The sequence below is a fragment of the Anopheles nili genome, chromosome X, assembly GCF_943737925.1.
Source record: "Anopheles nili chromosome X, idAnoNiliSN_F5_01, whole genome shotgun sequence".
NCBI classification, from domain to species: Eukaryota; Metazoa; Arthropoda; class Insecta; order Diptera; family Culicidae; genus Anopheles; species Anopheles nili.
This window is the reverse complement of record NC_071293.1, coordinates 5,350,828-5,421,137: the sequence shown is the minus strand read 5'-3', so window position 1 is coordinate 5,421,137 and position 70,310 is coordinate 5,350,828. Positions and strand designations below refer to the sequence as shown.

The following is a 70,310-nucleotide window of genomic DNA, read 5'->3' as shown; positions in this document are numbered from 1 at the left end:
TACCGGCATTGGCCGCAAGGTGGCGCTGTAGCCCCGGTAATGTTCGGCAAGGCGAGAATAATTTCAATTTTCTTCTCCCCAAACGGTGAGGGAAGAACGTGGAGAAGCAAAAAAAAAAAATGAAAGGAACGCAAACATCGACGCCGGCTTTTCTGCCGCTCTTTCTCTCTCTCTCTCTCTCTCTTTTCCTCTGCTGCAGTCGACTGCTCCTTGCAAGATGCGATCCTTTGGAAGGAAGGGCCCCCGAGGTACGGCGCCACAATCGTGCATATTTACGTATTTAAATCGCTTAATAAGGATTAAAATATTGCGATAATATAAATCTCCCGGCTGGAATTATTTGATTACTTCGATCGTGTTTTGTGCGTGTGTATATGTGTGTGAGCGTTGGATCGGTTTTTATTCGTTGTGTTTCTTCGGAAGTTTGCCTTTCTTTCCCATTCCCAGGGTGATGTTGGCGCCGGAAAACGAGAATGGCGGACATCGGTGAGGTGCCCGCAGGCAGGATCCGCGCACGCGCCTCCCTTTTCAGCCCCCTCCCCACCCCCCCCCCCCTCGGCCGGTCACCCTGCCCACCTCATCACTTTAAACAAACAGAAATATTTTTCCATTTCATTTTCATCTAAAGCGACTTAAGTACACCGATAACTTATTGCTTTCTTCACCCCCACCCCGGGGCCAGGCCCTTTTTCGACGAGGCTCGCAAGCCCTGGGATTATGCTTTACGGAGCCGCCCTTTTGCATGCCCGGAACCCCTTTTTGGCCCGAACCGAACTCCGTTCCGCACCATTGGGCGCTCGTTCGCTTGGATGCGCCCAGAAAGTCTTGGTCCTTCGAAAGTGAACGGTGGTGGGATTATTACACAGTGAATGGTGAAGAAAGAGTAATTAGAAGGCCTTTTTAAAGAGCACTAGTACTAGTACTGTACTAGAAATATTCGGAAATTATTAAAAGCGTCATTTCTGGTGTCATAAATGTAACAGAAATGTCAATAAGTAAATAGTAATTTAGTGTTTCGTGTAATTTCAGTTCTGGCATCTGTAGCCTTTAATTAATAAATTAATTTTAATAAATTATTCTGCAAACCATCAACTCAACAAACTCTTATTGAAAGACTATTAAGCTATTGATAAGATTTTAACTAACTAATTGTGAAAAATAAAGCTAAAAATAAAATTTTGATTCAATTATCTGTTTTGAATTCTCCTGCATGTTTTTGATTATGTGTTTAAATAATTTTCCAGTACTCGTTATTCATTTTGTATATTTGCGAAAAATATAATTTCCCACAAATCGTACCACTGTGCAGCATTTTGCGACACACACTGTGCGGCCAACGAGAACCGATAAATATTGCTCCATTTGCTCGTCGAAAATTAAAAAAAAAAAGAACAAAAGCAACATAAAATAAGCCGAACAACGAGCCCAACACCAGTCAGTGCAGCACAAGCGCACCGTGGGCCATGTTCTGCAGCATTCGCCGCGAGGAAAGCCATCGCTCTCGCTTTCCTTGCCATTTTCCGCACCAGATCAAAGCGAACGGTGCCGCCAGGCTCCAGACGAGCTCGAGAACCCGCGGCATCCCTGTCCCTAGCTCCACTCGCAGGCCACCCGTGGTTCGGGATACTTAGTCATCGCTGCCGGGTTTTCCGTATTCCAGGCGAGGCTGTCACTGGCGTCGGGTCGTTGCGGGCAAATACCTGTCTCCAGAAAAAGGACTATAGACTCAGTGTTCGGTGGTGGTGAAATTCAAGATTTTATTTGCACAACGGCCAACGATCGGGGCGACTCGTACGGCGCTAGCTTCCGGAGGAAGACGGGTTCCGCCATTTTCCCAAACAATCCCTGACAGAGTGCTCAGTGGAGTTTGCTCACGATCGCTTGCGTCGCGTGAAAAAGGCCGCATGTCTCGCGCTCGATCGGTGTGATCGCTTTGAGCAAAAGACCGCCTCCCATAAATCTCGCTCACCGTTGCAAATAAACGGAATGCTGGCGTTGGTCTGGTGGATTGTTTGGTCCTTCAAGCGGCTTCGATGGGGTGATGCACGCTTGACACATGTTGCTTCGCGCAGGGATAAAGTGTCACCTGAGCCCGGGATGGGTCTCCGAAGGGTTCAAGAGGCTAATGGAAAATTCCTTCCTGTGCTCTGGCCACCTCCTTCGATGGACCAAATTCTGCACGCGTCTGTCATGTGACGTTGTTCGACGCTTCGTTTGTTCGCAGGCAACAGTATAAAACGGTTGGCGAGAGATCGGTTTGTCGTTGTTTTACTCTACACGAGCCTTTACGTCAACCGGATGGTGTGGTGCAAATTTTGAGGCCACCAATCCGCACGAGAACAATGAGCGATAAATAAAGGAGCTCCACTAAATCCTTCCACGGAGCCGCGCGAGGGCCTAAAACAAATAAACTGCCGCAGAACGCAAGGGGGGTTTCGGTTCGATTCGTCCTATTCGCCCACTTGCCCTTCCACTGGAGGAACCCCTGCTGAAATATAACGGTGTGCCGCTGCGTCATGGTTCGTGGTATTTTCGAAAGAATGTTGTCAAAAAATCCCGAGTTCCGTGTAAAACAAAATGCAACCGTCAGTGGGGTTCGGGAAGGGGGTGAGGGAGCGGAGGGGGGGGGGGAGGGAGGGAGGAAAGGTGAAAGGGGATGAAATCTCAGGCAGCAATCGAAAGGGGCAAGGGAAAGAAAACTCGTGAAAACGAAAAAATCCCCACAGGATCTGAGAAGTGGAGAGCGAAAGAAAAAAAGCGCCAGCAAAGAGTAAAACCGAACGATCGAGTACCTTGAATGTGGGGTAAGTTGGTGATGATGGAGAGGGAGCAAGAGAGAAAGAGAGAGAGAGAGAGCGAAAGGAATGCATCACCCCAACCCTAACCCTCCCCCTCTCCCTCCCCCCCGTGCTCCCCAGGGACGGCGACAATCAGGCTCGTCTCAGCGCGGTGGTATCGTATTTCAGGTCCAAATCTCGGATCTCGCTGCGATCGCCTACTCGGGATCACCCCTGCTGTGGCGATGGGTCTTTCGTGGGATGCAGGGAGGGTGAGGAAGGGACGCGAAGGGCCACGAGAGGGCGGCGGCAGGACGCAGGTTTGTTTTCGTTTCGCTTTTGTTTCTGCCATGTGAAGTGACGTGCTTTGTGCGAGCGCCAAGTCCTCGCCCGGAGACCTCCAATGCCCCCATCACAGCACGAAAGGGCGAGAATGAACGGAAAGAGACCACATGAACGAAGGGAGGGAGAAGAAAAAAAAAAGCACAATCTTTAAAACAAAAACCCAAGGGATGCTGCCAAGAGGTGTATGGATTTTAAAGACAGGTTTAACAAGATTCATCCGCCTTAAAAATCAGTTTTAATTTTAATTACAATATAGCATAATAATCACAGGCACACACACACACACGCGCGTTGGAGAATGAGAACGGAAAAGAAGAAGAAAAAGAAGAAGGAGAAGAAGAAAAAATAACACCCGACTCGCCCGAGAAAGCCAAAAACGGAGACAGCAAATAAACACATAGCGCCTTCGTTTTCGTGTGCCCCTTTACAACTTGGGTGATGGGGAGAGGTGGGGCAAGGTGGAAGAGAAAGAGCGGATTAGTGTTGATTGGTAGATGATTGGAAGCTGGCCCACAGTGGGGAACCCATGCGAGGAAAGGGAAGAGCAAAAAAAAAAGGGCCATCTTTATGTTAATTCACCTCACGGCGTCGCGCTTGCGCGCAAAATCTCAGCTGACAGTTGGGTTGTGGAGGGGTTTTGGGGGTAGAGGGGCGGGGGGGGGATGCTGCAAAACCCCTGCAACACAGGCTAGACGCCATGGTGCAGTCCATGGGTGCCCCCGCCCCTCGCCTCCCCTTTACAGCCTTCCTCAACTCACCTTGCATTTCTCGCCGGGGGTTTAACCGTCAACTAAACCAACAGACAACGCTGAGAGATTCTGGATCAAAACGGACTTAAAAGAATTCTCCTCCGCACACACACACGCGCGTCTTCATGTCCACAGGTACGGAGCATCGGGTAGTACATTACAACCCCCAAGACCCCTCGCGACCTGAGGGCTCAGATGCTATCTGATAATGGAGGGCTCAAAACTAACAAAAATATGCCATCCCACCAGGCGTTCATGGGCCAAAGGATCAGAAGGCTGCTCAGAGGATCCCAAGAGATCAGAGGATCATAAGGAGCACAGAGTACGTGCGTGCGGAAACGGTCACTCGCCAATTGCGACGCTCTTCTACAAGACTGCAGCGGTTCATCTCTTCCATTCGAGCTCTTGTTCGAACGGACACGCCAAATTTGAATACACGTCCCGAGGTTCGTGCGGACTTCGTTGGCGCAGCTCAGGAACGGTCGAAGAATTGCTCACGTCCAGACTGCAACCAGCGAAAGAGAGAGACCGTGGAAGCGAGAAGGAGCACGAACGTACGCTCGGGACGGGCGAGTTTCGGCACGCTTGGCCCCGAAGCGACGTCCAGTGCACCTTCGGGAGATAATTTATGGGACGATGAAGAGGAGATGATTGAAAAATTAGGGTGTAATTATACGATCCCCGCGCGCCAACGGAACGCTCGCCTGGAGGACGTCTCAGAGACGCCACTCTCATAGGAGACCCCGACAAGGCGTGAGGTTGGTTCGTTTTTTTTTGGTGGCGCTGCGTGATTTGCAACGGTCAACCGTTGTCACCTAGATTCACCTTCCAGCTGGAGCACGGACCTAGATGAGTTATCGGTGACCTGGGAACTGACTTTGCCCACGTGCCCCACAGCCTTTGGATCTCGAGGCCATCTGCTGCAGAGATAGTTCTTCGAAAAAGGGTCGAAGAACCAAACCCTAATCGGTGCACGGGATGTCTGCTAACTCTCGGCTTCGGGGCGACTCAGGCTGGAACTGGTTTCACACTGAGCAGCGTGAGGCGTTTTATGTGCCTATATATGGCTCATTTTCCATTTTTAACATACCGGCAAAAGGGGCACCCTGTACGAGGGCGCCCATCCGAACGACAGCATCCGTTGGATGGACGGAAACGAATGGGACAAAGGCGCGTTTCTGCGCGAGACGAATGGCGAAGTTTATTGTGAATGAAATAAAACTGGAGCTATAAAATGCCGTTCGGTCAGCAAGAGCCCTCGTCTTGGAAGTGAGAAAACGAAAAGGGAAACGGTAGGCTCTAGCCTGACTGCGAGAGAAGGCTGTTTATTAGTGTAATTCCATGCAAATAATACGTCCCCAAATGAGGGACAAGCGACACGAACGCGATCGTAACGTGAGGATCGTTACCGTGATAAAGATCGAACAGGTTCGAAGGTTCGGAGTTCGATCCCGTGGTCATAAAATCGGTTCACATCGACTCGACCTAGCGTCTGGTGGGGGCTTAGTCATTCGATCACGGAGCGACCTACGTGTGAGCTGTCGGAGAAAATTTACGTTGTCATCCTAACCACCGTGAATGGTGCCCACAACTAGCTGTAGGACACGATGGTGGCGTGGGTTGTTTTTTTTTTACATCTGCTTTAGAAACTGGCACACGTCGCGCTGGCGCCAAGCGTCGAAAAGGAGTGCTCCAAAGTGAGGTTAGGCGCACCTAAATGCTCCACTTGCTTGCGTGGTTAACCTGACGCGTTGTTCAACGCTAATCCGTCCGACGCAACATGCTCGTCAGGTCGACGCCTCCCGCCTGGTTGACGGTCCGGTATCGTTATTTATTAACGCGACCACGCATAGCCCTGCCTAATGATAGCCGACGTTCCAATCTGGCCACTCGAATTAAGCACACCGGTAGCCTGCTGGTAACAGCTTCTCGGTTTGGTATCTTCCTTAGCCCGAAAACCGACAAACCCGGGAAACCCTCTTTTGCCGGCTTCGTTCTGCTGTCTCCACCATCAGTAGATCCTGGGGCCTTCAGGGCCCGTAATATGACGCCTGCGTCAGCTCGATTTGCGTCAAGTTTGCGTCGAGATTGTGTGTCTCGCTCGTCCTTTCGGAGCTAACCGCTCTACTCAGTGACCCCAAAAGGTCCGAGGGCGCACTGCTGCGAATGGCTGGCAATGATTGATGATCGTATCACTTCGAAATCAAGTCAGCCAGACCACATCCTGTCCGGTCGAATGATGCGCTTCCATGAAACATCTATCACGACTACCATGCCGCTGCGGAGGGCTCGACCTGCAAGAAGATGAGAAGAGAACGGAGCAATCAAACGGGCGTCGTTATCAAAGCCGAAGAAGGAATACAAATTAAATACCTCTCGAATAGGGGGGACGCACCGGTTGTGAGCTTGTTAAAAGACATCGGTTTGGAAGCCGTCCCTTCGGGTAGCTCGGTAGCAGGTAGAATAAGAGCAACAAGTTGACAGTTGGTGTGTCTCCAATCTCTCCCACGCTCGTCCCAGTGAGCTCCCTAGACCTCCATGAGATTGGAAGACGCATCCGATACCTCAAAATGGCTCACATTTGCAGATCATCCCGCGAAAGAGGTCTAATAGTGCACGAAAACGAGATGGAAGTGCCGCTGGTGGGAACTCCCGAAGTTAGCGGACGGTGCTCAGGTCTCAGAAAACCGATCGGATCGTGAAATGCGCACGGTATCTTTCGTAGCCACAGTTCCAGTCTCTCGCCACATCTCGGATTCCATTCGGTTACCACCTACTGCTTTCCGTTTTGGGGTTTCGTTGCTTTTTTTCTTTTACCCATTTTATTTTACTAATCATCAATTTGCATGCTGCGCAACGAGGTGGATGTGTGGTGCTGCTCTCTCGAGAAGCCGAACTCAAGGCACACTGGGGTTATAGCTGCCCTGCCGAGGTCCTAAAGTATGCGAGTCAAACGGGGTAACCGGGTAAGGTTAACGGTTAGCTCGACCATCCACGATTGAAGTCGGGAGGTTCTGTTGTTGGCTCGCGCTTAAATGCCCATTTCGACTGATTGCGGTGGCGTTCCGAAGAGCCGTAACACCTTCCCGTACGTTCGTGAGAGACACGAAAGCAAAGCCATCTAAATGAAGACAGCGGGCTGATCGTGGGACGTACTGTTTGTTTTTTGTTTTTTGAAAACCTTTATCGACTCCGGCGCGCTGAGTCAGTCAATCAAACTCCGAGCTAAAGCCGCGCGACTCCGGTCCTTCTGCCTGCCAGGGCGTGACTACCGGTCGTAGGCACTCGAGCGTGAAGGAGTGGAAGCAGTTCGCGTCGTCCTAAAGGTAGGCTCCCAAAATGGCACCGAACAAGGCATCCAGCTGATGAGCGTCTTGGTCACATTCCCCGAATTTCTCGTCGGTGGACTGCTCCAGGAACGCTCCAGGGATTTGATTGATACGGGTTTGCGCCACGGGCGGCACTTTTCGGGTTTTGTTTGTGAGGTTGCAGAAGCTGATTGATGACACCGGACTGCGGTGGGATTTGGTGGTGTCTCGTGGGTTTTGGAGCTGATTGCACGACACTTTCCCGGTGGAGAAAGGCTCCAGATGGACGAGGTGGAGCTGTACCTGAAAGGTATTAGAAGGTATTAGACTTTGTTGAGCTTCCAGCGAGGTTTCCAAGCTGAGTATGGAGTATTTACAGGCAGTTGCTTAGTAACGTCAACTTCATTACACAAAATCGATTGACATGTTTGTAACCTGAAACGTAAATATGTTCAATTTTGCAGGCACGACTCCAAAAGGTACTCGACACCGGTTCCTATTCAGAGATGAACTGACTCAACTGACGTACTACTTCTTGCCCTTTTTCTTCTTCTTCTGCCCCTCAGGCCAGGCAAATCCACGAGACTTCAACACATCCTGGATGTTGTGACAGATGTAGTACGCATTCTCCATCGCCGCCTCGTTGAAGATGTCACCTTGGAACTTGGACGATTTGCCACCCTTTCCCTTACCCTTCTTGCCCTTGCCCTTCTTCGGTTTCGCCTCTCCATCCTCCTCATCGCCCTCTTCCGCCTCCGGCTTATCCTTCGCCGGAGTGCCAGCTCCCCCACCACCGGCACCAGCAGCTCCACCACCCGCACTACCGCCACCGGCCGCGTCCTTCGCTCCCTTCTTCTTCTTGCCCTTTCCACCCATCACCACGGTACGAGGGTGTTGCCGCCTCGACCGTTACCTGCCAACTGCGCGGTAACGTTCACACCAAAAACCAGCGTTCGACATCGACCACATCGATCAAACAGAGGGTTTTGTGGGGCAAACTCGCTGCCAGGATACGCGCGTCTGGTAGCAGCACGCCACCGGCGCCCTCTGGCGGAGGTTCGGCGAAAGCTCGCACTCTGTTGTTCGTTTAGAATGCCGTCTCAGCTTCACCGGGGTTTCGTTGCATAATCACAGCGATGGGAACGCGACCACGTTCACGTGTAAAGGGGAAGACCCATTCATCATGGGTCGTGAATTTTGCTCCAGACTCTGGAAGACACCGAAATTCCCCGCTCTCCCCATGAACAGGGCGCTCTCTTGCCACGCAGAGGCATAAATATTCATGTGCGAAACCAGCGAGCTAGGCGGATCCCGGGGCCGGACCGATCTTATCGCGACCCCTTCAGGCTCCGATGTGGGCAATAAATATCGAAATTAAATTTCGCTCCTCCCGCGGAGCTCACCGGCGATCGTCACGCGCGCCATCCTTTTGCAGGATCCCTTCAGGGGGAGATCCGAAGCAAAAAGAAAAATGTATATGAAAGGATCGAGCAGTGCGAGCTCGTAACTCTTCCCACCGCGTGGCCGGTGGTCCTCGGCGGTTTCCGGGAACTTCGCGGGAAAACCCCCTGGGTTGGAAAATTGCCCACCAAAAAAAAAAAAAGCCCCCCCTCGCACCGAGGATCAAATGCGCTTTTCAGCGCCTCCACTCATTACCGTGGGTCTCAGGAACTGGCGAAGCAATGCGCGATCCTGGGCGCCGATAAATCATGCAAACCGGTGTAACACCGGCCCGTGGAAGGACCCGCGGAAAGGGCCGTGGTTTTTCGCGAGCAATCACGCCATCTGCGCCATCGGGCCGAGCTGCCGTGTTTGAAGATTTATGAGCACATTGCCACCTGAAGTTGGCCACGTCGAACGGAGGGGGGAGCAAAAAAAAAAAAGAAACAAAAAGCCAAGCCCACAAACGTGCAAACTCCTGCCCTGTGGTGTTGATCGGGACCTTCGGTCCCGTGTAAGAGGTCGTATCGTAATTAATCGCTGCCCTTCGTATGTGGCGGATTGACCTGAATCTGCGCACCATACAGGACCTCCGGTAAGTGCGCAATCCTTGCGTCAGCGAGCGTCTGAATCGCTTTCGAGATGTACGGACGCTCTTCTGCTGAGCACTGAGCACTTCCAGGATCCAGGATTGGTGCATCAGGTGGAAGGTGTTGAAAGGTGTACACTGTCTTCTTCACTCGTACTCTCACCCTCTCTCTCTCTCTCTCTCTCTCTCTCTCTCTCTGTTTCCACGGCAATCCCAGGATGACCCCGGGAATGGTCGTGGAAGGCAACTTTGCAAAACCCTCCTCTAACAAGGCTCCGTCACGTCGCCGAGGAACCTGGGGCCAGGCAGGCATCGCCACCTGCCAACGCCTCCCAGGTTTCGCCGGGCCCTCCGGGGTGGAAAAAAGGGGGTTTTTTGCGCGTTTCAACGCGCGTCCAACGTGGGTGCCACATGCTCCGGACGCACACTATAATTAGGGCTTCATTAAAGGGGTGGTCCTATCAATTTTTCCATTTTCGTGCGGACCCCAGACGTGCGGGTCCGGATTCGGACAGGTAGGCCGGACCGGGCCCGTTCGCGCGAGCCCTCAACCTCGTCCGAGGCGGGCTCAGCCGACCTGAGCTGAGGGCCCTCACGGTTTCTGCCCCGCGGATGCGTCTGGCTTTTCTCACTCTCTGTTTGCTCACGCCCGGTGATGGCTGGAATGGGCTTGCCATTAATACTTTATTGTTTCTATTACTGTTACTGTAACTGTGCTATTATTGTTTCCCTTTTCCCTTTTTTTTTGCGCAGCCCCCTTTGCAGCCCGCGCCCTTTGCCTTTGCCTCCGGGCGTCTTGGTTGCGGACGGACCTCTGGCGATGTTTGGTTTTTGGAACGGTTTGTGTACTTAAGGCGGCGATTGGCCTGGCTGGAAGCTCCCGGTAACGGTGATGGAAGTGATGCTGCTGGGTTCGATGGGAACAGAGCGAAATGCACATTTTTGGTCGTAGTGTTTGGTTGTCACGGGAATTGGAAAGCAGTGGCTGGTTTTGGAAGTCCACGGAGTAAGCAAAGCAACAAGAGATCACCTTCCTTTCGCGTCTAAATCTCTTGGTTTGTGGAGATCCTTGAAGGTTTAGCAGAATCTTTGAACGATCTTTGACAATCTCTGGTTCAGATCTTTGTAGAAAATTCATATAAGAAATTGAAAGGATTTGTTGTAGGTTTCTTTGAATCCTCACATGTTTTTTGGGTACACTTCTTTTAGATATAAACTGTGAAACTAAACTACTTTCTGCAAAGAAGATCAAAAAGCTTGTCAAAGCTTACCCAATGTGCTAACGTAATTTAAGCTGTTCATCATCGTTTGTGTTGCTACCATTGTTTAATAAATTTCCTCCCAAAACAGGCCAATATAGCGGGCAGCTCGTACCTGCAAGCTGACGGTGTTGGGCATTAAATATCCGACGTGTCGCAGCCTCAAACCAGCCCGAGCTGGGCTCTACATTATCGCTGCCTTCTTTCCGTCCGTACCGGCTGATTTATCATCAATGAACATTCATCGTCACCGGGCACCGCTCGAGGACCACCGGGGCGTCACATCAGGATGCACGTCAAAAATATGCAAACAACCGAGACGTGTATATGGTCGGTGTAGGAAAGGAAAAAAAAAAGAAAGAAAAGCGAATGCGCGCGACTGCGAATGAATTATTATCGCCCAAAAAAACAAAAAAAAATGGTGAAGCTCGGACGTTGCGAGTGCTCCATTATCCTGGCGCTAGGTGGAAAGGCAAGGGCATTATTTTGGGGACAATGCAGAAAAAAGCTGATTATATTTTAGTTATTATAATGTTTCGCTACACCCCGTTATCTCCAGCCGCGCCATATCCCCAGTCTCCTTTCGTCCACGTGCCTAGATGTGAGCGGGCAGAACCCAGGTAGGCTGCAGGACTCGTGGTTTGGTAATCAATTTTCATGCTAGAAATAAATTGACAATTAACATACTAATTAGGGACAGGCTGCTCGTTCTCATATAAATTTCCTGCTACAACACCACACGGTCCTGCGGATTCTTCGGGGCAGCCCAGCGAGCGGGTTAGGTGTATCGTTAATATTGATTTATGGGCCTGGTCCGCCCTCAGAAAGTCCCACCGTTTGGTTATCTTCGTTTCTGTTTCATTTGGTCGCTTGTGTGGTGCTCTGTTTGTCTTCTTTTTTCTTCCTCTTTTCTGGTTTGTTTTTCAACCCTTTTTCTCGCTTTCTCTGCCTCCCTTCGCTTGCCACTGCGCTCCGGGGCTGTAGGGGAGTGATTTTTATTGTTATTTACCTTTTTCGCGGGGCGCTCGGTGGTAGGGCCGCGAAAATAGCGCCCCCAGGGCGTATACGATTTGCACCACGTTCCGCTGCTTCCGAATCGCTAGCGTTCGAGCCGTTTTGGAGGGAGGACACCGTTTGTTTTGGGGAGTGAAGAAAAAAGAAACAAAAAACCCATGGCATGCTGCCGTTGGGCCAGGACACATTTGCATGTCCTTGCGGGACGATGGCAGCTTGTGAAACACGACATCAAACGACACCATCGAGATGAAAGGTTCCTCCATCGATCCGCGCTGCAACGCGATCAAATGAAGTTTGTAAGTTTATCACCTCCATAACGGGTTCGTACTGGTGGCATAAAAACACCAAACAAACAAGCATTTAAACACTTGCGGAAAAGCACCAGTTTTGGAGTGCATCACGAGGCTGTTTCAGTGCACATTGCACATTTCGTTGCAAAGCGAGCCCGAAAACCTCGCTATCCACGTGAAACCGTGTCACCTGCAGCTGTCAATTGCTAATTTACGATCACCTTTCTCCCGCTGTCACATGGCCAGTTTGATAGCTTATCGCTCGTTTTGACAGTTGCTGCGCATTGCGATCACTTTGCTCACAAACACGCCATTTTGAGTGCGATCATTGCGAAACGGCGCCGTAAATAATTTTTCATTACCGTAAACTTCGCATTCGCCGGTGCAATCAACGTTTTGCTACGGAGCGACGATCAATGCCAATGTAAACAAGCAACATATTCGCATTTAGTTGCCATTTGCGTTGAGACCGGAACCGGTATGCCTTCTAATATGGCCGCCATTGCAAGAGACACGTGCTAGGCGGGGTGCGCATGAAAATGCATGAAAATACGGCGAATATGATGCTAGGAGATGTCTCAGGAGCCACGACCCGCCTTTTGGGGGCATTGAAAACGAACGTTTATTTCAATCGCCAGGTTAAGCAAAAACACTCGACATCCAAACCGAAATGGAACGCTCGCAATGACCACAACCGAAGCAAAGCAATAGGCATTGGAATTGGTGCCATCATCAAGACCTGATTGCAAACTGGTCCGGATCGTGCGGTGAGCTCGGCGAGTTTGGTTAATTAACGCGGACCACAAACTGTGCGTGGATGCATTTTTATTATACCCACCTTCGGCAGTTGCCGTTTGCCTGCCAAAACCATCCTACGCTCGCTCGTCACTTTCTTTTGGGATCACGCTGACGCCGGCAAAACCCCCGGGTGGCATGGTTGCCCTTTCTTTCGGTGGTTGCGGGATCTCTTATCAACCCGCGCCGGATCTCAACAAATCCGGCGGGAATTCCTTCTGGCGCACGCATGCCCGCGCGTCCTGTGACAGCTTGCTACAGGACCTCGCAAGCCAGTGATCTTATCGCCCGAACTCTCTGCCCGGGATCTGCTGGCGTGGTGACCGCACGGGCAGATGTCTGGTAGCCGTTCGGTCGTTCCGTTTTGGTGGGTTTCGCTTTTTTTTTTTTGCTTGTTCCAACCAACATGCCTGGTGTCTTCGTCTCCCGTGTTCTTCACCATGTTCAAATGGTTGTGTATTTTTTTAATGTCCCGGCTCTTGTCGCTTTTATTTGTTTATGGCTTCCTCGCGAGGGTCCTGCGATCGCAACGTGGGTCTCATTCGCGATACGAGCCTATCGAGCGCCGTGTAGCATCGAAACAAATCAATCCCCTGCCTTTCGACTCCACATTCAGCAGCAGTTCACCTTCGTGCTTCTCAAACATCGATGCAAGGTGATGAGGCCGATGTTAATTATTTGCGTGTCAACCGGCTTCACTGGCTGGAGTTGGGAGATAAGACAAAAAAAAGCCCCATATAGCTGCACTGCTCGCGAACACCGTGGGGATCGATGCGAGCGATATACATGTATATTTTGTAAATTTAATGTCACCAAAGGTTTGATAGTGGCCATCAGCAAATGGCAGTAATTCGCGAAAGGTTGTCAGGGTTCGCGATTCCACCCGGTTGAGACACGCTAATTAAAGTACACCGCGTTTATGCTCGTCGATCGAGAGAGCGACAGATACAAGGGAAGATGCATAAAAATGCACAACTAGCTTTAATTAATCAGAGAAAGCCGCCTGGAATGTGGCAAGTCAGTGTGAGCTCTCCATTTCACGCTCTCGAGCACATTTAACGCAAAAGTTGTTGACTTCACAGGCCTGCTGTACCTCGTAAGAATTACCAATCCGAACACTCAGCTGCACTTACTAAAGTGCCCTGTTTACGCCCTTTTCGAGTGCTTCTTAAACGCGACACGTTCACTTCACTCCTCGCCGGTGGCCCTTTAACCTTTCGCAGTAATTATTTCTCCCTTCCAGCTTCGCAGGACGCCGGCACGATGGCTGCAAATCCACTTCATGACTCTCAATTAACCCTTCCAGCCTTTGACGACAGTAATTCTTGCACCGATTCGGAAGCGAAAAGCAAAACAGGGCGCCGGTAAGTGTTCCGATCGGGTGGAAGATTTATGGCCACCACCGGTGCCATCCGTGTCCACCCATTAACCCTTTGGAAAATGAGAGCAAAGCGGTTCCGTGGACGCTTTTCCGGGCGAGCCTTTTCCCCGCTAGCCTTGTAGAGGGGCAGATTGTGCGCCTACCACAGCGCAGGGCACCGCGTCAAGTGGAAATGTAATTTTCATGTGACTTTTAACGGTCCGTTTGAATCGTCCTCACGGTGATTCGTCCTCTTCCAGAACGGGTGGTCACGTGCTGCGTGTTTGCAACGCCAAACGCCGCTTTGCCATATTTTACATTGCGAGTGTTCATGCTTTTTTTTTCATCTTCATTCATTACTCTATAATGTTCATTATCCTGGCGTCCGTACACACACACACCAACTCCGGGCGGTCGTGTGCAGCGAACGGAAACGTCATTTGTTACCGCCGGAGCCGACGGATCAGGTGGATTTTTGGGGATTGTGCGGCGGATTACCGGGGCCTTGGTTCGATATAAATGAGACATCAAAAAAGCGAACCAACAAGGCGCTCCTGGTAGGGCACGGGCAACGAGCACGAGTAATACAATTTTCCGCGCCACCGAAGCGTAACATTGTGCACCACGCTCGAGGTGCCGGATTTAGGGAAATGATTCCAACCAGCGGCCACATCGCAGAGCCCTGCAACGTGAGGAGGGTTTTGCGCGTAGACGCACGCAAGGAGACACACGGGAAGACACCGGGCTTGAATGCTCGCAACAGTTTACTGCCTGAAGCACCCTCTCAAGAGGGCTAGTTGGTGGGATTTTCCAGCCAAAAAAGAAAACCCTAAACCCGAGCGGGAACGAAACAATCGATTTATCTTCTGGCGAAATGCCCGACCTAGCTAATCCCGAATCCCACGCCACACACGTGGCCTTCCGCGTCGCTTGCTCGTCGTGTTCTTTTTTACCCTCCTCCCCCTCCCCTCCCCACCCCACCTTTACGGGAAAACGCAACACCCTCCGCGAGCGGGGGCCCGGCTTTGGGTAAGTCATTGAAATTAATTTTTAAAATACGTTTCCTGATTTCCCGCAGGACTCATAAAGGAGCGTTGTTTGCGGATGTTGCGTCCGGAGCAGTTTCTTTGAAGGGATGGTGTCCACACACACACATACGTCGGTGACATCGGGCGCAGGCTGAAGTGTCCCTATTCTGGTGCAAAGGAAGCAGCTTCCGGTGTGATTACCGCCGCGTGGTTCGGAAATCCGGGCCCGTTACACGATTCGGAAGTCCATAAAATGGTTAACGAAAATGTGCGCCCACCAAGTGGGACATCTTTTTCCACTTAACGCCAGCCTGCAACATGCCCGCCCTGCAGGCGAGCCTCGTTGAAGGAAACGGAAGAAAGGAGGGCGCAAAAAAAAAGACCCAAAAGAAAGAAAGAAAGAAAGAAAAACGGATAGCAGCTAAAGGGTAATCGGAGGGACTAGGAGACGGCATGAAACCATTGGAAGGACCCCGAGGAGAAAAGGGCCCTGCAACCGCGACGACAGGGTCCCATTAGGCTAATGTGACCCAGGGAACGCGCAATCGAAGGGTCTCGCTTGAGATGTCACTCGCGAAGGGCCGGGAATGTGTCCCCGGGTTACGGTGATGGATGGGAACCAGCCCCGAGTGTCGACGGGCTGTGACGGAGGGTTTTTCGGGGTTCCTTCCAACCTCCAATGCGTAAGTGAGTACGATCGAGAGTTTATCCACTGCGTTCGATGGGTTTTAATGAATTCTCGGTATGTTTACACGCACGCGCCCTTTGAGGGTTGGGTGATCGTGGTGTAAAGTGTCGGTAAGTGGCTATAAGTGTAACGATCGTGGTGTAGCGGAGGATAAGGAACGTCGGTAGGGCATTCCCTCAGGGAGCTTGAGCCACTTGGTTTTAGTAGCTGCAAGGAATGCACCGCTGCGCCGTCAGTAACTCTGGGGAACGCTGTAAAACAAGGTCGAAATATGGCGTTTGTTGTGGAAGGATAGGAATGTCTACTGATTCAATAATTTTAAGCCTACTTTACTGGGAAGGAGACAAAATTCCCGGCCATCGATGTCACATGGTCTGTGGGCTTGGAAATTGATATCAGTAATGAATTCTGGGTTTACTTAAAGAGGAACTTCTATGACGTTGCTAAAATTCCCCACCTAATGAGCAGATTGGATAAGAACTCATCGATCTGACCCATTTCTGTTACCCCCATGATTACCCGTTACTTTAGAAAGCGTGACTGACACTAACTTAACGCTCTCGCCCAACATTGTCACATTTCTCTACCAACGTTTCGAGAAAAATTGCACTTCACCAACCGAGCGGTCCGTTCAAAGATGCGACCGGTTGACCTGGCCGTTCACTCTTTTTTTATTGCCTTTAAAGCTGTAAACCGAGCGGGTTGCCATAAAAAAGTATCATTAGCCAGCGTTTATGGAGTATTTGTACAGGATTAATGAGGTGCAAAATGCACCTGGGCCGGGCGATCGGGCCGGGGATCGTAAAGCGGGAATTTATGGGCCTGTGAGGATATTTTAATGAGCCTCATGAAGTTAGCGATCCGTCGATAGAACCGGCCAGTGGTGACGTTTAATATCGCGCCCATAATATGATGTAAATATTTTTAACTGCCGATCGTAGAGGATGTGGATTGCTTCCGGTGCGCTCTCGAGGTGGTGTAAGGTTTGCAAGATAGATCCAGAAAGGTTAGTTTAATGCTACTGGAACCCGACCAGTTAAGGAGCTAATCACCGTTTGCTGGCGTACCTGTTGGCTGTTATTGCACAAAAAACGGATCATTAAACCGTTCGTTGGACACGTTCTTTGGAGGGCAACCGGTTATAAAGCCCTTAAGATGATAGGTGTTCACTGAGAGTGAAGGCCATTCGGAAAGAGCTCGACCCAATTCTAGTGCGAGCTGAGATGCCAAAAGCTGCGTCCAACTTCTGGGAAGACTTTCACCGAACCGTCCATCCATGTCGGCACCTCTTAATGCTTGTACGCGCCAAATTAAGCGATAAAGAATCGCACAAGCAAGCGATCTTCACCTTCGCCTGGGCGGACCGATTACACCCAGAATTGCACGTTTTTCGTCTCCTTCCTTTTTTTTTCTTCTGCAAAAAAAAGCGAACCCACACGAAAAGCCCACCTCGCGGACTGTTGACCTGACGTGCCGAGTGTGACGCCGGTTAGATAGCGCGAACATCGGTGCAGGGATGCATGCCGATCGCGACCGCAGGCGTACGGGGGGAGCAGAAAAAAAACCGCCCAACCGATAATGCTAATGTAAATGAATACTTAACGCTATCTCTATGGGCCCATAAAATACGCATTAAATTGGCAATAAATTAGCCAATACCACGGTGCGACATACCCCGATCAGAATCTCGACCAGCGACCTGGAGCAGGTGAATGGATGTGGAGAAGAAGCGGTGAAGTGCGATATCCCAAAAGCAGTTTTTGTGGGGCAGTTGTTGCGTTTTCAAGCTGAGATTTGGCGCGTGACCTCTCGGGAGGGGTTTTTGAAAATGGATGGAGAGCAGTTGATTTTTGAAGATCCGAGATAATGGGCTAGATTACCATGTTAAGCAGTAATGCTTGATTTAGTTTGCTGCAAACTGCCTGACAAATTTCTGGCCTTCCATCAAGGTGTGTTGAAGACGGTGTTGTCCTCCATTTTTTCCCGCGTTCTCAAGTTGTTTAGGCTATTAATTTACGGACAACCTCTAAGGTTACCGAGACGTACTCTAAGCAAAAGCTAAGGACAGTAACTCGCCAATTGAATCGAGATGCTACCCAGAACGGGACGTCCTCAACTTCCTACCATCCAGCAGAATTCAACGCAGAAGCAACACAAGGGAACAAGGGAATAAACGTAGAAAGTGAAGAACACGCGGTACACGAGCGCACATTCCTTAAAGAGGCCATAAAAAAAAAGATAAACCAGCAAACAATTACGAGGACGAGCTCGGATGCGGCAAGCTATCGAAAGGCTAGATCGATCGAAAGATAACGAATGAGTGATGAGCAGCATGGAGAGCTCAGCAATCCGCACCTGACATGATCCCGGAGCTCGGCTGACGACATTTACCAACACCAACGCACAGGTACAAGGGGAAAAAAGGACGAACCGTTTGGTAGCTCGATACGGTTGCTCAACCTCTAGGAATCAGCTGTCACCAAATGCCATGTTCACGAGAGAGTCCTGGCGAGAACATCTTTGAGGATTAGGTGTGGTCTTGGGTGTTGTGAGTATTTGGGTCGGCATGTCAGTACGCAAGCGCTGTATCGCCATTTTGTGGTCTCGAAACCCCCCATTCGAACATCTGGACATATCTGAGCATGTGTGGTTAAAAGGTTGACAAATTCTAGCAGGATTTAACCATAGAGAATAGAATTATATAACCTAATTTTACAGTTTTTTTCTCTACTTCAAGCTAACACTTCACACCTGAGAAAACAACCCCTTTGTGCGTGTTTCGTTGTGTTGAATTGCGAAACTCCAAACACACAAACTCCTGTCAGTCCCGGAAGACTTGGGAAGAGCGCGAACGTACAGCCAAAGTTCGCTGGCCTGATTAATATCCGGCTCGTTCCGCAACCGTGTTGCGGCCGCTTTCAGTCAGACTCACAACAGAGTGGTAGAGACCCTCTTAAAACCTGCTGATAATGGGATACATTTTATCGGTCAAATAAATGCACCCGAGTCTGGCAGCAAAAAAACATTCAAAATGCATTTGAATGCCGGTGCTATCCGTCCGTTGCTCTGCATTCGCTTCACACGCAGCTCTCTTGCAGCTCCATTTTCGCCAGCCTTGCAACATGCAGATGCATAAGCTCGTGTATTCGTTTTATTGGCTGTGTGTGAGTTCGTCAGGTATTTTTTTTCTCCTTTTTGAGTACTACTTTAGTGCCGCTAAACCCTCTGCTGCACCAGCTAATCTATCATTGGTGTGGTGGCTTTTCCTGTCCTTTTTTTCTCGCTCTTTCTCTCTCTCTCTCTCTCGCATTCTCTTCACCTTCCTGTTTTTCCCCCCTACCCATCTTCGGCGGCTTGCAGGTTTATCTCAGTTCCGCGGTTTGCTTCTGCGTGTGTTCCGAAAAGTACGCACGCGGAGAGGCTGCATTTAATCGCATTAATTATTTTAAATGGCATAAATTTTACAGCCCCCAACCTGGTCGGCGGCCTCACAAGCGGCCCAGCGACAGCGAAAAGCTATTACGGAACGACCGATTGCGGGCGGGATTTTGGGGCCGATTTTGCATCGTTATTTACGGCACCGTTGCAGGCTGCCTCCCCGGGAAAACCATCGGCTGTTGGTGCCGGGAAAATGGGGCTTCTGGCTTTGGGCTTTTCGATTGATTGTTCCGGTGCGATGCTAACGCGAGATTTATTCGAGTGATGAGGCGACATTTTTTCGTTCAAATCACTCGGAAGCGTTAGCATCATGTTGATGAACTTACTGCTTATTTATTTACTGCTACAAGCATTCACCTGAATCGTTGGACAGTATAAAGGCTAATTTAAATTGAGCTTTTCGCTAATAAACATGCTACGTTTTGATGTTCTTCCATGTGTACAAAATATCATTACGAATTGTTTACTACTTTTTACCTAAGAAACCTATTTTCGGCTTAAATTGGCCAGATTTGAATCTCTCAGACCTGAACCGAACATTAGTTGTACTTCATGCAACAACAAAAGAAAACAAAGCTTTGCAGCAGAAAGCTTTTGCATTAGCTTTTGCTGTATCCCATAAGAGTGTAGAAATGAAAATGTATCAAATTCATTAATTATTATCAAAAATAGTCGGAATCAGGATAAAAAAGGTTATTTTTCATACAAAAGAGCTACAGATTTACTACTAATTTTAACAGATTTCGTTTAGAATAAAGCATTCAATTTAAAAATTTATTATGATAATGTCATTCAATATGTGTTATTTAAATAATTTTCCCATGTAATAACTTTATTTTCCTTTCCTTCTAGAGATCGCATTGGCTCTCATTGTTAAGAAAAGGCCTCCGCTTGACTATTGTCATGCTTTAGTTGAAATAAGAATATCAAAGGTAATAAATGTATTACAAAGAATGGTTGAAACATCGTTAAACTGAAGCTTTTAGGGGGAATAGCTAAAAATCTACAGCAAAACGACACTGCCAGATTACAAACTATAAAGGTTTAGTGAAAAAGCTACTACAAAAAAGACATTTTTTTAACATTCCTCAATTGGTTGGCTCTCTTTTCCTTCGACACTGCGCATTCGCAAACTAGAAGCTATCATTTGAGTCGTCACTTCGAGCCGGTGTCCAATTAATCTTGCCATCCAAGACCGTGCGAGCAACGAAACCGACCAATAAAGGCGTCCTCTAGAGAAGGTGACCCTGCCTGAACTCCTGGTACGGAATCCGACCTAAACCGACAAGCGGCTCGTCGATTAATCATGACTTCTTCCAGGCTCACAAAACGCTCCGACTCCGGGGCCCACGTCTGTTTCTATTTGTTGTTTTAACTTTTTAGCTGCCATTTCCCAAAAGGGCCACCGATCCGTTGGCTACGCCTGCTGCTGCCTCTCAACTCCGCTGTCGACGCTGTTCCGTGATAAATTTGATCGTTTACCGAGCGCAAACGCGGCAACGCCTTCCTTCGCTTCTGCAGGTTTCCCGCACTGGAAATGAGCTTATCGAGTTGGGGATCTGGGTGTGGATCCTCGCTAATTAGGTGGACCGCTTGCGGTGATATAATTGCTGGGGGTAGCTGCAGGTTTTGCTGGCCCGGCAGGCATTCCGCTTGCTGGTCCGGCGATCGATCGTTAGTTTAATAAAGCCATTCTCACGAATTAATAAAATATGTGAAGATACTTGTCGGCATTCGAGCATTAGAGCCGCAATCGTGCAGCAATCGATCAAGGCACTGCGATTAGCATACTCGAGAGACCCGCGAGAACCTGGGAATAAGCCACTTTAAGCTCGAGGTAAAGGATGTCTGATAAAGGTGTTTTTTAACAAACAAAGTTCCATTATACAACACAACTTTATCAAAACTATAAACAAAAAATGCCATTTAAGATGGTCGGCAGCAATAAAAATTCTTTATCACAGCAGCCGGGATAGAATTTGCGATGTATCTGTGTGAATTTTGGGCTACAAGAGATGTTAGAGACAGGATATGCATTGAGGGGAGTGTACTCTGGTCCACTAATGCCCGTTTATTTGACTCAATCAGGTAGATACTATTCAGAGAAAGCCAATAGTGATACTTTTTGGAGCAACTTACATCATTTCAGCTGTTCGATCATAGTTACCCATAAATACAGAAGCGTTGTTAAGGTGGTTGCTATGACAACCATCAAATCGTCCAGGGGAATGGTTTATAAAGCATAACGTGCACCAGCTTTGGTTACTGGGATAGATCCTTATAGCTCTAAATTTTATACTAAATCCCTCATTGTCATCATACCGACCTAATCTACTTGTCGCTAAAAACGTCTCTCCGCACGTTCAACAATCAGAATAAGAGAGCTTGTAGTTGGAAAAGAAAACAAGTATATTTTATTCGGTTCATCAAATAAATGAATTCAACAATTCTAACGCGTACGAAGATGGTTACTAATGGTTACAAGGCGCACCATTTCGCGCAGGCTCTTGAAAGGCCGGAAGTGCCCACACGATACCTAGCTACACAAAGGGGCCACACGTCCCCACGCTCGAGTGGGGTAAAAATAAGGGGGGTTTGTAGACTAATACGATCACGGAGTACACCACATCCGAGCGTGGGTGGCCTCTTTCGCAAACTCCCTAGCTAAACTTACGCCTCTAGATATAATACAATCGACGTGCTTCGTGGGATGGGGGAAGGGGGATGCGGAACACATATCGGTTTGGGTGTTCTCGCGCGTGTCAGGTCGACTCCTGCAGGTTCGGCAAAGGAGTACGAGGAGTACGCTATACTACGCCGCAACAGGTTCGACGGCAGTTTGGGAACGATTAACGTAACTTTGGATTGTAACAGCCCGCTGAGTGAAGGTCCTGCAAAGGACCCTTCAGCATTGCCGGCGGTGTCTACTTATTCTTCGTAAGAGTGGCCTCAGATTTTGACGCCTTCAACCGGAGTCGTTGCTCACAGAAAAGCGCCCCAAAGTTGGCGGGTCCGGGTTGAGTCGGGCTGGTGACGGCACTCGCACTTCCGGTGCTGATGAAGGATGTCGACGAGCTGCTAGCGGACAGTGGTGACGGTTGACTTGGTCCAGCCGTGGGCGTCGTGGGTGAATAATCATGCCGGCTACGATCGCGGATCGGGAACTTATTGCGTGAACAGCTTAGATCCATTTCGAGCGTGTAAAAGCGAGGTCGTGGAGGAACCGTACCAGCACCTCCGACCGTGCTCTGACTTCCGGTTGAACGGGGCCGGTTTGCAGGTGGTAGCCCAAGAGCCGTTGGAACCGCACGCAAACGCACCGCTTCGTCTTCCGGCCGAGGTGGATCTAGGACACGTTGAACAAGGGGTTTGTCCTGTGTCGAATGTTGCCCGGGAGTTGAATCCATCTCGTCGAGGTTCTCCACACTCGCCTCATACACGCTGGCCAACGGAGGCGATCGTAACAAGGTCGAGCCCTTGCCAGCCACTGGCGGGAGATTCTGCGTTTGGATGTGTAACGGAGCGGCCGGTTTGGCCGGTGGTTCATCACCGTCACCAGCAGGGCCAAGGAAGTCGAGATCAAGGAATAATTCCTGCAAAAACCGGCGCGATCCGAGCCGGTACGTGTTTCGGCCAAGTAACCGGCAAACCTCCGAGTAGAGACACACGTCCTGAAACGCGTCCGGTTGCGTTTGTTTGAGATCTAGCAGGACGCTTCGGGATTGCTTACTCCACACGGGATTCGCGAGTCGTTGCACGTGCCGCAGGATGTTGTTTGCGATCGCGTCATCTACCGGAGGCCGATCGGGACCGGTCTGACGTGGGTTCCATCGTTCGTCAGGATTATCGCTGCGGCAACATCGAACGCATTGGGTTCGATTGTGTCGGGCATGTGACCACCGGACTTGGGTTCGATCGTCCGGCACGTCAGTGGATCCTGGAGTGCTTTTTGGTTCCTGTTCGTAATCGAACGTGCCATCTTCTTCTAACTCGAGCGTGCGTATTGGGTGCGTCTTAGCGAACTTTGCCGAGCGGGTTGTATCCTTAGCTGGACGCATCGTACCACGGTTAGAAAGTATAATCGACCCTACTGTCAAGGGACGGTGCTGTTCGTGTTCCGGAAATAGCTCCATAATGTCACGTGGGAAGCAAATACCTAAATGAAAAGCACATCAACGTTAGATACATCGACAACATCTTCTTTTTGTCAGCCTCAAGCAGTGATTGGCAGTCTTCTATGCTAAGAATCAAGTGAAATTTTAAGGGATGTGAAATATGAAAAAACTCAACAGCTAGGCCACATTCTATAGTGAAACAAACCACAGCCTATTAGCAGTTTGATAAGAATCATGGAAATTGAATAAGAAAATGTTTTTAACTCAATTATGCATACAGAAATTAAATCACTGATTTGAATGAGTGTAGCTCAACGAGTCCTTTAAAAGGAGCTTATTGGGATGTTCTAATTGTCGATTATACAACTAATATGCCTTTTAGAACTGCATTTTAACGTTCCCAATCACTGCTTTCAAGCACACCGACTCACCGACAAAACACGGTCCTTGCGGGTTTGATTTCGTAGGATGAAACGATCGGTTCATCTTCGAGCCCGTGTTGCCATCTTCGCTGAGAGAGTAGCTGAAACGAAGTACCAAAAAAACTCATCAAAATCCACCTTAACCTCACGAGAAACCTCCAAACTTACTGCTGCAAACTAAGCCGGTGGTACTTCCGATCGAGACTGCCAATCTTCATGCTGTACGCGAACGATTCCGCGTACGAGGGCACATGGCCCGATCCGAGCACACGTGGATTCTCGAGCATCTCGATTTCATCTCCATCCGCCGACGAACAGGACAATAGCGGCCGCCGGACGTGACTCGCGAGACGATGCTGCTTCCGGCCCAAACTAGGCCCCTCCCGTTCGGAACTCCCAAGCAACGAGGAGCTTGGAATGGGCGAGAAATCACCCGCTCCGGACACTAGCCCCGAGGAGGAAGCGGTCGCACCCGCGGCCAAACTCACGGATAGGCTGTTGGCGGCACTGTTATCATCCTCGGTGGTCGAAACGAAGCTAGGCCGTCGTCGTCCACCACCCGGTGGTCCATCTCCATCACTCTCACTGCCAAAGGGAACGGTCGGAGTGGCCCCAGCTGGACCTAACCAATCACCCGGTTCGTGTACCGGCCAGTGTGTGTTCCGGTCGTGACGTACCGCGACCCAACCGAGCGAACGAAGCGCATCGGCACCGGAAGCGGTGCTGGCGACCAGACACAACCCTCCGAGGGCGGTCGCACGGATCGAGTAGACTTCAGCGGAACGTACGAGCAGAACCAGCTGTGGTAATAACCACGGATAATGCTCGCTCATGTACTCGATCGCTTCCTTATTCGTGTAGGTATGTGCCATCGCCCACATGGCCGCTTTCAAACGTAAGCACTCACGTTCATCCCCACACTGACCAGCTCGGACGCGTTCCGCCAGTTCCGGAACCTGACCGTGACGCAGCAGTTGCGAGAAACCCTGGCTCGTTTGTACCAACTGGCCATACAAATGTGGTGCGAGGTTAGGTGCCCCAGCTGCCGATGTTCCGTCACTTGGAGCTCCACTGGCCACATGTCGCCGACTGTACGTGCCATCCTCGGTGCGTGTGTGTTGCGTTAGGTAAGCGTGTGTGTCCGCCTCCACCAGTAGTACGTACCGCTCGTTATGAACCGCAACCCACTGCTCGAGCTCTTGTGGAACGCGAGCTTCGGGGTGATTCAACCCACGCGGAATCGAGTAGAACCGCATAAGCACCATCTTCCCACGGTGGCCAAGCCGATCAAGCCGTGGCCAAGAGTGTGCTAACTCTTCGAGGTACGATCGTTCGTAGCACGCCTCTTCAAGCAGCTCCAGAGCGGCGGCTTGCACACACCGGGCCTGTCCGTCACCCAATATGGCCGCCACCAGCTTCAACATCAGCTGTATACCCCACACCTCAAAGTTTGGCAATCGAGCGCGTAACAAAACGCGCATTAGTTGGGTCGCGTACAGCCGCGCTTTCGGCCAAGGATGCCGCAATAACGCTTTGGCCAGAATCGCACGTGGTTCACCCTCGAGACTGTAATCGAGCCCAGACACGATCAGCTTCACGTAGCAAAGGTGATTCGTTTTCAACACGATCGTCGTTAGTTCCTTAAACACGTCCGTGTTGCGAAGGATCTCGAGCCCGCGCTCGGTGCGACACATTCGGCCGATAAACAGGAAGTAATGCTGACACATCGTACCGGTCATGTGCAGCGGACTGAACAGGCACTCGTGGGCGGATTTTTTCGCATGAATCGCCAACAGCTGCCGGCTGATGTCGGTGAACAGATCCGTTAGGTTGCGGATGTACTCGAGCTGAAAGGGAATCGAGAAGGATAAGAAAAATCGGCCATTTAAGGGATGATGTTCGCATGAAACGTTACCTCTGGTGATTGTAACATCGTGTCGATCAGCTCCAAGCCAGCCGTCACGTACGCTGGCATCTGACGGTTGCTGTTGAGATGTGAAAAATCCTGATGCGAGAACCGATTGTTGCTTGGCTTGAAGTAATCGACAATCCTTCGCACAAAGCGTGTGTTCTGCTCATCCAGCTTCATCCCTAGCAGGTCAGACTAATGGCGGGGAATGGGGACAAAACAAAACCGAAAAAGATCAATACATAACCTCAACCATCGCTAACTCTGCTCGCTCACACTCACCCTCAGGATCGTAATGATGATATCCCAATCCCACATGTTAGCGTCCTTCACCGCAAGTACGTTCGAATCCTTAATCAACCGATCACCTTCCTTTAGACTGGACCACAGCTGCTGCAGCACATTCCGCTTAGCGGTGCGTTTGAGCGTGCTGCTGCTACCTCCACTGCTGCTACTGCTTCGAGTAAGATCTCGCTCGAACCCATCGTATCCGGGCTGTCGGGACCAGTTCCAATCGTACGCCGATCCACCACCACTCCCAGACATGTTTGCGAAAAACCCACTAAACCCGCCAAGACCCCCGGTTGATCCGGTTGAGTCATGCCGCACGCGTTTCAACCCATCTAGTGTGCCGTATTTCCCCGGGATTGGTGTCTGTTGTCCGGCAGTTGGAACCAGCTCCCGGCGAAAAGCGCGTGTGTTAATCAACGCCCCACTCTGAATGATACAATCGAGATAAAGGCTACAGGAAGCGGGCCGATTCTGTAGCATCAGGTGATGCTGCTGGAGGGCGCTAATGGCCGCTCGCGCTTGATGGCTTCCCTCGATCGCACGGGCGACCAACGCCGGTAGGGCTGCGGCCGGTGTACGCGTGCAAATCTCCGCAGGAAGTAGACAGTGCAGTTGGTGGCATATCTTCGCCAGCAGGATGGTGGCACGCACCGAGATGAACGTGTCGCTAGAGATGATGACCTCGATGAGCGCGTTCAGCAGCCCGTGTTCGACGAAGCAGTACAGCAGTAGTGCGAGATGTACCTCGCAGAGGTTCGGAACAGCTCCGGCCAGACTGGGAAGGATGGCGGTACCTTCCGCTGCTACGAACCCTTCATGCAATCGCCAAGCGTCCTGATACTCTGCCGGATCAACAGCGGACATCGCGACGGAATACTCATCGGTCCAAACCGGCTGCGGAAGCCCGATCAGCTCGTACAGCAGGTCAAGCACGGCTTTCCGGATCTCGAGCTGATTCAGGTACAGGATGCCGATGAGCGCCTTCAAGCCAGATGGCCGGTGTGGGTCACAAAACTCGATCGTTCCCGCCCACGATCGCAACACCGACAGTAAGGCGAGCCGGCTGCAGGTGAAGCGCAAATCGCGCGCATCCTTATTCCGATCCATGATCCCGACGCGGTACGTAAAATCGCAGTACGGTGCAGCGAAGCAATCTAGCCGTACTCCAGCGGTTTCACGCGTCAGTGGCCACTCCAGCAGGTACAGCAGCACACCGCAAAGGCTTTCAGCGATACGTGGGCTGTGACATTCGAGGACACTGCGTGTGATGACACCGACTCCACCACACGCGATCAGCAGCATCGGGTTCAGTACACCGATTTCGCACAGTGTCGCAAGGCAACACCGCAACAATCGGTCTTCTCCGGGTCCTCCACCCACGTGCCCACCAGCACCACCACCCGGTCCACCACCAGGACCACCACCAGGGCCACCAGTCGCACCTAACCCGCTACTGCTCTCGCACAGCGCCACCAAACAGTGGACAATCGCGGGATGTAGATCCTCCGGCGAGACCGCCAACATCCGTCGGACCAGCTTTAACGCCTGCAGCCGTTCCTCACCATTCCGCAGCATCACGTCCAAGCTGCGACACGTGAGATGCGCCAACTGGAGCCGGTTCAGCTCGCGCAAATCATCCGGCGTGAGCAACAACCGTCGTAAAGCCCGCAAAGCTCCTGCCCGAATCTGCGGCAACTGATGCACGAGACAGCGGCTAACGCAGCAGATCCATTCCAACACCGTGTACACGAATGTGGCCTCACGTAGCGCCGCTATTTGACCGGTAGACTTTCGCAGCTCGGATCCACTCGGATCGGTCGTATCCGTGTGCAGTGAGCCACCACTTCCAAGCCCGACGTCTCGCTTCCACCGGTCAATCAGCTTCACCAGCCCATTCAGCAGGCTGAGCCGCTTGTTAGTGGTCGTATGGGACGCACACAGCCCGGTGAAAATGTCCTGTGCGTTTTCGCGCAGCGTCTTGCCCGCATCCAGCCGGTAACAATCTTCCGGTGCCGGTCGACCTACAATATCAAGAAAAACCGTGCCGTAAGTTACGTGTCGATACGGTGAACGGGGTGTGGGGTGGAAGTGTGTGTGTGTGGAGAGGGGGGTGAGTTTCGGCGAGCGAGAGATATTTTTATAGCTCGCCTGTGAAAGCGAAAACAAAGCCAACCGATCCGTGGGGTGGGGTTGTCGCCATTTGTTCGCAAAATCACAACACAATTTGACATTTTCCCTTTGCGAAGGGGACGGTGGTGGACGGTTTTGTTTGGGTTTTCGCCCAAAACACTGCCTCGTGTCAGTGAACTCGAGGGTGAGCCTTTACCGTCTCTCACTCACCCCTTGCAGAAGGAGGTGGAATGCGACGCCCAGGCGCCCATTCGAGGATGTAAAAAAAAGAGGGAAATAAAAACAAGCAAATTAAAGAAAGAATAGCGTGTTTTGGCCTCTTTTTGTCGCTTAATTAGACACCCTCCCGAACATGAAGAATAATCGAAAGAAAAAAAAGGATGCTTACTTCGCTGGCGTAGGCTCCTTCGAATCATCCAACTGGACACGGCCATCCTGATGCGGTTCGCTTCCTGCGCTTGTTTGCCACCACACGTCGCGCAATGCGGTCCGAATTCGGCGTTTGTTTTCCGAGCACGAGTGGGATTTTATTTTAGTCTTTGGGGTTCCGTTCTTTTTTTTTGTTTTGCTCCGCTGATTGGCGACGCTTTTGATTGCTACGAATGATTGGCTGTTGGCTCGAAATCGATCTACGATCGGCGGCCCAGAAGGGTGGTTGCGCTTCAGCGCGTTCACGCAAAGGGAAAGCACACACGTGGTCGCGTGGAGCTTTGTGAGCCTTACAGTAGGTTGATGGAAGCTATTTACGGTGAGGTTGATGAGAACGTTGCCGATGATGCTGCACTAGATGTATCACTGGACGCATTTTCACGACCACGCGGCTTCTCGTGACGTCCGTCTATGGCGAACATGTGTTTCGGATGGTCTAGCTCATTGTTGTGGCCACATGTTGTGGCCGTCGTAATAAGCGTGCTTAGTCCGATGCTTAGCAAGAGGTTAGCTGTCTGTCTGTTGTCGAATAGCTTGTGAAGGACGCTACGTACCTACGGCGTACCTGGTTTGAGGTTAACACTTCGACCGGATGTTGGTCAGTCTCACCTAGGGTTACAAATCAATCGGTCGTGATTAACAAACGCGTAGTAGCGTTCCGCGCTGTTGTACCGGGCGTTAGACTAGCGACTAAAACGGTTCACAGATTGGCTGCGAATGCGAAAGCTGAAAAAGGAAAAACAACATCAAGCGCCCGTCGCCACGGAGTACTTTCCTGCTGCAGTTTCCATACGCACCGAGGTTGTTGGTTGCTCGAAGGTTCTTTTTCTGCTGCTTGCAAACCACAACGGAGCGGAAGAGTATAAATTAATTATTTATTAGTATATTACAAAATTCTTCACTACAACAATATCTTCCAAAACAATCACGAACACACGCACACGCATTCGAGCTGTGACATCGCTAACGTCAGACCACGCATCAAACCGTCAGTTGATTTACGAAATGTGCATCTGTCAGATCAACTGCCGTTGTTTTTTTATACCAGATGTAAAGCAATAACATCGCGTCGTCGAATTTAAATGAGAAATATGTTAAACCAATGAATAAATGCATTGTAATGTAAAGTGGAAGGGACGAAAAACATGCTCTGAATTTGAATGAATAGCTGCGTGGATGAATAGCCGTACTAGATGTTTTGAATTCACGCGCAATGTGTAGCGATGCGATATCTTGCGATGTTATATCGAATAGAAGCTTGATGCTTTATCCTTCCACAAGATTTGGACCATCTGAAGACAGTTGAAATTTGTTGCATTACTTACCATTTTGTCGGCAAAAGCATTTGAAATGAACCAAGTCCACAAATTTATTTGCGAATTATAATGTAAATATTCGAATATTTTATTTATTACTCCCTCAAAACACGTTTCCCCTCTGGCAACAGCACAATGTGTTTTATCGCTAATCTTTCGGAAGGGAAGGGTGTTTATCTAGAACTCTTACGGTGCTGTATGTGTACGGGTTTTTTCTTTTTTTAAATGTTTCATCTTTGTTATAGAACTTCCATGGCTTCTCTCCGCTTCTCCTTACTTCAATGTATGTTTGAATGTGACATGGAGTTTGTAAATTTGCCTTGTTTGCCTTCAAGGAAGCCCGCACCGACGCGAGCAATAAAAGCAGCGAGAAAGTGAGTGTTGTATAAAATCGAAAAAGACGCTTGTTGTAAGATTGTGCTTAGATTCTTCCTTGTTTCGTCACTCCTTGTAGCCGCAGAGATTGCTTTCTACGATACATATACATTTGCCAGTCGTAAATAAACTGTAACGTAACGTATTTGCTCTCCTTGAGCTTTCAATAGCAAACAGCAATGCATAAGTTTAATAAAGTTATGCAAACACAAACGACAGAGCGAGAGAGAGAGAGAGAGAGAGAGAGAGAATAAGAGAAAGACACAAAGAGAGAACGAGAGAAAGAGAAAGGGAACGCGAGATAACAAAGATAGGAAAATAGAGACACTTAAATTGAAACGTGTCAGGTACAGCCAGTGTATCAGGAGCAACAAATGATTCATAAAACTCATAGCGAAAAACACCAAAAAGGATATCGAAAACAAAAAGGTTTGGAAGGAGCACTAAATGGAATTAAAAGCACGTAGAAAACTAGAAAGTAGCACTGTTACCGTCTAAAAAACCGGCTTGCCGAACGGTATAAGTAACTGGCGAAAGACGTGTTAATGCAGTTGGAATGGTGCTGCTTCCGGTTGCTACAGCAGAAGATATGGTGGCGACATCTCTTCTCTTCTACCGCACCCCGTTGGACCCACAGGAAAGTGTTTTGTAAAAGTGATCGCTGCCAGTTGAACTAGTCACGCTTGCCGTTCCATTCGTACTACTGCAACTTCTACAACGTTCGCTTCTTATCGGGGTCGCATTGGAAGCTTCCGCTCTGCAATATGTCTAGAGATTTTAGTCCATTTTTTCTGCTTCATTTATGCCTATTAACATCACTTCTCGTTACGCAGTTCTCGGCCTAGCTACATGCAGCCAAACAATCTACCTCTTACTTCGGCTTCGAAAGACGTCCGCAATATTTCACGTGTATAAGTAAAGCTTTTATCGGGAATCTGGCTCTGGGGCTCTTTTTTTTGCTTTTTTGGTTTGTTTTTTCTTTTAGAATACGTTGAAAGTGAACCGTGAATGAGTTAAGATCTAATATAAGTACGCCTTCTGGTCCGTTCATCTAAGCGCTCTAGCAGCATGTTTCTAATGGATCGAATCGTAAAATTTGTCGCAGAAAAGGCGCAAGATGTCGGATACGGGATATCTCTGCCCGTGAGTGTTTGTATGTTCCGCATGGGCGGTTGGTGTGCTTTAAATCCTGCCAATTCACCTGCTGGCTTTGGGGAAGTAAAGGAGTTGGACACGGAACGGGATTAGGGGGAGGCAAGGGGTTGGAAGGCGCGACAAGAAGGAAAAGATCCAGCCTTCCCCCCATAAGGGGGCTCAGCGTGTCGCGTTGCCGCTGTCAGCATGGCGGAGCGAAACGTTCCCAGTGACAGTTCGCTTCCGCGGCCATTTTTTGCTCACCGGAGACAGCTAGAAAATCTCGCTTGTGTCTGACAAACCTGCGTAGATCGGGAAAACGAGAAACCGGACGGGTCATCCACCCCCACCACGCCGGAGACGGGGGTGGTCCGGGTGTAGCGGGTGTTTAGCGAAAAAGAGAACACAGTTAGTGGAAAGGCATTATACCGCGGGGTGGTGTTAGGAGGAAACTTTGGAAAAGTGTGGTATAGTTGGGGACCTCCGTGCGGTAAGGCCCGGCGGGGTGGTAAGGGAAAGAAGGTAAGGGTTGGATAACGGTAACATGTCCTTTGCGTTAGAAGATATCGAGAATATTGCTATACGAGAAAAAAGAAACAAACGTAGTGCCAAAGGAAGTAGAGCAAGAAGAAAAAGGATTATTGTTAAAAAATTGAGCCAAGTACTGATTAGTAGAGAGCGAGAGCAAGAGCAAGAGCAAGAGGTAATGAAATCGATCCAAAAAAAGGCAAAGAACAAATAACGAAATTCGCAAGAAAACGGAAACCATACTGGTTCAGCTAGTTAAGAAACATGACCATTTTGAATGTGAAAGAAGTAGTAAAAGAGTTAATAGTTGTGGATGCATTTTTTGGTAGCACTGGATATGGGAGTTTGATTGGTTGTTGTTTACGGTACGCTGGAAAAATATATAGATCTGGAAAAAAAGTAGAAAAGGGTAGAAGCCGGGGAACTCATCAAGCAAAACAACTATAGATTTCGTTCGTATACTGCCCATTCGTTACGGAGGTGCGCTGGATTTGCATATATGGTGTGTTTCTTGAACATGCTGTTGTGGTGTAAGTGGTAGCACTGTTTGATCGACTCCGGTGTTGTCCGGTAGAAGAGAAGCGATGATCCTCGGTTAGTTGTGAAAACAACAGGGTGGATGAGGTTTTACAATTTGTACAACGATGGGAGTCGCACAACACCCATCGAGATGCAAGCATTACACCGAAACGTCGGTGTTCTGGTGGATAGTAGCAAGGTAAGGTAGGGTGTTTAACATCCTGGGTGACGCCTAGAGTCCGGGATATAAGATATCCAGGACACTGTTTAAGTGAAACAATAAAGTAAAGAGCTAATAAATAAAGATGTGAAATTTAATCCACCTGCTACTAGGTCAGGGATTCTGAGCAGATCGATCATATACCGATACGGATCTTATCTGAGAGAAATGGAATACACAAGAACATATTTTGAAGTGGAAGGAAAAGATAACAAAGTCTGATAGATCGCAGCACTATGGCCACCGGCAGCTAAGAATACTAAGGAAATAGGCAAAGTAAGCTAGAGCTTGGTATTGCGATGCATATATTTTGTTGCTGCTAGTTCTATCAGTAGTCATGCAGTTATTATCTCGCTCTCTCCCCCATTTTTACAAATAACTCCAAAGTCTCCCTCTTCAAAAGTATCCTTATATTCCTCTCTCTCTTTCTCTCTCTGTCTATCTTTCTCTCTTTCTCATATTTTTTCTCTCTCTGTAGATCTGTTTGCATTCCTTTCTTCTCAAATAAGCTGCCACAGAGCTTTTCCGAGTCTGTAGACCAGCAGCAGTAGTCTGAAAAAGCGCATAAAATGTCCACCATATTCGCAAGTAAAAATAGAGAACGTAAACTAGTAAGCATTATCGATCATCCGCAGTAGGGCAAAGCTGAAGTGCAGTATCGGTGATAAGACCGGACTGGCTGTAACTTGGTATGATGTGTTGTGGAGGCGTGTTTTCTCAGATACGAATCTAGACATCGAGGACATGGCGCTAGCTACAAAATCCAAATTTTGCCCGTTTTAGAGCCGGTACCGGTGCTTGCTCGGTAGTGTGTAATTAGCTTGGCTGCCTCTTAAGGGTTGGGATAATTTGATAGTACCTGATATGGCTGTATATAGTCGGTGCCAAAGTGACAGTGTATCTTTGGTTCCTGCATTTGGTTTATCTATTTAGGAGGTACCGTTCGTGCACTAGCTCCTGGTCTAACATTACCTTCCAACTAACGTGCTGGTGGAGGATCACGAACCCAACCGCGAAATTGACGCGCCAGTGCGTAGTGGTAATAGTATCCGCTGGTAGCAGTAGTTTGTAGCACATTATTACTAGCAGTTTGTGATAGCAGTTTGTTCGGTATATGACGCCCATCGTACAATGGTTCGATATCAGGGAGTAAGTGTAAGCAGCAAAAAGCGGCGACGATTCTGTTCCTGACTCCTGTGACCTACTCCGTCACCGGTGTTAGGTTCTTGGACGTACCGTCGCCATGGATAAAGACGCCTAGCAGAACATTGCTCAGACATTGGCATGGACGTTACCGACCAATGCCTAATATAGCAACCATAAGCGACCTTCTGCCAGCAACCGACTTATCCTTGAAGTTCTCAGGACCAACAACTACTAGGCCTCCCCATCGATCAATGCGTCGTACTACCAGCGTTTCTATTTGCGCTCAGCAATTCCTTGCAGTTGCTTTACTGTTACTCTCCGTTTTTTTTTGTTTTCCATTTATATGTCACTGGTGTGAGACATTTTCCTCGGAACCGCCACTAGGCGTCAAGCAGCTGCCTCTCCGGGCTCGGTCTCTCCATCTACGTACGTTTGATATCAACATTAACAACAACCATCGTGCACCTGAACGGGTAAGCTACCATCGCAAAAACGCTTTTTAATATAAAAAGCGGCGATCTCTAAGTGTACAACGGTCCGCCAGTCGAATTTCTTTGTACATCAGAGTCTGCTCGATCGATTTTTTTTTGTTTCTATTTCATCAGTTCGTCCTCGCTACCTGTTTCGATTTCCTGTTTTTTTTTACACACATGTATGCACAAACGGAGCCGTTTGTCGCATGCCATATCCACCTGCTACTGCTTTCTTCCCGTATTTTGATATTCACCTGCACGGACTCGTACCGCACACTCATAGCTCCTTTGTTTTGCCCAAATCGAGCGACCTATTAGTGGCTACTCTTTACACTACGTTAGTATTTCTGTTTACGTGTATATGTATAATTACGCAGCCCTTCCTTCAGAACACACGTTCACCGCTCCCTTGAATCACCTGACGCTTTTTTCTACCATTTTTTTTCTCGTCCCGCTCCAGTCAGCTTTACATGTGTTAGATCGCATCTCAGCACAAAAGCTTGCAAAAGCAAATTGTCGCACGGTGAGCCGGCGTGACTTACGATTATAAAGGCGGTTAAGGATGTACGATGGTTTGCTGTTTTTTTTTCTCATTTTTAAATGCTTCGCTCGTGCGTATCGAATGACTTGACAGATGAGCCGGCACAGATAAGCCGCTGTCAGCTACTCACCGAAAGTTACGCCGATCTAGTAGAGTGCGAGGTTGTGAAAGCGCTGTCACAACCGTTAAAGTATAGCAATGGTAAATAGCAATAGATAATTGGCATCTGAAACTGCGCAAATCATGCGATGTGTGTATGTCAATGAGCGTGTGTTTGTGAGCACGTGTGTGTGTGTGTGTATTTAAGTGAGTGTTTTACTTTACTTGTTATTATTATTGTTCGTCATAAGATCAAAGCTCGCCCGGTTTGTCAATCACCATTCAGGTTCCAGGAGAACTGCCCTCCTGAAAATGGGGGCTAATCTAACCTTCACGGATGTGAACACGAGTTCTCGGGAATGGATGGTAGAAACTGTGCTATAGTACAGCAGGAGTACATCCGGTCACTGTGTGACAGATCAGACTTTTACATGCTACTTGGATCCTTCTCGTAATGAATCGTTCAGTCGGGGGTTTCGTGTAGAACACGGCAACTGCATACGGCCATACTCAACCATCAGTCATCGTTCGTGAACCGAGCTCACTCACAAACGTGCGTGATCACTCGGACAACGGACATTAAAACCTGCACATCCTCCGGTGCTGAGAAGCTGCAGCTCAGTCCACCTTGTATAGCGTAGTCCGCGGGAACATCCGGGAACGTCCCGGTTCTTATTCAAGAGCGAACAACTTTGGTTATTTATGAGCCTTAAAGTGTGCCAAAAAAAGCAGCTGATCAGCACAAATTCAGATGAGATGCAATCGAGAGGTTAAGCATGAAAAGACAAGCATATGTGTAAGTACGAGATATCAATGCAAGCAAAACCAAACATCGAGATCATATGACTCTTGGCGGGTCCATGGCAGAAGACAGCAACTATCGCTGAGGACGTCCTAAGCACTATCTCACTCATCTTACGGTTTGATTGGCGTGGGAGTCTTCGAAGCGTCTAGATTTCGACCGTTTTGCTACTCCAACCACTCGCCATTATGCGCCATTATGTATAATTGAAACGTGTTCCTCCGTGGTGAAAAGCTAACATGTGCCAGTTTCTTCACGTTCGTATCGCGCGAAAGCCTTACTCTAGCTGCGTGGGGGTGTGTTCTTATTTCTTAAACGTTACCTTACAAGTACACTCATCCGCTACGGTGCGATTGCCAGCGAGCGTCTACTCGAGAGGGCCTCTTATAATACTTCATTATCGTACTTTCACTCATCGTTTGCATGCATGGCTAAGCGTACCGAGGAAGTTTCGAGCGCAAAATCAGAAGTGTCCGTACGCCTTATGCCCACCACGCCAATATGCAGGGGGTGGGTTCTAGTAAATGCCGCGGCCTGGTATGGTTCGGCGCACGTTTATTATTGTATCAGCGATCACTTGCGCCCCGAGCTGTAGTCCGGGGACGGGTCGAAAAACGTTCAAGTCTTCCGCACGTCATGATAACCCCGGAGGTCACTCTGCGACCGCACTGGTATGTGGGCTTGAACATCCCGAGGGCTCTCTCGTCGGCCTTATACGCTATCCATTCTATCAGTCGAGTTTGCGGAATGAATAGTTTGACTGTGTTCTCGGTTTACCTTAACCGGGTCTCGCAAAATAGGCCAGGCGGAACGTCCAGAGACGTGGAATGTGTTGCGTGAACTCAACCTCTTGGGTTGTCGTACCGATTCGAGCTCAGGTCCGGCCTTTGATGGTTCTCATCTTATCGTTGCCGTAACGACTCCTGGCCTTCACTGGGCCACGAACGGGAAACGCAAACATAAAAAAAAACTAGGAACGCAACACAAAACGCAAAGGCACATCGAAAGAACTGAACTAACCTGGCGGTGCTTGACGTAGTGTTCCACCACCAGCGGCTCAGCGTGTGCCACACGAGTGCCACGTCGATTCCTGGCGATGGCGTGGACTTCACGACAGCTTCTGGAATCCTGACATCTTCTTGTATGTCAGAAGGTCTAGGTACCACTGGCTGCCGGTATGCCTGCACGAACACGATGTCCGTACCCTAGTTTTGCTTGAATATGTATGTGTTTTTATGTGTGTGTTGTTGGTGGTTGGGTGTATGCGTTTTAGGGTGTAGATGCGCCGGAGCTGATTGCTCTCCTAAGTACAAAGGTTTGTGGTGGCAAAATTCACGCCACCAAATCTCGGGCCCTCCTTCTTCTCTTGCCATCAGCGGGCCCGCAATCTCCCCCGACACCGGCACCGCGTCTCGCCACCGGGATCGAACCCCTTTTTGGGCATTCAGTAGTACACGGAGTCCTCGGGAAATACTTTCACTCAAATCCGCTTGATCGTGTTGCCGGTAAAGAAGATCGACATGCGCCGGCTGAACGTCATCGGTTCCTCGTCATCCTCGTCGTCATCCTCGTCGTCGTCGTCGCCACCGACGCCGCCATTCCCACCGGTACCGTCGTGGCCGTGGCTCCGATAACGGTTGTACGGCAACGTGCGCGGTATCGGCGGCGACAGCGGGTTCTGCCCCTGGTCGTCCGAATCGCAGAAGCCCGGATTCAGGATGATGTTCGGCACCAGCTCGAGACTGTCCAGCTCCTCGTCCTTATCGTTGGCTGTACGTGTGCGACAACGACCGCGCGTTGACAGATGGTCGTTGACAGTTCGGTAGTAACACCCGTTGACAGGTCGCCGCGCGCAAACGCACGTGATACGCGATTTCGTTATATTTATGGCATTGGTTACGGGAGTGTTTGTTTTTTTTTCGTTGTAGCAGATATTATTTTAAGTTTGATTTTTTGTTTGTTTCGGTAACCGAACGACGGCGCGGTTTCGTTTGCAAGAGTGAAGGGAAATGTGAGAGCGGAAAAACCATGTTAGAGAGACAGTTGCGTGCAGCGCTACCGGCCTGCTGCCGTTTCGGGGTTATGCTATGGCAAGATTGCTGGCTTGTATCGTGTGAGCGTGTGATGTTGGGATGTGATAGGAACGGAGAGGTGTTGGTGGCTGTGCGGGAGCAAGGAGCGGTGGAAATGCTACACAGTTACGGGTACGATTCATGATAACACTCTCTCTCTGGTCACAACACACGAAAACAGAAACAGAAATGCTAGGCACTAGAGGAATATTGGGAACTATTCGCTCCGCTCGCAGGGGCGGTTCAGCGAGGTTACTGTAACGTTCTCAACATCGACAAAGCCACGACACGCACACACGAACACGCTTCCGAGGGGCACAGGTTTACTCCACAGGAGCTAACGGGTCCAGTTCTCCACCTGCGAAATGCTTCGGTTGCCTCTACGAGGATCATACCGTGGTCACACGTGTGTAAGTATGTACCCTGAGCTTTCGTTTTCTTCAAAAATAATCCACCTTCTCGTTTTCGGATCATTGTGGAAGTGTTGAGCTTTGTTTGCTGCGCACCGCAACCGATCTACTGCGTAATACGACAACGGGAAACACACAAACTATGGAATCGAGACTACGAAACGAAGAAGATAAAAACTTAAACAAAAGCAGAGATATGGACATTATGATATGGGAAAACAAAACCAAACGGCTTGTACACAGCATGGTGGTAAACTCAAATATTAAAACAGAATGAAACGGACAGAAAGAAAACAAAAAAAGAGAGTCATTGCGTATTTTTGAAGACTTTGTTTTCGTATCGAATAGTTGTAACATTATGTCGGAAATAATAAACGAAAACAAAACCATAGTTTAATCAGGTTCCGCTACTTGCTCTACGTTTACAGCTTATCAATCGCTATCGGTCTACAGCTAATGGTGGTCTACTGGGATCTAAACTAAACATCGATCGTTCGCAGCACCGCAGACGGGACGCCAGCAGGATGGGAGAGCTCTTGGTACTGAGAAAATAAAAATAGAGTGAGTGAGGAAGAGAGAGAGAGAGAGAGAGAGAGAGAGAGAGAGAGAGAGAGAGAGAGAAGAACGACACAAAGGAGAGGAAGCCGTTTTTGGCGAAGGGATAGCTGTTTGGGGGAGAGTACGAGGTACAAAACTTTGCACTACGCGAGCACTAAACCAGCGAGAGTATGTTTCGCCTCGAGGCTCTACAAGGGAGGCTACGCCAGCGTAGAACACACTGTAGATGACGTTATATAAATTACTAACTGAGACTAAGAACTACTAGAGAAGCTAAAATTTAATATTAGAATATAGGAAAAGTTTTAAACCAGAGAATCTAAGGGTGAGAATAACATGCCATGCCGCTAGGTGAGCGGATATTCCGTAGGCAAACATAAACAATAAAATTAACATCTTGGAAGGTAAACGAAACGAAATCGGCGCTATCTACTACAAAGCAACCGCTGCGAAATGCAGTGGCAGTCCTGAACTAAGTTTGCATGGGAAGTATATGACGGGAGCGTGGGATGGAGAAGGAGGAGAAAGCTAGCACAATCCCTTGGGTAAAAGGAAGGGGCTACGCGCAACGCAAAACCGGGTAAAGGCTAGCAACGGTGAGAAAAATCAATTATACTACCGGCAGGCTCACGGCACTCCTTGTATAGCACGATGCAGGTGCCAAGTGACAGGATGACAAGCGTCCCCATGACGATGCCGACAGCCGCTATCCAGACACGGGTGTCAAAGTTCTTCGCGTCAATCATGATGCGCCGGACGAGATCTATGTGTGCGAAAGATGGGAGCAAAAGAGAGAAATAGGAGCGTGGAAGAATGAATTGGCATTGTAGTACACCACACGATGAGCAAGAACTAAGTTATACAGGAAGTCATCACAGAATCGACAGCTCTCATGCAACCACTTTGCAGTCATGTTGACAGCTGTCAACGCAGAGTCGCTACGTGATGACAGCAGGTTAAAGACACACACCTTTCTCCTCCATGCGCGGTTGGGTCGTCGCGAGGATGGTCACAATTTCGCCGGCCCCGAGCTGGTTGTTGCCCCAGATGCGAAACTCATACGTCGTGTTCGGGATCAGATGATAGATCTCAAGTTGACGCTGTAAACAAAAACCAATGAGCGCTAGTGGAATGGCCACCGAAGGTGTGCATGCGATCCTTACCGCGTTTGGGCTGATGTGGCGCGGATCAATCGTTTCCCAAGGCAACTCCGGTGCGGCGGTGACATTTTCACTGACGGATGTGTCACGCATCCGGCGCATCTCGGCGGTGAAGTCACGGATCGCGTACCCACCCGTCCGGTTTGGCATCACCTCCCACACCAGCACGGCGATGATGGTGGAGGCACGGACGTAGAAGTTCGACACCGCCAGCGGTGGCGTTCGCACCTTCACGTTCACCTTCAACAGCTCGACGAAGTGCTCCTCAGTCACCGAAACTGCTGCACCGTCCAAGCTGTCGGGCTCGTACGGATCTGCTGTTGAGTTCTCGTAGCCGGAACTTGTGTCACCCGGTTCGTACGAGGATCCTGACGTAGCGGAACCAGGTGAGGAGCCAGTGTCGTTGCCACCACTGTCTACTTCTTCCAGTACGGCCACTGTTGTGAGGGTTGGTATCGCTGCTGAACAGGTATACCGGCCACTATCCCTAGCCGTCAAGTTCGTTAGAACAAGCGAACCATCCGTCTGCAGTTCGAGGAAACGAGGTGAAGGAGAAAGAAGAAGAGCAAGTGGAAAAACAAAGCACAGCAAAAACGTCAATCAAAGGGTTTGTGTCGTAAACTTGTCAGATGGCATAGCGCTTTACGTTTTGTACCGGAATCGAAACGTAATCAAACCTTTCTCCAGGGAGGGAAAATATCTTTCTTCGTCAAATCCATATCCTTTTCCTTTTCCCTTTCCCTTCCCTTCCTTCCTTTTCCATCCCTTTATCCCCCTCTAACTGCCCTTGAAAAAGGGGTCGAACTCCTGTGCAAACTGTGACAGGGCACGCAACGTCTAAAAGGGGCACCCGCTCGGCGTTTATTCGCTTTCACCATGCGAAGGATCTTTGCGCACTTGACCGTACCCCCGGCCGGTGGTAAGAAAATCAATCGAACGCTGAGCCCCTTTCAAAGAGGGATGGAAAGCGAGACAGCGACGGAAAGAGCCACTAGACGCGCGAATGGTGGGACGCTGAAGCGAGATAAATACCACTCCCAGCAAAAGCGAACATTTTCATGGGAAGCATGTTTGAGATTCCTTTCAATCAAGCAAATTATGAATCGGGCGGGCAAAGTCGGCAAACATCTGTAGCTTAACGGTGATTGACATGCCGAGAGGTTCTTATAACGTTTTTGTTGTGCTTTCGGCTTTTTGCCAAGAGGCGGGATGTCTCTCTGGGTGTGTTTCATGCCGCACCAGGAGGCGATCCGTTTCATTTCGCTATCATTGCGCACGTTCATGTGTCCCGGGTACTAATGAAGTTGGTTCGCAGCATCGATGGAGACGCCTGGTGGGGGTTTGGAGGCTGATGGAGGCGCATGGTGGGTTTCAGAATCTGATGGAGGCGCATGGTGGGTTTCGGAAGCACATGGAGACGAGTGAGGGAAGGGAAGGGAGGGGGTTTGAACTCTGATGGAGGCGCATGGTGACGTGCAGAAGCTGATGGAGGCGCATGGTGGGTTTCAGTACCACATGGAGACGCCTGGTGGGGTTTTGGGCCGTGGTGGAGACGCCTGGTAGATTTCAATTTATCGGAATATGAACCATCTCCATTTCATTCATTCATCACAATCCCATCCCATTGCGATGTTTCAGTGCACAGACGGGTGGATGGAGAAGAAAACGAGTGCATTGATTTCTCTCTACCTTTTACCGGCTTTAATCATCCCCCGGACCTGACCTAGCCCCACGGTGATGGCTGCTGGTTATGAATATCATCGTCAGCCCTTCTCATTCGCTTGCCGGATACGCTGGGAAGCCAGGCAATTTATAGCACAGGCATAGGGCGGCGTTTATTTTGCAACAAGACACCCTTAATGGAGCGGAGACCGAGCGTCACCATAGCGGTGGCAATATCTGGGTAACGGGAACTGTGAAAACGGGTTTCAAATGAATCATAAATGCACGTTATAATGATGCAGAAAGCGAAGCACTGAACCGAAGCTTGGTTTTTCCTGCAATCGATAAAACATCACCAGAGAACGCATTCTTCCTCGCTGGGAATTTTTTGAAACAGCACTAATTTGAACCGGCTTGCGGTAATTCTCCAAAAAACTCATTTCATGCCACCAACTCATCCAAACAGCTCCATGGAATTATGGCGCCAAGCTCTTTTCTTCAAAACGGTGTGAGCGCGTTTTTATGTGGAATACGTTAATAGAATTCAATTACCTTTGCTCGGAGATTGAAAAGCGAAATAAATAAAAAAGCACCCGCACAAAATCAAGTAAAACGTAGAACCGGAATGCAAGAAGCGCGCTATTTTAAGAAGCACCGTGAAAGCACTTCCCAAGTCGAGCGCTCTGAAATCGGAAACCGGTGAAGCGCCGCGCCAATTCGTTTAAGTACTGCGCTGTTCATTTTTGAACGACGCGCAAAAGGAAATAAAACACGGTGCAACTCAAGAGCCGACACCACTTTTTTCTTTGTTTTCGAAAGGTTGCCACGGCAGGTGTTCAGCGGGGTTTTGCTGGAATCAATCAAACTGCTGGCACCATTCAACGCGCCTGACGACGACAGTAGCAAGCATTTTGCATCTCTTCGCTCGAATCCACCGGAAATCGGCCAGAAGACCCCGGCGTTTGAGAGGAGCCTTTTGTTTCTTCTTTATTCTGTTTCATCCAATCATTACCGAGACTGTTTTTTTTTATTTGCAAGGCTGCCTTCAGCGACAGGTGGCAGGATATTTGCTCACGGCGAGTATAAATCGGATTTTATCTTATTTTTAAACTCGGTGTGGTTGGCGAAGAAACTCAGCGCGAGGGAAGGATATGGAAATGTGAATCATAAAACAACACTTCCGCCTCGAGCTCCGGGAATATCTGCGGATGTCGAACGTAAAACGCAACATCTGGCAGAGAGTGCTTATTTGACATGCACGGCCCACCATCGCATTTTCCGCCCGCAGTAAGTGGATGTATGTGAAATCGCGCAAAAGGAAATGATATATCATCCGAATTTATGAGCCTCTGTAAACTTACCACAATCGATAAGCCGCTCGAGCGGGCATACTCATAATTACATCGGAAAAGAAGCTAATTAATGCGACGAGTAGGGGTTGGTTTTTCCATCCCCAAGCGGTGTTTTTTTCTTTCAAAATTCCGTATGAAAACACCACCACTACCGGCACACGGCAAGTGTTTAATTATGTACGCTCGCAGGCTGCGGGCTCGGTTTCTATTTGCTTTGCGCTTTACGGCTGACCTACCGGGCGCCTCCATCGTCCTTTTTTGGTCGTGGTTCGCGGCAAGCAGTTGCGATGTCCCCACGAACCTTTCCCGCCGGCTTTTACTCGCTTGTGCTCGTTGGGTAAACACAAACAACGCCCACCCACGGTTGCCACCGGTCGACCACCGGGTGTCGGTGAGAAACGGCAGCCCATCCTGGTCCTGCGAGAACAGCAACATCGCATTTTGCGCCCGTATGGCTTGTGGAGCGCTGGCATCGATCTGTTGTGCCGGTTGGACGAGCCGGTGAAGGTGCGAAACCTTGCTGTATTACATGCTGACATAATGGCATCCTTTTTTTTCTTATTTCTTTTTTTCTTCAACACGATTTCAAATTTACTGTTTACTTCCATAATTGGCACGAATGTCACTCCATAAGGCGTGTGAGTGTGCGATTATAGTGCTTTTGTTTGGATAGCCGGAAGCTTTTGCTTTCCCATCTTGCAAAGTGCTCACGCTCCAGCTAATGTGCGCCCTTCAAGCGATCGATTAAGCGCTGCCAATCCACGAACGAGCCGCAAGAACCCAAGCGGTAAGTGGAAAATGGCGACCGAATTCGATACATTAATTGTGGCCCATTTCTCGGTCCGGATGTTTGCGAAATTGATTACGCTTGGCCTTCGCTACATTATGCGCCTTTGCGTGTTATTCTAGGGCGCCGGAAAATCGACGATACGGCCCAGTTTTATTATGCTCTTATGCCGGATGGAATCGACAAACCGGCGTTCCAAAAAAAGGGACCCAGTTAGCTTTACCCGTTTACTGTTACGCCGCATTCCGTTCCGCTAAGTCAATGCCAAAAATGAAACCAAATGGACTTGATTTGCCAAAAAGAAAAGCCGGCCGCGGATGCGATGTCACGATGCCAAGGTTATTCGCTGCTTCGTCGCTGGTGCTCGAACTGGGAACCACATTGCATAACCACCAGGCACACTGAACGGGGGTGAGTATTGCGTTTTCCACCTCGCACCGAGTTTTGGGGTGTCATCTTAGAGTTATCGTTTTTTTTCTCTCTTCCCCACAGCGTGAGCGAAAAGATAATACAAATAGAAAGTGTGGTTGGAGTGACGGTCAAAAAATGACACAGTAAAAGAATGGGGAACGGGTGGAAAAAAATCCGAGCTCCTCGCGGGTGTGCCAAGCTAGGAAAATTTGATTCCATTTTGTCCACCCACCCCAGCTCTGTGACGCCGCAATCTCGATTGGGGAAGGATACGTTGGCTTTATTTTACGCTGACACAGAGCAAGAACGGTTTGTGCGCGGTAGGTCCTTACTGGGTTCCGTCACGCTCGTAAGTAGTCATAATGAGGGCAATGATTTACGGAGCTGACGGCCTCGGGCGTGCGTTCGCGGGAAGCGCAAATTATCCCACTGTCTCGCAGCAGGTCCTTCGTCCGACGGTAAATCAAATGTGAGCCTCGCACGCTGGGGGATCGTAAACTTTACCTAAGCAAACACGTCCGTGCCCGTGCGAGAACGTATACGGCAAAGACTTCCGAGCTTTAAAAGTCTGACAAATGTTCTATCGATTCGAAGGAGGCCATACTTTTTTGCTTCTCTCCTGTTGGAGTGCAGCTTTAGTGACGCCGTTTCGTTTGGAGGAGATTTTATTATGCTTCTGTTCTGCTTTGAACACCGTACGAACAGTGGGAGAGGATTAGCGAACGCTTGTTGGCGTTGTGTTTGCGTGCCTGGAGCTAATTAAAATATGGAAGCACACGGGCTGGCGTGCTCTCGTGAGGAGGAAAAAGCTCTCGTTCCCCAAAAAAAAAAAATACAGCACCAACCACATAAATACCATGCGCGTGAAATAGTTCAGATTTCAAGCTTATCGGTCTGGTGGTAAGCGGCAACTAATGAAAACTCTTCTGGATTCATTATATGCTTCACTTTATGGTCGTGAAGGAGAAGAAAATGGTCATGAGAAGAAGGAAGAGATGAAAGAAGAGAAGGAGAAACAAACGAGACAAATAATAAAACACATCCCGACCATTTGCTTTTGGGCAGCGCTTTGCTGACGATGGAAATCCGTTGCGAGCCCGCAGAAGAGTATTTCACATCCACGACCTGAATGCCCCTGAATGGTAGGCAGCCCGCGAGAAGCGCGCTCGGGTTTTTTTTACGAGCGATGCTTAAAATCCATCTATTATTTCCAGCAAACTATGCACAACTACGAGATGGTCGGTGCTACACCATCGCGCTTGAATAAGTTTTGTGTTTTTTTTTCATCAATCCTGTTTGTCAGTTCTTCGTCGTTCCAGCTCGTGTAGCGACAAAAAAAATCCTGCGCGCCTGAAAGGTAGGTGATCCGCATTGACGTAGCGACACTACATCGCATCGAGCGGCTAGAAAGCAGCGCAAATAACGGAACACGAACGATGTAGACAGCGTGTGATAAGCTTCACCATGAAAGTCATCCACGGCATCAGCTATGTTGTCACGGTGGGTTGCCCCTTTGGGGGTGGAATTTAAATGGAATGATTCTCGATTTTCTCATGCACGAGCCGGCATCGTCGATCCGGGTGGGTTGAAACTATCCCAGAAGCAAGGCTGACGGAAGCAGAAGGTGATTTTCTTTGTTTCATTACCGCTTGCTTCGGTGCCCTTCGCGGCATGTTCCTTGCGCTGGAATCGGTTCACAGGGTGGCATGTTGCAACAAATTCATTAGCGCGAAAGCATGCTGCCGGTTCACAGCCAACACAATGAGCAAACCCCGCTTCCACGAAGAGTCGTAAGACCGTTACGGTTATCTCCTCACCGAAACCATTTCCTTGCGTCCATTTCCATCCGAGTGGGTTCGCAAGATGCTTGGCTTGAAAATAAGTGCAACAACGACAGCAACAGGCGCTCGTGTGGGTTGAGAAGCGCAAGGAACGCCCAATGTTTGATACACTGCTGCAAAAGCTTCTGTGCAAGAGCTAAAGAATCTCCGCCACCGTTAGAATGGTGGTTTTTAGTTCACATTTCCTTTACCCACTCGCAAGTGCTCGCATCCTGGTGCCATGATCACCGCGGGATGTTGCACCGGAGACAAAGGACGTACCATAGAACAATGGAATCCATTTCCCTGAGCACACAACACCCGCGACCTGCGGCAGAACCTCGGCACAACAAGGGTGATGAAACCCGCGGAACCCATTGTTTCCGTTGGTTCTGGCGGTTTTCGACATTGCGCGTTGTTTTCCCGCCTGCTGCTTGACGTTCGCGTGTGAAAATCCGGTGCTCCATTTCAGGAGGTAGATAGAGGGGAGATGCTGGCAGATACGTGCGGGAGTACATGTCACGGAAATTGCGTTGAGATCGTTGCCAGAGTTGAGCTGAATGTTGAACCAATTAGCGTTTATCCGGTGCTGGACAACGCGAAAACAAACGCGTGCGCGATTATTTGCGTTTGTGGGTTTTGCGTTTATACGCACCAGTTCATTGCTGGTGGCGCATTCAAAGTGTTACGCTTTTGCAATGCTATTGCAAACCCACGCAGCCACCCAAGCAGCCAGATAGGGGCACTAGAACGTCGCACATTTCACCAGTAGTACGTTTAAAAGTCCCACACGTCGCCTTGTGGACGTTTTGTCGTCCGATCCGATGAGGGAAAAGCGATACGCTCTGCGGGTGACCTGTTGACATGGGGTTTTGGGCACCGGGTATTGGGTCCAGGTCAGGTCCACCTAAGCACGAACAATGGGCGACCAGATTCCACCGGTGCCCGGTCGATATGCTCTGGCACGATCAACTTTAGGCGACGTTTTACGCTCGACCGACCAACGGAACGAATCCACCCCCTTTCTGAAAGGGGTGAGAGTTTCCGTGCCCTGAATGCCTTGCGTTGTTCTGGCTTCCTGTGGCTAATGCACCCGCGTTCCTGCTCGCCTGCTTTGTACGTGAAGAAAGGTCTCCAAGGGATACCGCTTTCAGTTGGGCGGTTTCGGAAAAATAGCCGACATAAAGTCCTGCAAAGTGAACCGAGGAAAAGGTGTTCCGGAGGTAGTGTACATAGCGGGAGAGGAGGTCTCCAAACGGAAGCCAACCCCCCCTATGGTCTCGAATGGCGTTTGGTTTGGGGCTGCAAAATCCCACCCCATTGGTGTAGAATTACAACGGCAGAAGGCTTTTAGTTGGGCCACTTCTTGAGCTTCCCCGAGCGCAAACTCCCTAGGTTCCTGATTGAATCAGACGTCAAACAGTGACGAACGCTCACCTTTCGGCTTTAATCACTTACCTGAAACTGGCCGACGTCCTCTCGGCGACCCTCGCGTACCCATTTGACCGGATGTTTGGAGTCACAGCGTAACGTCAGATTGCGGCCCTGGTCCACGACGTACTCCTCGAAGATGACACCGAACGACCGGGTGACGTAGATCACTGTGGAAGAGCAGAAGGACGAATCAGGCGAGCTTCCAGTGGCAGCCTACCGGCACCTCAAACCCACCACCAACAAATTGTATTATAAAACGTAAGCTTTCAAATCAACACTCCACCCATGAGGCTCGCAGGATCCTTCGAACTGCCTTCGAGCGAGAGCGTAAATTGACGATTGATTATTGATTCGATTTGCTCAAGCTGTGGGGCAGCTTTTTTCACTCTCTCTCTCTCTCTCTCTCTCTCTCTCTCTCTCTCTATTCTTTTCTCTAACATTGCAGGAACCGGAAACGAGGTTGCTTTGCTGACCCCCACGCGAAGGACCTTTAGAGTTTCAGGATCCAAAGTAAAATGAACCGCTCGATGCTAACACACAGCCTGCAGGACCTCGAGGTTGGCATGTTTGGTTGTTTTTTTCCCCCTCAAATATTAATTCCCCTTCTCACTGGCCTCACCCACTACCCCCGGGGAGCCCTTATCCATCCCTTCTGGGTCACTTTCTCTCCACACGCAGCAGGAATCAATAAGAACGAGCCCGAGGGCTTGGGCTTTAGTTTCAACCAAGCCGAGCGTCCCACTTTCCAATTCAGGCCCGCTTTTGCTTCCGAAGCAGCGTCCTTTCGTCCTTTTTGTTTGTGTGCCAGCTCCCGATGTAGTGTAATAAAACTCTGGACACTCCGTGCGATCCCTTTTACGCCCTACAGGTTCATCGGGAAGCAATGGCTTAATATTTGTGCCGCTCTTCGCGGATTCATTTGGATTTTATTCCAAATATTTCCGATGTATCAAGGATGCGATGGGGAAAACGGGACACCGGTTGGGAGGTGGTGGTGGAGCTGAAACAAGCTGAAAGCAGATCCACTCCCCCAAGAGCTGCTGGGTGTGACGGTGAAGGACGAAATCGAATTAAAACCGCTAACCAAAGAGCGACACAATTGGATTAGGACCTCGGGCGAGGAAATACATTCTAAAAACTCACACCCCTGACTCCGCCAACACATACAAGGGGTGCGAGGGAGAAAGCATGAACACCGCGAACGCGACAGAGCGCACCGACACACACACGAATGAGTTTACAGTTTTTCCGAGCTGCGCGCTCGCTTTTCTTTTCGAGGCTGTTTGGCAAATAAATTAGCGAGCGAAACTAATCCCCTCCCGGCACCGGAAGCCACGGCACGGGTGCAGTCCATGCGTTCCCCCGACCCCGCAATTCCATTTTTGGGTTGCGGGAAAAATGCGGAAGTTCACCGCCACCCAGCTCCGAAAAGGGGATGGTTGGAATTATCGATCCGGTCACTGTGGTCGATGCAACGCCACTTGTGAGGTAGAAAGCAGAACGCAAACGCAATGCTAACGCCAGCTAAAACTATACAGGCGAAGGGCTGCAAAAAAAAAATGCCCACCCCCTCAACACACACACAAGCATTGGGGAAATCAAAACGCCACCCTGTTTTGGGTTTGGCGTAGACGACATTACGTAATGCGTTTCGTTTTCGTTTTCTAAGCGTGATCGGTGTGAAAGGCAAGCCCTAGCCATTTGTTCTGAAACAACAGTGTAGCGAAGAAGGGCTGACCGTTTTCTTCACCCCCCCACCTCTCCCCTCTTTCTCATGCCTGGAGAAAGAAAAAAGGGCCCTTCAAAGGCGAGCTGGTGAAGTCACCCACAGACGGCAGCAGCTTGACGACGGAGCGAATTTTGTAACGATTTCTGTGTGACAGTCGGGAAAGGTGCGGTTGAGTTGGGGAATTTATTTTAGATTCCGAAATATAAAGGGGTTTAAGGGGAGTTATCGGAGTAAAACATTGTTCTTTTGACAGCCTCATAATAGGCATTTTTTCTGCTTTTTTTTTACTGAGTTTCCGTGAGAGAAATTTCATTCCATCTGCGACAGCTCGGGTTTTAAAAGGTGTTCACTAAATCACGTCACTACATTGATACCTTAGAAGCTTAGCGAAAATATGAAATAGATTTTATTTCATTTATCTTTGATACACACAAAAGTTAAATGAGAAAGCATTTTTTTTTCCATTTGCAAAGCGCGAAAATTCGTAGATTCATCTTTCAGATCAAGCAATAATGGGGCTTTTCTGAGAACATCATCAAAGAAGCAAAAAAAAAAGTACAATAACATACGTATACGATGAATCTAAGCTAGACCGAATGGAAATTGCAACCGTCCCTGACAACCGTTACCATCAAACAAGGGCTTAAAAATATCTCGAAGCGAAAAGACGGTCTCATTACGAGATGGCACGGCCGCCACGCTCGCAACAAAAAGCAATCTGAATTCCGGGCAACCTAAGGGCTGCCTTCATCTGTGCCATCTGCTGATGATTGCTGTTTGCCCTTCGACCACCGGCACGGGAAACTGGCACGGTTTTATGCCACCCGTCAACCAGAACTCCGAGAAGATCGAGACCGTTGCAGAGTGAATGCAATTGAGGGATGGCGAGCACATCGAGTATCTCCGACCCCATCCGAGGACGACGTCTGTGCAATTTCGTTTAATCGAGCGTCGGGTGGAGGACGCACGTGAAAACTTTTTGCAGGGCGTACAGGGCACACGCCGTTTGCCACGAGCGGACGCATGATTATAAAGATTTAATTGGGAACGAACTAATCTGCCCGCCATCGTTATAATTTCCCATCATGAACGGTGGCGTGCTGTGGTTGCATACACCCGGGCGCTACCAGACGGAGTGTCAGAAAGATGACAGATGATAACGCAATGCCCCCCTTCCAAAACAAAGCCCCCCCAAAACTCTCTTGTCTGGTTGGTTGTGTGAGCGGGAACATAATTAATCTCTGCTCGCTTGATTCGACGGTAAGCAAAAAAGTAAGAGAAGGTTAGGGATAGAAAAACCCCCCGAAAGCTCGACCCGACGCGCGTCAGACGTCACATCAAATAGACTTCAGACGTCGCCTGTAGGCGTTGATTTGGTCACGCTGGCGAAACGCTTTTACCGCGAAGGTTCGCAGTAAGCCATATTTCGTGATTTTCGCACATCGTTTCGCAATTCTTCAACCATCCCCCGTTGTGGCGTCCGCTCAGTTCTGGGAAGAGACAAACCCTAACAAACACCCCTAGCCAGTGCTCAACAGGCAGCTGCATTCGAGCTATTTGCAGCAAAGCTTTTGTGTCGCACAGCTTCCAACAGGTTGAAAGGTTGGGCGGTTTGTTGTCCTGGAATCGATTATTTCTCCCACCGTTTCGAGTGGTTCGTTTTCATTTTTTCATCCCCCATTTTTGCACCCTCCCGAGGACACTGTTTTAATCATTCTGTCGGCGCACAGGGCGCAGTCGTATGGAAAATGCAGTTCCCGGTGCTGCTGGATGATAACAAAGATATAAATAAAAAGTCCTTATTGCTTCGTGCAGTCGGTTGACAAATCCGGACCGGTTCGTCGCGTGCCAATGGGCGGTCTCTCGAGCGCGGTCGGACGCGTGGAGGAAAAACAGAAAAAAAAGTATATAAAAAAAGAGGCTCCCAGTCACATCCAATCTCAACCGGCGGGCACAATTATCGAGCGGGTTTGTGCGCCGGAAGGGACGGTTCCATCGCTTTTCCATTACATGTTTCTGCACTTGTTTCCGTTCCCAGCACCCAGCAATGGTGTGCTGTGCTGGGATGAATAGCCTTTTATGGCCGAACCTGTTGCTGCGAGATGTCGGAAGTGAGCGAATGAACGAAAAAAAAGGAAAGAAAAAGTACAGCCTCATGCGCCACACAATGACGAATTGTGGCAACGTTTAACGGAAGCTCCATCATCATGGGCGCGCCTCGCAGAAGGTCCTTTTTTTTCTCGCCCGAGCGCTCTGTCAGCCACACGTTGGGTAAGCAATTTAAAAGCCCCATTCGGCAGGTGTGTATTGTGTACGAACCGAATGGGTCCTTGATTGAATTCGTGTGTATTAATCGTGTGTCCCGGGGCATTCTGGACGAACTGCCACACCCAATTACCGATATCGCGGCCATTTGTCGTTGGTGCGTGTTACCCAACCCGATTATCCGGGCTAAACGCAAAGGACAACGACGCCATAGCAGGGGCCCCGGGAAACACGCGCTAATGTCCCCGAAGGTGGTTTGTGAAGTATTTTGAAGCAAGGGCAGAAGTTGAGAAACACCCACAATCGATACACCACCGATGAAGGTAATGCGGGTCATTAAGCGCCATTCGAAAAGGGGTAAGCACACTCGAAAGCAGCTTAGGGTAAAACGACGAATAGAAACTTCTGCTAATGCTAATCGATAAGGCTCGTTTTGGGTGTGCCCCCACCAGCAGAGGAAGGAGATTGTAAAATTAACACCACAAAACCAGAAGCACCCTCGGAGCTCCGATGGGACGTGACCATTTCCGGCGGTCCATCCCAACAGCAGCTTAAAAGCTCACCCAACTTCCGTGTGGGCGGGGAAAACATCCGCTCGAAAATCTACCTCCCCTGTCGGTGTGCGAGGGGAAAAAGGTGAATTTTCCAGCCAACGTGTGATCGGCAGAAGAGCACACCCAAGCTAGTGCCTTGAAGAGGGCTTTCATGCACTCGAGCGAGCAGAAGTAGATGAATGATTAATTGATAGTGTGCCTCGAGAGGTCGGGTCGGGTGATGGCTCCTCCTGCGTGGGAAAATTCCCCCACCCAAGCAAAGAGATAGTGAGTGATGAATTATCTACACCGTTGCGGATATCCGCAGCTTCAAAACTCCCCCCCGGTATATGTGGTAGACGCACGTTCGCCGGTTGGTTTTTTTTTGCTGAGTAATCAGTGCCATAAAGCGGATTATGCCGTTGCTGGATGATGACGAGGCTGCTGGAAAGCTTCGAGCCGTTCTGTTCGTGCTCTATCAGCCATATTTAAGCTTCAGTTTACACTCCCTCAGTCAGCGGATCTTTCGATCATGTGCTGTAACGTTTCGCTAAACATAACCCTACAAAACTGCACTTCAACCGTCAGACCTCTCCGACGCAGTTCGCAGTAACTGACCAGCAGGCGTGTACAACTGCGCTATGAAATCGACCTTGGAACCGCACAACAGCGGTCGTAGCGGTTGCCTCAACGCCCGGTACCGGTCAGTTAGCTAATGCAGCATAAATCACACCAATTTGCATGCGCGTCCATTGGCGCAGAAACCAAACGTCTAGAGCCGCACCGCCGTCTTGTGGATCGGTGAGGGAGAAGCGCGATTATCTGACCGTTGCCGATGCCGCCTGAAGGTCAAATCAATGAGCGCATCCGTCCCTGGGGGCCCGGGCGTCCATGATTTAATCTGAAGCATTAATTAAACAACCATAAAGCAGACGCGGGAGTCGAGCCGTGATCGAATTCCAGCACCGGGTGAAACATAATCCGGCCTCTTCGCTTGCTGCTCAGTCACTTTGATCTGGGTAATTTTTCCGTGATCTTGGGAATCTGCCGGTTGTAGAGGTTATGTTTTGCTTTTTTCTTTCTTTTTCGAAAGCCTTTACCATCCGCGCGTAGTGACGTGAGAGGAACCTGGCGATTGGAGCAGCATCTGGACGCGGGCAGACGTCTTAGTCACCTCAGGGAGGCGATATTTTGGTCCAACGCGAAGAAGCAAAAGTACGCCCGAATTCTGGGGTGAATTCAAGAATATCGTTCCTCCATCGTTCGCACGGTGCTGATGTAAACACCAATTAGCCGTTCTTCGAGCACATGTCGAAGAACGTACACGCGCGTGGGCGTACGCCGTACAGACGTACGCACCTGACGCGAACGCTATTATTACGCCTAAATCAATCGCGTCAAAAACGAGCAGCAAAAATGGGGATGGAATGGGAGTTTATGGGGCAGTGCGGGTTGAGATGTGAGCCTTCTACACCTCGCCATCGATTTTCACCGCCACACCGGCGGCTTTTCCGGGGGAAATTCATAATCACGCTCGTAATTCATTTTCACCACCAGACGGGGGTGTAATTTCATCCCAGCTCGCTCCAATCACACCCGCGGTCACACATTCCGGTTCCGGAATCGAATCTGGAATGTCCGAAACAGCAGGCGAATCAACTGTCGTGATAGTGGAGAGAGCGTGTGGTAGCATTCTGGCGTTATTTGCCACGGTAGAGCTGCTGGTTGAGGGTTGCGTAAGAGTCCGGACGCTTTCCGAGCTGTCCCGGTTAGAATGACGGTTGTAATGAGCAAACTCCTGCTGTGGGAGGTGTCAGGACACCCAGAGGAACCGGAGACCAAACGCTCGATCATCTGATCACCGATGCGGGGCTGAGAATTCGTAGACAGCTCCATTAGCGCCCAGCGGGCGTCTCCGTACGATGATTGATTGCTAAATAAAGGACCCGATCCGGCGACGGCATTGTAACGCGAGGTTCCGGAGGGGTTTGATTTCTTTTCTTTTCTTTTTTACTACTACCTCGAGCTCCAACGTCACGATGTATTACGACACTTGGCCACTTGGCCATTTTTTTTTTTTTGGGGGGGAAATGCCAGGTTTAGGTACTTACGGTGCATGAAAATTAAAGCATTATATAAACGACGCAGGATGCTCCTTTCGGTGAACATACTTCCATACTATTGTCGCATTTGGGCGATGCGGCGTTGGTGGGTTCTGGGGTGCCGGCGGGGTGGTAGGGTAAGAGAAGGAGAAAGGGGGGGGGAGGGCCTGGGTTGATCGAAGGGCACGTGCCGGCCGCTAGCCGCCCGTTGATGGCGCTGAAGACCGGAAAAGCTGAGAAAAGTCGCCGGAAAAACAACACCAAACCGTGTTAGGCGTTAAGCGAGGTTCGGCCACCTGTCTGGCACGCACTGCTGGAAAATGTGCCGACCCTCGAACCACTCGAAACCACCTGACTTGCGACCTGCCGATACCTTCCGGTTCCCTAAGGGGCGTGAATCCGCACGGTTCGCGGCACACGAAATTAAAACAAAATAAAAAGAAAGCACACACTTCAACGACCCCGCGGCCCAACGGGCTTTTCTGTTTGACCGCAGACACACCAGCTCGCACGCACTGTACAAACCGAGGGTGCGTGGTTTTTCGTTTGTTTAGCACTGTCGGATGTTAGCGTCCCATCGCCTCAAGAAAGCTTCACAGGTTCCCGTCGACGTTCGAAGAGCGCACGTGCGTTTGCTAGCGAACGGGTTCGCTGCGGAGTGAGTTGTGACTGCTGCTTGTCGTTGTACGGTTGATTATACAACCAGCAGTTCTGGCCGAGTCTCTGGGCGGCCTGTCTGAACCCTCTGGCGTGCGCTTCAGCGAGACTCGCCAGCATTTCTACGGCGGGTGCATAGGGTTGTATAATCCAGCGCTCTCCTTCAAACCGAACCGAGTGCACTCTCTCCGGTTTCTGGTGAGCATTCCGAACACAATGGTCAGCATCTACACGGCGCACACATGCGCACACACGCTCGGTTTCCCGGAGGTGGACGTATGCGCAGGTCCAAAAGGGATGTCTGAGAGCATCGGGTCGGGTTACGGGTACTGTCTGCTCGATTTTCCCCTTCAATCAGCGTGTTTAATCGCGCTCTACAGCCTGCCTCTAACAGCGTGGCTTTTCATCACTTTCACCTGTGACGGTGGTCGCATATTTAGTGTTTTGTACGTTTGTACACGACTCGTTTGTCCTTTTCCTAAAAAGGAGGGCCATTGTTTCGAACGGCGCGCTCTCACGTCACAAACGTCACCAGCCTTTTCAAGCGGGAACCTGTGGGAGGAGTGATTGGTTCGGTTATTTTGAGGCTGTCAACAGCTGGAGGCTGATGGCGGGAGGATTTGTCGAAAGCTTAGTAGTGAAGCCGTTGATTTATCGCCTCGTGAACGGGTTCTAATGGGCTCTGATTTTGTTATTGATCGATGTTACTACTTTTACGTGGAAGTGGAAACTATAATTGGTTCTTTGGTCTACATGATTCTTACATGGATAAAATGGCTAACACAAAGGTTTTTCTTAAACACAAGCTAGTCTTTTTTTTATATTCTCTTATTTCAAACTTTTTTAAATCAGTTCTATAAGTTGTTCACCTTTAACCTATGAAATATACTAGCCTTACAGCAGCTATTTCGAGACGCTTATGAAACATAAAAATACCTTTATTATCTAACATAAAACACATTACAAATTTCAGCATGTTTACACTTTAAAAAGTGCCCACAAGGACTCACGTAACAGGCACGTGCTTTTCGGGCCATGCTCAATGTTGTCCCTACATTCGCTAAATCCTGCTCTTTTGCTCTCTGATCACGTATCCTTCGCCGCTCGCTTTCCCGCACCGTAATAAAGGGGAAGGACTGTTTGCCACGCACACACACACGCGCAATGAGCGACATTCCTTTGTTTTGATCTCAGGATACGCGTCCCGTTCAGTGCATTCGCACAATCAAACGGGAAAATACTTTCACCACTACAACGCAAAGCGGCAAACAGGAGGCAAAAGGACGACACCATCCAGCCGACGCTTATGCCGGCTCTTTCACCACGCATGTGTGCGGGATTTTCTCCCTCCCGAAACAACCACCCGAAAACAAGATGGTGCGTGAGATGGAAATGGTTCCCAAAACGGTGCCGGTCACGGTTTCGAATCCACGGTCGCTTTCCGGATCCGGATCGGCAGGTCGCAATGGTCGCTGGTGAGAAGAGCGGTGGGCACTTTACACATTTCCACGTTCAAGAACACACGAACCCGCAACAGCAGCAATTGGAATGGGAACCACCAGCAGGAAAGGAAGCCCGGAACACGGCCACTAGCACTAGAGAACGGCACCGGGAAGGGCAATGGACTGACACGATGGTGCTGGGAAAAGGATCACCAGACGACAGAAGCAAAGGTTGATTGGTGCAGGAAACAGCAACCCCCTAAAACAGGAAAGGACACACGACCGGAATGGACTAGAGAAGGAACGGAAGGAACGGTCGGAAGACAGCGAAGAAAGGAAGGAGCTGTTCCGATTCCGCCACAGGAAAGGTGCAGTACGTTCTCGTGTGCAAGAAGCAAGGATGCGCCCGGTGCCGCCTGCTAGCTTGTACTGACAGCCGACGTCCGGTGTGGTGTTCCTTCAAGAGATAGCAGAAGGCAGTAGAAGGCGTCGAGTCTGCGTCGCGCGAATCGTCTCGTTGTGGGGGTGGGGGTTGAACGGGTGTTTCGTGCGTGGAGCGAGGAGGAAAAGCCGAATCATTAGCCAAATGCATCCCGTAGGAGGGTGGTTCTCTCCCAATTGCGCGAACATTTGCGCCTCAACCACGAAACACCTGTATTCCAATTTTGGCTCTTATCAAACCGACCATAAACCAACCCGCAGCTCACTGACGTTAATGACAGCTGGGCGATAAAGGTCCTGGGAAGGGTTAATGAACCCACTAGCCGGAAGGACGCTGCCTTAGTTCTGTGATGACTCATCGAAGAAACGCTGCAAAAGCCCATGCTCGATGGGAATGTGCAGCGTTTCCGCACCATCGGCGGTGCGTTTGATGCGCAGCAACTTGTGATCGGTGAATTCGGTCAGTTGCGCCCGGAGCGCGATGTCACTGCTGACGAGAAACGCTTCCCGGCAGGACCAGTAGAGATCCTTCAGCAGCATACCGGCGTGCTGGGGGTTTGCAGGACCCCCGTTCGCTAGCTGGTGTTGAACAATCATCATGAAAATGCCGCGAGCGTTCGATGTGAGTGATGCCACGACACTCCGCATGGAGGATAGCGCGAGGGCACCAGCGTTCTGTACCAGCAGGGAGTTTTCGAACGCTGTTTCGGTGGTGTACGGGAGCATGGTGGTTACGTCCCACCAGCAGAAGTTGAACAGGCTTAGTTTGGAGGCGTCCCAGAGTAGTGGCGCGTTGATGTGGTCGATTGACGCCACCAGGTGAACGTTTGGGATGCTGGCTAGCCGGGAGATTGTCGATTGCATACGTTCGTTACGCATCGCCACACCGTCAAGGTTGTGCACGAGCAGGAATACGTGCAAATGCGGCTGGCAGGCCAATTGCCGCTCGATGCCGTCAATCGCCTCGTGGTTGTGGGATGATGTTTGGCGTATTTCTAACAGGTCACCGGCTAGGCCATCCAGAACGTCTTTCACGGTGAGACCGGGAAAGAATCCGTTCACCACGAGTACCGAGTGATCGGCGAGGGATTGCCGGTGGAAGGACTGCAACAGTGATCGCTTCGAACCCAACCCGTACAGCAGCACGTTGAAGCCCTGATCCAGCAGGAGTAGCCAATGGGCGAACTGTTGCTCGTACCCCTCCAGCAGCTCCTGGATGGCGTCGGTATGTGACCGCGAAGCGTTCGTTTCCTCCAGCAAACGGAACAGGACATCCTGAGGCAGCCGGGGTGTGTTGAGCCGATCCAGCGTGTGGTCAGAAGTGACGGATTTGGCGCTGGCGAACGTCGAGAAGTAGTCATCGCTCTGCACGATGTACTGCAGTTCCGGTTTGCTGTCCGCGTTTGCTCGACGGCCACTGCGACGAGGCGTGGCACTCGTCTCACCGCTAGGGAGCTGTGATGAGAGTTTGGCCGGAATCGCACGCTTGAAATGTACCGGATCAGGGATAGATTTACGTGACATTCCCGATCGGACGGAATGCTTTTCGGACGCGGTGTCATCACCGCTGTCTTCTTCCGACGACGAAGGCCCATCACTGTCGCTCTCGTGTTCGTCTTCATCGCTCAAGGGTGAGTATTCGCTTTCGCTGGCGGAAAAATCTGATCCTTGAGCTGCATGTAGCGCCTTTTGCATCTCTGAAAGATTTATCAAAACCCAATTCAGTAAGTCGTGAATTCTGTAAACCATCTAAACCATCTCAAAGCAGTACCTTTCTTTGCGATACAACGCAGATGCATTGGTGTTTTTGGAATGTTACTACCCACCGTGTGGGACATGCTGGATCCGGATTGAGAGCCCGGTGTGCGTTGGGCACTGGCATGTGCGAGAGCGCTCATTGAGCCACGTTTCTTCGGTGTTTGAAACCCATAGATACCAACACCGGGCACATCAGTTTGCTCCTCGAAAAGAATTGCGGCTATCTCCTTTTCTAGGATTTCGATATTTGAGTCCTGTTTGTAGGAGTCCTCTTCGGACGATTCCTCATCGCTCACATTAGTGATCTTTTTCGCTTGTCGCCGTGATGAACCGGTTTTTGAAAGTTTCTCGATTAAAAAGTCCTGTGAAAAGCGCTTGTTAGGCGACTTTTTCCGCGTTGAACGACGAGTACCCTTGGGTTGCTCGTCTTCGGTTGAGCTCGCCAACTCTGCGCTTTCTTCTTTTGAAACGTCTGAGTGGTCAGAGGCCATTATAACTTGTTGATTTAGATCGGGTAGATTTTCTTCACTTTCACTGAGCTTCAGCAAGATATGTTTCGATTTTCTGCGGCTCATTTCGGTTTGTTTTTTGAACTGGTTGATAGCAACGAATATTCGCTGTGTTGTAAAAGTAGCGCGCGAAATTATTGACAGATTTGTGTTTACCACGGCAGAGCAGCATGATAAATTCAAAAAACGAACAAACGTCAGTTCTGACAGCTATGCTCAAAACACGTTTGAACTTACATTGAATAGCATTTATTCCGAACTTTCGTAATAAATCAAAAATAAAATTAAAAATTTATCACATGCATCGGATTAAAAATATGCAACTTTAAGATAAATGCAGCTAATAACAGTGATAGTGAAGGAAAATCCAAATCGAAATACATGTTCCCTTGCTTCATTTCCACCGTACGAAATTCAATGTTCATTTAGGAATTATATTACCAGATTAAAGATCACTGTTAAAAGTTTAATTATGGTAGTTTGATATGTGAACTTTTGTGTTATATTATTCTTTTCATCGTGAACGGTTATCCGTACTATAAGCGCAACTCTACTGTTGGCGCTATCGACCACGAGATGGCGCTGCTCAGCAACCATGCTGCATTTGAATTTGAATTTTAAACGGCAACAAAAAGAGCACCATCGCCGTTCGGACAATACAAAACTTAAAAACGAAAAGTCTATAATTTTCTTCTCCACCAGCAGCTTGTTGTTTTACCCCCATCAACTCCTCCCACACGGTGGTAACGGAAAACTCATCCAAACCGTTCCGCTTTCGATCGCTAACGAGCAAGATCGTTCGCTCGATAGCCCAACACCTCAGCCCGCGAGTGAGTCGCAATCTTGATAGGCGATGCGCCTCCTTCAGCCTCAGGCAGCTGTCATCCTCCATCCTTACGGCTTCTCTTCCGTGCGCTGCGGCGCCCAACACCCAGCACTGCTGGTCCCCTTTCAAGCACACGCAGCAAACCACAATGGGTGGTCAACCCAACCCCAGACCGGATGATCTATCATCGTGAGGCGTGAGCTCCACTACCCTGTGGCAGCCGATCCACCCCTGGGCTCCGTTACCTCGGCGTTCCAATGGCACGCCAACGCGCGAATCAAATCACGCAAGCTGTCCGAATGCGCGCGCCGCGCGTGCGTACACTCTCGTTGGTTGCGATCAAAGGGTTGCAGAAGGCGGGATCTGCCACACCCGCTAAGGTCGAAAAAGAGGGGGGAAAAAACACCGCAAAAGAGCAGCAGTTCACACCGACGCCATGCTCGGTCACAGGCAAGGGGAGAAAAAAAAAGAAACCCGCGTGCAAAATCTAGCCTCAGAAGTTGAGCGGCAACTGCAAAGGGCAACCAGGCTGGAGGGCGTGAAGTGGGACGTTTCGAATTAAAACGAAAACGAAGAGCCTTCCCAACCAAAGCCACCCCCTCCCCCCCCAAACCTCCTCGGAACGCCAAACCCACCGGTGGTATCAGATCCGTTCGCGATCCGTTCTGTTTCGAAATTTATTCTTCAGACACCCGCAACCCCTGGACCAGGCCCACCCTAGGGGGAGGGAGGGGGGGGGGGGGCAGGGGGATTGCGGCCGACCCGGAGAGGTGGTGGCCGGGTCCCTCCGAAAGAGCTGATTTCTTATTAATTTAGCACTCTTTTTTTGTCTCTTTTCTTGTTTTTTCTGCTGTCGACCTCGCGATCGGAACGAATTGAATTTTTTCGAGAACCAAAGATAAGACGCTTGCGAGGTGGAGAAGTCCGGGTACTCCTCCGGCGAGGGATGTGCCAGAGCCCCGAAAAGGGGGCCCTGATGCCGACCGCTGCACAACTGCCGCATATTGAAGGTGCCGCAGCCTCAGGATGCAAGGTTGGGTACGGTGAGAAGAACGATCGGGTGCGGAGATCGTGAGGCGTTCTGATGAAATGAATGGAGATATTTATCTACATTCTTCGCTTCGCGCGTTAAAGGTTTCTTCTCTTCCTCACTGGCCCTCTCTCTCTTTCTCTCTCTCTCACACACACACACACACACGCACAAAGACTTCTTCTTTGCTTCTCCAATCTCCAGGCGCTGCGTGAGCTATTGAATTCGATTATGGTCACTCCGCCCCCTTCCCTGGACCATCACCCTGAGAGTCGTTGACTCAGTCAACCGGCGTTGTTCTACCGTGGCGAGAGTTGTCGTCAAACAACGTGCCCCCCCCCCACCCTACCCATTGGGGTTGAACTCGCCCTCGGTTGCTGTGTGCACAACGCAAACAGGCGGCAAAATGCGCCCACCAACAAGTACAAATTGAACTCGAGCAGTATGTCAAATGGTGGTGGGTGGGAGGAGGGTGGAGGTTTAGGAACCGTTTACACAACGCGTTGGACTTCTACCCAGATCCAGGTGTCCCGGGGACCGAGTGTTGACTCACCCGCTCATGCTGCGGAGAGTTGCCGGTCAAGCGAGACGATTGCGAGACCCAAAACACCCGGTGACAGTTTGCCAGAATCGGCCGGCAACACGTCGACGGTAACCTGAGCAGAGAGCGCCGACATTGGGCGAGATGACGTTAGCGATCGATCGCATCCAGGTGTTGGTTGTGTGACGCAACACCGGTTGAGGCGCGAACTCATCAAGCTCGTCGGTGAGCATCGGCTTGCTTGACTTTGACCACGGGTTTTTGGGGGCCTCTCGTGTAGGTCGTGTTGTTAACCGGCATTTTCAGGATCTTCACAAATTTTGGAGAACTTCACCGTTCAACGATGTCCAGAATCTCTGGATGGCACCATGTAGAAGATGCGTTTTTTTTTGGATTTTTTGAGAACTTCTGTGCATCCCCGAATTCCCTCGAGGTTAGGCATCCTGCCGGATGTTGGTATGCGGCGCTTTTCCGCTTTCTTCTTCATGTGGGTTCTCGCAACGCCACCAAAGTCCAGGAAGAGCTACTCAGACAAACCGGGTTTCCAGGGGCGAGAACGCCACACTGTCTGCCGGAGGTAAGTGAGCGCCTGAGCAGCGGGAAGAAAGGTACGAACCCTTCGGACCTTTCGGACCCGGTGTCCGACAGCGTTCTCTTCCACCTCCCCCCACCCCCCTCCTCTACTGTTAGCTCTAGCAGTTCGTTCAAGGCGAAATTCGGAGAAACGTAATAAAATCATAACAATTATAAAGCGCTTTATTCCCGCACTGGCATCTGGAGTGAGGATTTCGGTTGGTGGGCTCACCCGCCGGGCTGGAGGTGTGAAATGTACATTTCATTCCCTCTCTCTCTCTCTCTTTCTCTTTCTCTCTCTCTTTTCCCTCATCCTCTCCAAACGTCCAACACCTTCATGAGAAGACCCACCAGGGGCCAGGAGATTTCGGTGCCGGTGTTGGATTAATCATTCATCTTCCGAAACAGGCGTCGGGACCCCCCGTCGGCAGCAATCGTCATCACGCAGCAGCAACAGCAGCAGCAGCAGCACGGAGTTCTGAGCGGTTTCAGAAGAGGGCGAAGTAGGCGAAGAAGAAGAAGGAAAAACCCACCCCACGGGTGTGGAACGAAACGACAGCGATACCGCCTTTGGGGCGGGAAACGTCCGCAAACCTCCCGAAACGTCAGGAATTCCCCCGTGCGAAGAGCGCGGCCTTTGCGTGGACGAATTCCGACGAATCGCCCCCTCCGGACCCCTTGAACATAAATTCGGTTTTCCGGCCAACCGGAGCCAGCGCCCTCGCCAAAAGAACTGAAACCTTTTTCTGCCCCCGGAATGGAATGCGGAGCCGTATGGGCTTTTTTTTCTTAATTTTGACTCACTCTTTTCATTTTGCCTCGGTACGAGCCTTGCCCTTGATTTAAATGATCACCTTTTTTTTTGGTGGATCTTCTTCTCCGCTTCCTTGCGTCGGCAATGTGGAAGCCGTCCGATGTCGGATTCCAGCGGCTTTGCGGCGCAGTTCAGAGGGCTGCAGAGCCTCATTCAGGTTGTCTGTGAGCGAGCGTGAGTGGGAATTGAAACTCTTGTCGCTTTTAGGAGGCACACAACCTAGCACACGCAGCTTCTGGTGGCACTTTCGTTTTCCAAAAAGCACCCTTTGGGAGTCTGCAAGGGTTAAAAACCCTCCAAGGTTCGTGTTCCTCCAAAACAAGCAAACAACCGTCACAGGTGACAGCTGATCTAGTGCTAGCGAGTAAACAGCTAGTGTCAGGACGCACACGTCAATGTGACAGCTCTCCAGTGGGGCTACGAATTGTGCATTCTACTTCCCGGTAGCCAGGAAGCGACCTCTACACGCCTTGGAATGCTGGCAGCGGTACGGATTCTGGGCTCGAGCGGAAGGAACGAAAGCCAAATTCCAAGAACCCAAACGTAACACACACTCACACGGAGGCACACACGTACGCAGGCCGCATACCTCGCATACCCGGTCCAGTTAGGCCGCGTGCTGCGCCGAGGTCTCGTTTTTCGGATTGTGTTTTACTTTTTTCTTCGGAAACAACCCACCCGTGCCCGTTTGCTTCCACTCCTGGCCCGGGGCTTTTGGCGGGTCCTACAGGCACGCTTGGCCGCACGCCCCGGAACGGCCCGAAGGTCGAATAATGGCACGGCTCGGGCTGCAGGGTGGGTTTTTTTTACTCTCTTTTTTTTTTCTTAATTTCGGAAGAATGCGGCGCAAAAGGGTCAGATCTTGGGAGGCGATAGTGGCCTACCGACCGGTGTGGGTGCACATGTATGTGTTTGTGTGTGTGTGTGTGCGTCTCTTCTTCCCACCGAAGGAATGCCTAAGAAGGGAGGGACGGAGAGGTAGGAGCGCGGGGGGGGGGGGGGAGGAGCATATAAAGGGGTGTGGAGGAGGGGGATGTAAGATCGAAAGGAACACAAAAGCCCGCTCGCAAGAGCTCAGTTAAGGGTATTCGTACGTAGGTGCTGGAGAAGAATTACGGTCTGCATGGGGGTGGTGGGTTGTTCCTTCCCCCTGCCAGGACATGGTGCCTTCCCTCACCCCCTACCCCACTCCCGCACCACTACAACCCCACCGCAGTCCGTTAAGAATCACTGCAGCAGCCGAGAAGGTGTTGGAATTCTCTCACCAACTCGAACGCGGTATGCCACAATGGCTGGCGATATTTCGATAGCTTTGTCCCTTGCCCCCACCCCTCATATCACTAACCCTTCTTCGGACCCCACCCACCACGCCCACACACATACATAATTCGTTTTTCGCACTTCGTTTCGATCGAGGTTATGTTGGGACCTCTTAAGCTCACTCCTCGTTTGGTTCAATTCCAGAGCAAGGAATGCTGTCACCCATCTCGCTCACTCGCGATCATGCACTTTCTCTTGCTCTCTCTCTCTCTCTCTCTCTGTTTCTCATTTGGTTCGCGTCTCGAATGCCGGTGTTAAATAGAATGTTTCACATGGAAACCAACGAGTCACGCCATCGAACGCTCAGGCCAATCTTCTCCCCCCCTTTGTCAATTGAAGGCAAGAAGGGTGGGAACGGGGGGGTGTAGATCCTGATGTCAGACGGATGGGGAAGGTGAATGGCCAGCACCAGCACTATTGCAGCGACTCAGATGCATCGCATGGAAGGGTGATTCGATCGACACCTAGGCGTACCCAATTAAGCTGTTGGACGTAAATGACAGCTCTTTACCGATCATTACCGATCCCGCGGTTTGCTGAGGTGTGTTAGTGTGCACGTGTGTGTGTGTGTTGGGAGGAGGGTTGGGGTTGGGGTTCGATCCGTGCAGGCTGAAGCCCGGTAATGCACGAATCGTGACGTGACGGGTTTACGCCTCGCACCTATTTAAGGATGCTGATGGCGGAGAAGTAGCAGTTGAAGGCGAGACAAGAAGAAGAAGAGAGGGTGGAAGGGGCAACGTCTTCCTGCAAACGAAAAAAAAACAAAACCCAAACGCGTCGGGCGCGCGCTGGAATGCCGCACTTTCGGAAGTAGTTTTTCGAATTAACAAATATATGCCGACGCGGCCCACTGACGTAAATGACGTTCCAGCCAAAACAAAAAAAAATAAAAGACCAAAACAACAACGGTCCGAAAGAAAACAAATAGTGCATAATGAGTGTGTGTGCAACACCTACGCCCAACCCCCCCCCCCCCCTCCTCATCTACTGCCATTAATGATGGACTGTGGGTACGTTTTCGGGGTGGGCTAAAAATAACGTCCAGCCCGTTCCATTATTGGGAAAACGTCAACCACGGCCACCTCGGTCAGTGGGCCCCGAATAAGGTCTCTATTTGCGCGGACAGCGCAATGGGTTGGTTGTAGACCAGTGGGGAAAGCGAGACAGAGGCAAGGAGAGGCCCATTCGAACAACCAACGAGAGTTTGACGTGGAAATAAAAAAGAACTCCCACTCCGAAAATGGTCGTTAATTGGTGGTAGAGGGGTTTTTTCTTCTTTCCTTTCATTTTCGGCGGTCGGCTTCCACGGTTGGGCTGTACCCGTACACACACACACACACACATTCTGCCCTTGAGCCTTTCGAGCCCTTAGATGCGCCGATGGATGCCTCATTATCGGCACATGCCCCACCGATCTAACCAAGGCAAGGCGGGTAGTGAGGGTGCCAAGGGCTGGCACTTCCGAAAATGAAGCAAAAAAAAAAATAATAAAATAACCCTAATGGAAAGAGATGGGGCGCGAGCTCGCGCAAGTGCCCACATTTACCATTTACTCTAATCAAGGCGCGGTAGCGCTCCGAAAAAGGGCACGGGTCCGTGGATTAAACAGGTAAGATTGATGATTTAACTGCCGAGTGGGCGTCTAGGTGTGTGTGTGTGTGTGTGTGTGTGGAACGCAGCCTCGGAAGTGGCGTTCAGTGGAGACCGCCAGGCTAAAGAAAACACGAAAAAAAAAGCCCACGAAATGAAAGGTCGAGCGAGAACGGGATAAAGCAGATTAAGCGATGGTTATCAGGAGGAAATCAACGCGCAACGACGCGCAAGAATGGAAGGGAAGGAAGGATGAACAGAAGAAGAAGAAGAAGAAGAAGAAAAGGGGAAGAAAAGCATCCCAAAGCAGCAAACGGAATCGATAAAAGGAAGACAAAAATAGAACACCTTCTTGAGAGCAAATGTATGCGCTCGCGTATCCCTCCAGCGCGTCGGACGGGTTGAAAGGCTTCGGTTTGGGTAAAAAAGGGCGAGAAATTAAAAGCAATCGTGTGTTCCGCCCGCGGGAACCCCGCGAGGAGTAGCCAGGGGGGAGGATGGAGTCTAAACCGACGCAAAACACACCTTCGCTTCAGGAGGCGCATCCAGGATGCAAGCTGCAGGACGGGGATCCAGGAGCCTAGCGGGGGGGGGGGGGGGGAGGGGTGATGAAAAGGAAGAAGAAACTCCAAACCGATAAAGGACTCGCCCGCTTCAGGGTCAGGCTGTAGGGCCCGAGCCTGCGAGCCTTATTTGAATTGGCATGAAATGAATAAATAAATAAATAAATATATAAATAAATTAGGAAATAAATAAACAACGAAAAGCAAACAGCCGGATGTTACCCTTGAAGAGGATGAAGAGGAAGAGGAAGAAGAAGAAGGGAAAAAACGAGGGGGGGTTTATGACGCACCGGTGAAGGGCCTTCCTTTCTGCCTGCGCTTCCTTCAGCACCAGGGAAGTGATCAATTATTTACAATTAGGCTCTGGAGCGCCAGCAAACGCCTGCTTTACAGCTGAAGAAGCAGTCGAACCCCAGGCGGATGGATCATCTTAACGATTTCGTTCGGAGCTTTAATTTCTCGCCCCCCCCCCGCGTGTTTCCCAGCCACCCTCTTACGCCCCATTACGGACGACCACCACCTGCAGGTGTTCGCGGTGTTGAGCCTGAGGTCTTCTCCTGAGGTCTTCTCCTTTTGTGGCATACACCGCCTCCAGAATCGCCTGCGGGCGTGAAATCTGAAGCCACCTCAAGCTTGGCAGGGGGAGAGAGACGATGGGACGATCGGGGAGGGGGAGGGGGGGCGCCAGTAAAGCAGGAAGGTGGGGGGGGGGGTGTGCTAGTGGGGGTTGAGTGCGTTTTTATCGCTCCTCACCTGATCGCTATCAGCTGGCGGGCAGGCGTCGGAAAATTTATGACCCAAGCGCTCAAAAACCCCGGCGTTAGGGTTGTTTGCGTCTCTGTCACACGCTTGGGTGTTGACGGCCCTGTTGGGTGTTGGGAACCCGGCTCTGCCGGCGGTCCGAACCGCTGAAGGTGTCCAACCACACTGGGAAGCTAAATAAATAAAGCTCCAGGAACGCCTGCGCGCGCGGTGTCGTCGTTTAAATCTTCCGCTGCACGTTTTGTCCTCACCGTTCGCGCCAGGTCTGGAGTTGGCTGTTCTCGTGCTGTTGGCTTCCATTTGGGTTCGTTACGGGACGTTGGTGGTCCCCGGGGAGCGGTGTACGAACGACAAAAAAAAAAGGTGAGCGATTACGCGTTAGGAAGGCCTGCCGATCACACGTGGCGACGTCCGAAGTCGCTGTGGAGCACTTCAGAATTTTGATATCCCGGGAGGCCGAACCTTGCCAGGGGTTCTCCAATTGCCATCGGGCGTCCCGGCTCAGTTGTTGGCTTTTTATCGCGCATTCTAAGTGAGAGGGAAAGAACCGGCGAGGTCTTCATCATGACGTCGATAAGCACCATAAATTAAAAATAAACCTGATTACCTCTATCGATTGGTTATTTGTCTGTTCGCTTTGAGGCTTCCAAGCCGACTGATCGATCGGTATCTGTCACCGTTGGCCGGAAATCGAGGCAATTCTGAGACCCACTCGGGTTTGCGGGTGAAACCTAATGCGGCGTGATCAGATCGCATATCAGCCGACTCGCCGGCCTCCAGCTAGAGGGTGTTTGGGCTGTAGAATATGCCGTCCGACGCTCAGGTACTACGATCAACGGATCTTGCAACCTAAAGTGAGGTTCCAGCGAGGCGCAGTGCTACCGTGTGGTTGTGGTGTAACGTACCGACACCTGTTCGCATCTCAACACCGTTTCGAACATCGGCGGTAAGCAAACGCGAGCTACCACTTTCTGAGGTACCGAAAAAACCACGGCCATTTATCTCACCATCCGGTAGTTAGACGATACAAAACGATCAAACCCGCGTGTCGTTCGCTGAGCAGGGTCGATCGGAAGTTTTTGACACCCACGCCGACGTCGGTTCGTATCCTACGTCAAGGAAGACATAAATCTGTCCGTAGAGTCGTTGCGAAATTCAGAACCGGACGATCTTTCGGCTCCTTCACGCGCCATTAATCTTAAACCAGGCAGTTCCAACTCCGGCAACTTCGGTATCACCACTTCAGTGTCGGTGTCGTCAAGTTACTTACGAGATCGCAATCTCCCCGGGAGTCCAATTGCAGCTTTCGGCCTATTCCTGATACGTCCAGGCGTCCAGATTCATCCTTGCGTGTGCTCACGTTTCACACGGACGTGCCGTTTTCGGGTCACGGAACCGTACCGGTCCCATTCATGTCGGGCGGTGTGACTACCCAAAAGTACGTGACATGATCCGTGACCCTGCCCTTCCGCTGGTTTGTCATGTTGCCGATGGCTTGGGTGTTAGGTTCGTTCGGTTGTTTTTTGCTCCCTCTCTCTCTCTCTCTCTCTCTCTTTCTTCGCTTCTCGGGACCTACGACCTTTTTTTACGATGTTTTCCTTTTTAATTGCAAGTCGGCAAACAACCCGATGCCGGTTGAGCCAGAATCGAACCGCCGTGCCCTGTGAAGGGAATTTTGGGAAGGTGGACAGAGAAGATCCGAAGACACCACTTCCACTCCTCTCTCTCGCTCTCTCGAGTGTTCCGTTGTCTTGAGGCCAGGCCCAATTAACCTTGCACCCGAGCTGGCCCCGGGGGTAATGACAATATTTATAGAGCCATACCTCGCTTGACCTGGCCCGTATCCTTCGCTCTCGGTGGGCGCAACTGCTGCCCAGCTGGGTCACACGTAAGGAGACCTCAAAATTCGAGTGCACTTCTGACGGGCCACCAGGGCGAAACCGTGAGGCGAAATCTCTCCCAAGATTGTGACAAACCGGTTCGTCGTAGGCCGCCACTTTTCAGGGTGCATCGGTTGGTGTTGTTTTATCTTTTTGTGTGTGTGTGTGTGTGTGTGCGTCGTGCTTTGGCTTTTGAAGCGGGCTGGCGAGCTGAAGGTGGATGTGGAAAACGATGCCGGTAGTTTGTCTTACACCGCTCATGAATGGTTCATTGATGGTGTGCTCGGTTCCTTCATGGAAGGAGGGGCGGATGGGTGGTGACGACAGACGAAGGAGTGTGAAAACCGATCGAAACGTGCGAAGGTGCGCCAAAAAGAGAAGAGTGAAGGAAGCGAGACGGCGAAGTGTGCGAAGAAGCGAAGAGACGGAAAAAGAAGAGAGAAACATCAGTGGCAAGATCTAATCGGCCGTAGGCTTTCGTTTGCGATACGTGTCAGCTCGAGAATTCATTGAAGGACCCGTCATCCGTCCTGAGCTTGACCGGAGCTAATCCTCTAGGGGAATATAGGCAGCTAGCACGGGACGTGAGCTGCGGGTACCTGCGGTGAGGTTCGATCGCCTATCGCGCCGTTCCGCTTGGTTTCGATTGACAAGCAGCGATCATCTTGCGAATAGTGTGCCCGTGTGCCTAACCAGCGCCATCTGGTGGCGCATTCTCAAGCTGTCGGTTGTCACTTTCCCTCCAAAATCCCAAAACTCCACGCTAATGCTTCTGTGTGCCGTTTTGCGGGCGTGAATTTCATGAAAGTGGACACGTTCCGTTGATAACGATCCTGAAACACGCCGACGGTTAGAAGTAGACCCAACAACACCCAAAGTAGAGAGGATCTCGGAACTCCGACGCATCCGCAGGATCATTCAGGCGTGCCCGGGGGCGTTCCTGCTGAGCAAGCACTGCAGCAACTCTACACTGATCCCGATGTTCCGGTGGCTGAACGAAACACCCTGTGTCCCTGAAGCCCTAATTTATAGCTTCCTCGATGGGTTCCAGATTTTGGGATTTTCATGCCAGGCTCCTGTGGAACTATCCCTGCGCCTGGTTCCATGGGCTTTCTTTTGGATGCGGAACACGGAGTTTGAGCGGATGGTTGCGAAGTTATCTCATTTCCAGCCTCCTGCAAAACGGCCTGGCGCATGACGCACCGGTGTGTGCGTGTGTGTGTGTGTGTGTTCACCCCGAAGGTGGTCGTAAAGCGCAAATAAAGGAATGACACCTTCGCCTTTACCACGAGGGCCATAAAAATTGGTCCCTCGAACCGGGCGACCTCGATGGTCCGGTTCCGGGATGAGGCACTCCATTGCCAGGCTTTCCCAATGCAAAAAGGGTTACACCACCCTCCCTCCCCCACCCATACCCCCGCCACCGGGACCAGGACCTCCTGCAGGCGCGCACAGATAATGAGCCGACTGCATTTGCGAAGGGAGCGATCGAGTGTGAAAATATTAGCAATAAACTTGATGTCACTACGGCTTGCATCCGGTAGCGGTACGCAGCAACCGAAACCCTAGAGACACTAGAGAGCCTTCGCTCGATCTCGTGCCCCCGTTCCGTGAGCCCGATGGAGATAGGATAGCGTTTTATGATCTCCATAACGATTTAATTTATAGCCGTTTTATTACCGTGCTCATACGTTTGCACTCAATCATCTCGCAATAAGTTTACGAGATAAAAACCGGCTTAGCATACCGGGCTATTAAATGAAGTAATAAAAAAGAG

At 50.2% G+C, this 70,310-nt stretch overlaps 4 protein-coding genes across 4 annotated transcripts; all 4 read right to left on the bottom strand.

Annotated features, from left to right (window-relative positions):
- Positions 1–7,707: 7,707 nt before the first annotated feature.
- Positions 7,708–8,055, bottom strand: LOC128729111 (small lysine-rich protein 1). The gene has a single exon (XM_053822761.1). The coding sequence runs from the start codon at positions 8,053–8,055 to the stop codon at positions 7,708–7,710; it is 348 nt and encodes a 115-aa protein (XP_053678736.1).
- Positions 8,056–21,541: 13,486 nt separating this feature from the next.
- LOC128728711 (rapamycin-insensitive companion of mTOR) lies at positions 21,542–28,384 on the bottom strand. The gene is made up of 6 exons (XM_053822348.1): positions 28,339–28,384; positions 25,812–27,841; positions 25,536–25,724; positions 23,789–25,467; positions 23,630–23,721; positions 21,542–23,239 (listed from the first exon to the last, which is right to left on the bottom strand). Exons 1-6 carry the CDS (start codon positions 28,382–28,384, stop codon positions 22,008–22,010), a joined length of 5,268 nt encoding a protein of 1,755 aa, XP_053678323.1. The 3' UTR covers positions 21,542–22,007.
- Positions 28,385–37,012: 8,628 nt separating this feature from the next.
- Positions 37,013–53,894, bottom strand: LOC128728640 (uncharacterized). Its single transcript, XM_053822271.1, has 6 exons — positions 53,837–53,894; positions 47,223–47,365; positions 39,736–40,257; positions 39,543–39,672; positions 39,192–39,335; positions 37,013–37,302 (listed from the first exon to the last, which is right to left on the bottom strand). Exons 1-6 carry the CDS (start codon positions 53,892–53,894, stop codon positions 37,013–37,015), a joined length of 1,287 nt encoding a protein of 428 aa, XP_053678246.1.
- A 2,812-nt stretch (positions 53,895–56,706) lies between these two features.
- Positions 56,707–58,616, bottom strand: LOC128728523 (origin recognition complex subunit 2). The gene is made up of 2 exons (XM_053822150.1): positions 58,139–58,616; positions 56,707–58,064 (listed from the first exon to the last, which is right to left on the bottom strand). The coding sequence occupies exons 1-2, from the start codon at positions 58,614–58,616 to the stop codon at positions 56,707–56,709; spliced, it is 1,836 nt and encodes a 611-aa protein (XP_053678125.1).
- Positions 58,617–70,310: the final 11,694 nt, after the last annotated feature.

What these genes read in the sequence shown, in the direction of transcription:
- LOC128728640 (XM_053822271.1), bottom strand. Translation starts at nt 53,894, where the DNA reads ATGTTCACCGAAAGGAGCATCCTGCGTCGTTTATATAATGCTTTAATT. An exon ending in TGCTTTAATTTTCATGCACC is followed by an intron (nt 47,366 to 53,836) that starts GTAAGTACCTAA and finishes GCTCTTCCACAG; the next exon opens with TGATCTACGTCACCCGGTCG. An exon ending in GCCACATCAGCCCAAACGCG is followed by an intron (nt 39,673 to 39,735) that starts GTAAGGATCGCA and finishes TTTTGTTTACAG; the next exon opens with CGTCAACTTGAGATCTATCA.
- LOC128728523 (XM_053822150.1), bottom strand. Translation starts at nt 58,616, where the DNA reads ATGGCCTCTGACCACTCAGACGTTTCAAAAGAAGAAAGCGCAGAGTTG. An exon ending in GCGTTGTATCGCAAAGAAAG is followed by an intron (nt 58,065 to 58,138) that starts GTACTGCTTTGA and finishes TAAATCTTTCAG; the next exon opens with AGATGCAAAAGGCGCTACAT.
- LOC128728711 (XM_053822348.1), bottom strand. Translation starts at nt 28,384, where the DNA reads ATGGCCGTGTCCAGTTGGATGATTCGAAGGAGCCTACGCCAGCGAA. An exon ending in CGATGTTACAATCACCAGAG is followed by an intron (nt 25,468 to 25,535) that starts GTAACGTTTCAT and finishes ATTCCCTTTCAG; the next exon opens with CTCGAGTACATCCGCAACCT. An exon ending in CACCGGCTTAGTTTGCAGCA is followed by an intron (nt 23,722 to 23,788) that starts GTAAGTTTGGAG and finishes ACTTCGTTTCAG; the next exon opens with CTACTCTCTCAGCGAAGATG.
- LOC128729111 (XM_053822761.1), bottom strand. Translation starts at nt 8,055, where the DNA reads ATGGGTGGAAAGGGCAAGAAGAAGAAGGGAGCGAAGGACGCGGCCGGT.